General features: G+C 41.2%; 1 protein-coding gene across 1 annotated transcript; it reads left to right on the forward strand.

The window, feature by feature from the left end:
- Positions 1 to 6,916: 6,916 nt before the first annotated feature.
- Positions 6,917 to 58,362, forward strand: ELOVL2 (ELOVL fatty acid elongase 2). Its single transcript, XM_033066737.1, has 8 exons — positions 6,917 to 7,008; positions 31,268 to 31,331; positions 36,520 to 36,707; positions 49,731 to 49,808; positions 50,357 to 50,528; positions 52,168 to 52,292; positions 54,514 to 54,648; positions 55,272 to 58,362. Exons 1-8 carry the CDS (start codon positions 7,006 to 7,008, stop codon positions 55,398 to 55,400), a joined length of 894 nt encoding a protein of 297 aa, XP_032922628.1. The 5' UTR covers positions 6,917 to 7,005; the 3' UTR covers positions 55,401 to 58,362.
- The last annotated feature ends 1,622 nt before the right edge of the window (positions 58,363 to 59,984 follow it).

The following is a 59,984-nucleotide window of genomic DNA, read 5'->3' on the forward strand; positions in this document are numbered from 1 at the left end:
TATCATCTACAGTTAGAGTAAGTTCTCTGGATATGCTTCTCTTTTCTGTAAAATCGCTGCCACATTTTAGGGCTATTAAAATATTCCAAATATGTCATCCTATGGTTCCAAACCAACATGATAATATTAGATTAAGTCACATCACATCCCCAAGCTCTGCAGAACCACACAGCATTCAGAATGAAGAAATAGTTAATCTTGGAACTGAGTAATTTTGGAGCAATAAATGTATGTGATCCATATATATAGGCCATGGATATACACATATGTGTATGTGTGTATATATATATACATACACACATGGATAATACATACATTATCAAACATATATAGTACTGCTCAAGACAATACAGAGTTTCAAGCACACAGTGATTCTTGGGGTGTCCTGTGTCCTGTGCAGGACTCGATGATCCTGATGGATCCAACTCAGCATGTTCTATGACTTTAATGGACTATGAAGTAAAAAATGAAAGCAAGTAACAGTTAGAGTTCTCCTATGTTCTGTACAGGTTGAATGCCTTCTAATCAATGTATGTTCAGTTTGGAAAACTCTAATTTTAGTTATTTAAGTGTCCCTTACTCTGGTTTATTCTCCAGGCTTGTCACCTTGTTGTAGAAGACTATCAGGTTAGGCATGATTTCCTGCCCATAAATCTCTGTTGACTAGTCATAATTACCTTGATATTCGTGGTTTCGGAGACCAAATGAATTCCAGGATTTTGTCTATGACCTTTCCAGGGACTGAGATGAGGCTCACTGTCCTGCAGTTCTCCAGACCTTCCTTCTTGCTCCTCTTGAAGATAGAAGAGATGCTTGGTCTCATCCATTCTCCAGGAACCTCTCCCAGTCAGGAGCGTATTTCAAAGCTGATTGAGAATGGCCTCACAGTGACATCAACCAGCTCTCTCAGCAGTCAAGGGCACAACCTCTCAGGCCCTGGGAACTTAAGATATTTCCATTTCGTTTAAGTGTCCCCTAACCAGGTCCTCCTCCACTGAGGATAAGTCTTCCTTGCTCCATTAGACTTTTCCTCTTATCTCTTGCCTGAGACTGCTGAATGCCAGCATGTGTGAACTACTGAAATTGTCCTCAGGACAGACATGAAACAGGAAATAGATGTATAGGTGAGGGATAACTGGGGGTGTTACATTATAACCAAGCCATTGAATACAAGAAGAAGCTCTTCCTCCTCCAGCACAGTCTTTGTTATTCTGTTTTTCCCAACACATGAAACAAACCTTTTCTTTTGAACCACTTAAGAGTTTTATGCAGATCTCATCTGAATGAAAAAACCCAAACATATTACATGCATTTTACCTAAGACTTTTCTTCAGATGAAAGTTAAATCACATGAATAAATACACATCTATCCCACTAGGTGTCATCTCATGGGCTAATGTGCCAAAAATCTCTACAATACCAAGGATGATGCCTTTGGGATAGGTGAGTTACAATGTGGACGTTGTTGTTTTTCAGAACCCCATAGAATCACACAAAAGAAAACAGAACTACTGTTGGACACATGAGGTTTTCTATTCACTGAAATTCAGATATAAGGTTACTTTTACAAATCTAATCTTGGTGTGTCCAATTCCTTAAGTGTATATGTGTGATGTGGAGTCACAGAATTGGATATTGCACATCCATTCCCTGCGGAGGATGGAAAAATCTCGCTCATAACAGTATGACCTTTCCATCCTATTGTTACATGCTCACTGCATACTATCAATAGTCTACATCTAACACTTTTTCCTGTGATGGTCAACACTGATCAATATTCCCACATCTTTTCTCAGCATGTACAAGCATGGACACACTGAGATATATTTTGGGGTGGGGAAAAGAGGATGCTCAGGCCATCAGGCAGCAGAACAATTGCAGCATCAGACTGGTGAGGGGGCACTCAGGGAGCCTCTGCCCAACAGTGCACAAGCCATGGGCTGGCTCACAGCAGCAGCGTTTGACATGTTTCCTCAAAGGAACAAGGCTCCACAATGCTCTGAATAAGAGAGCTGACTCTTTAGCTCAGGGAAGAGGGGTGCAGATGTTGAGGGCACAAACCTTGTTTTCAGGGTGTGAGAGCTGATGCATCTAGACCAACCAGTTATTTCACAGCAGTTAACCACTGTTTGTGTTTGCATAGCAGGACAAGGGGAGGGATCTTTTTATCCCTCCTTCACCTGGGAGAGGGCTGAGGCAGACAGACACATTTGAAGTATCAAGTGATTTTTGATTACCTCTTCTGGCCGGCTTTTGAGTTGGCATGTGGGGAAAATCTCATGTCTCCCTTTATTTGTACAGCTTTTGCTGATGTCGAGTACTGCTGCAAGTGCTCATCATTTCAACAAAGCCACACTTGGTTACCTAGATGGATACAGCAGAAGGAAGAATTAAATTAATGACTAGCTGTAAAAACTTATATGTAAACAGCATAGCAATTATTTTACATAAGGCATTTATTCTTGTCCTGGAAAAGAATTTCAGCCACTTAAGTTTGGTTCTTTTTCTGTCCTTTTCCAAATCCTTGCATCATTCATGGCCTCCTGTTTGTTTGCTATCATCTGCACCCTGCATTGATGAAGTGGGAATCTTGCTGAAGGCTATTATTGCAAATAAGGCTTAGTAAAATTAATATGGGCAGGAAGAGCAAGTTAAAGTAATCCAGGCAGTTTTTGTTCTACAGTGTCCTAATTTTTTAATCCTTCTCTTAGCACATACAGTATCTCTGAAGGTAACTGGCAACCATACTGGAGCCAAAACAATGTTTAGGAACTTGACTGCCTATCAGTTGTATCCCAGAAGCCAGGCAGGTAGTTAGAGTTCTCATGCAGTAGGTGCAAATTGTAGCCCCTTCTGGTATTCAGAATATACTCATTGACCTTCCCACTGCTCAATTTCTTTTGGCATTAATATACTTCTCTTTCCCAGAGTGGGAATACCGAGAAACGGCTTCCTCTCACCCCTTTCCCTCCACATTACACTGTTACTCATGGCACTGTGAACCCTTGGATGTAGGACTCAACACAGCAAGACCATGGTCGCAAACAGGGACTTCCACAAGCTACCCTAACGCCAAGTACTAGTGGCTGTAAGAGTGAACATTCAGGTTCATCCACAATTCACAGCAGTTAACACCAGCAGGTTCCTCACAGGAGATGTGCACACAGCAAGGAACAGTGAGGAACTACGGGCTGTAGTTTTCTAACAACTCACCTTCAGTATTTGCTTTGGAGCCCTCATGCTCTTCCCAGTTCTTGGCTGACTTAAATGAACGGCACAGACTATTTATATGAAGATGATAAGCCTAAGAAGGATAAGAAAATTCTACTTACATTAATTTATAGAATACAAAAATACGTAACTAAACTGTATCTGTGACTACAGCCAAGGACTTTTCCTTTTGCAAGCGCTTAGTCGAGCCTTTTAAGAGTAAACACCAGCAGTGCTGGTTTCTGTCCGAGAGAGGGTGCTAAAACAAAATATTTACTACAAAATATTCAGCGCTCCACAATTGCTCAATTCAGTGCTTCTGCCTGCATAAATTTATTTTGACTTAGTTTTTATTTTACTTGCTTGCAGCCGGCAATTTAATACAAGCTTTAGCTTTACAGACATACTACACCACTGTACTTTCAAAGCTGAAAATAACATTTAGAAAGAACTAACTATACCAGAGAACAACAAGGGAGCAAACTTCCAAATTTTCACTTCAGCCTGCTAACTCAGATTTGATCCCATGCAGTTTTATTACTGACAGTTCTGAGTTAATAAAATTAACAAAATTAACAAAAGTTAACTGAAGGTGGAGAAATTTAGGTTAGGTATACAGAAGAAATTCTTTACTGTGAGGGTAGTGAGGAACTGAAGCAGGGAAGTTGTGGAGCCTTGAGCAAGCTGATCTAGAGGAAGGTGTCCCTGTTTATGACAGAGAGCTTGGAACTAGATGTTCTTTAAGGTCCCTTCCAACCCAAACCATTCTATGATTCTGTAAAATTCTGTCACACTGAACTAGTAACTTCCCTGAACTTGTAACTTGGTGTCACTAGCAACATTGAAACCTGCAGATAAATAACCACTGTCCTGTGCCAAAAAAATTAGAAAAAGAAAGGATAACAGAAGAAAGATATCCTCTTTCATCTGAGCTGGATGCTCAGAGACAGAATTTTGCCAGTGAGTTAGATAGATGCTGACAGAACAATTTTGTGAAACAGGCACATCCTGAGTTTAAAGTCCAAGCTTTGGAAGAGGTCATGGTTAAGAGCAGTGACTGCTAATAGGTGACATGGCAATGGGAGACAGAAAGACTTTTCTTTCCTGAACTAAAACTTTCTCCTACTGATTGAAACTTAGTGCGGGCTGAGTGTTGCTGGTAGTTGACTGATCAGTGGTACCTTGTCCACCCTGTTTCCTACTGAGATGCAAGCCCCGTAGGACCTGTCAGCTCTGAAGTCATTGCAACTCAAAGGTGCTTTTCCTAAGATGCAGAGATATCAAAAAAACTGACTGGACAACCACCTTGGACATCTGGCTGTAGGAGACCCTGCCTGAGCAGGCTGATTGGACCAGCTGGTCTTCAGAGGTCCCTTCCCACCTCAACCAGTCTGTGATTCTGTAAATTAGGTAGTTTGTGATAAAGTACAATCCCTAGACCAGCAGTGCTCAAGCTAACTCCCTGTGGTATTGCACTTTGAACAGTGGAGGTTGTGTAACAGCATTGCTTCAGAATGAAGTGCTGTTTAAATTGACTCTTCTTACCCTGCTTGTTTTCAGGGAATTTCAGCTGGAACTAAGCAAGTCTATTTGTCTATATGTCAACTTATTTTTCTGCCTTTTATCTCAGGACAACATGCTGCTCAACAGTCACTGAAACTGGCTGGCTGCTGCGCTTGGTGCCTGGGATCCAACTAAATGCATGGCATCACTCTCCCTACAAAACAGATGAATCGAAATCCTGCCACAGCCCTTAAATCTCCAAATTCAGGTCGTTAGATAGGCGTTTAAAATATCCATGATGATATTACAGCTTCTCTTAGATGTCACCAGAATCCTATTTGTTCTTCAGTGGAGATGCTATTGTTTTTATAAAAAAGAAAGTTGCTGCTATAGAAGGAAACTGGTTAAGGAAGAAAACTATCAATTCGTATGAATATAATGTGTCAGGAGCTAGGAACTGAAGAAATTGCAAATGTGACATCTTTACCAAACTTGAATATATGTTTCTTTTCTGCTTTAGACAAAGAAGAACAAGAATGAAGACAAAAAATACCTTGTATTACCATATTCTAATTTCTAGATTTGTCTTGACACACTAACCCAGATTATTTTGGACTATAAAGAAATTGGAATAAAAATTGCAAAACCAAAGCATTGCAATGCGCTGGGTCACTTCTGTGTTCCTCTGTCAGTCATCTTCCAAACTTCCTTGCTCTACAGCACCTAAAGACTGCTGAGTTTTTTGGACAAAGAGGACAATTTTCTGTTTAGGGAACAATTTCTCTGGGGACAAAATAGGTATAAAAAAGTATTTCTCCTCAGTATTTCAAGATGGTTTGTAATAACACACAAAGAATTAAATAAATAACCTATGGAAAAGATGAAATAGGAGAAAGGCCATCAGGTCAGCCTCAGGAATTGCAACAGTGTAGACTAACATGCTGGAATTTGGAAGCTTGAGCAAACAAGTTTGTGTCTGTAAAAGTGGGTTAGAAATTACATAAGGACACGCTTCCACATGAATCTCCTGGCAGTATCATTTCTTGGCAAGCAGTGGCCCCGGGAAGATCGCCACCCTCACTGCCCTTGGTGGACCTCTGTGTCTAGGTCCAAGAGAAAGCAAGGGCTGAAATAGTACATGGACAAAGAGCTGATCAGGAAGGAAATCTAGAGGTCCAGAACATCAGTGTTACATTTTGGACAAATATAGCATGTCTGTACATCAAGTATGCTTTAGTTTTTTAATATGACACCAGTCCTACACCACACATGCTCTCCTTAACTTATTTCTATTGTTTGTCCCACTGAAACTGGGAAACACGTCTTTGGTTTGGTCAACCAAATTATGAACACAGAATTGAGAAGGCAGCTATGGAAGTCCATGTAATTTCTTGACAAGTTTTCCTTTAGAAAATAAAATAAAAATGAAAAATATTAATCGTTTTTAAGAAATACTATTTTGATTTTGTGTGCCAAATATTTCTTTATTAAATGCACAAATAAAGAAGCAGGAAATATTCAATCAACTTTGGTAATTTAAATAAGTATTTCATAGTAGCTGTAAGACTTTGTTAGCACTTGGAACAAAAATTAGTTTTGAAGGTGTGAGGTTTTGTGCTTGTTACACCAAGCACAAAGCCACTTCCTTCCCTGACTTTTTCTGTTGTGTGTCAGAGGCTGAGTTGTGATGGGATCAGTAGCTCCTGTTCTGTGTGATTTTTGTTTCCTTCCTAGCCAGCCTAAACATTTGCTTGTCAATCCATCCCTAACAGACAGCTCTCCTGGGAGATGCCACAGTTAGAATCATAGAATCATTCGGACTGGCAAAGACCTCTGAGGTAACCGAGTCCAACCAGTAACCATTAGGTGGTGGATCTCACTTTGGCGCAGAGTGGCGGATTCAGGGTTTCGGGGTGGAGAAGTTCAGCTTGTAAATGCGAGTGCTGGGCCATAGACCAAACCCAAGTTGAATAGAACAGATTCAGTGCTCCCAAAGCGGCTCGACAGCGAATTGAATCTTCCCATCAGGGTAGATTCCAACAAAGGCAAGCGGCCGCCATCTGCCGTCACAGCCGGGTGGGCGATGGAACAGCACCAGGCAGCCTCTCCCCGCTCAGCCCCGGCTGCCCACCGCCTCCCCATCCCTCCGCCTCGCTCTGCCCTCCCCCGGCGCTCCCTCCCGCCCCGCGCCCGCCCTCAGCGCCGGGGCCGGGCGGAGGCGGTGCCTTAAAGGGCAGAGCCGCGCCGAGCCCGGCGATACCCTGGACAGCGCCTGGCCGCCGCTCCGCCGCCATGGTGAGTGCCCCCCGCGTCCCCCGCCCTGCCTCCCCGCACACATCCCCCGCGCTGCCGCTGCCCTCTCCTCCCTGCCCCGCTCCCCCGGGCCGGCCGAGAGCCCCCGCTGCCCGCCCGCCCTCCTGCCGAGCCGCTGCCCCCGCTCCCGCATTCGGGGCGTGATTTTTCGGGGGGAAAGGGGGGCATGGCCTGAGGTGCCCCCAGCCCCACGCCACGCACCCGAGCCGCCCGCGCGGGTCGCGTCCAGCGGCTGAGCTGGGACATTGTAGGGAAGGAGGGAGGGACAGAGGGGCTTCGGGCAGCGGGGGAGGAAATGGGGTGAGGGAGCCCCGGGGGCACCTGCTCAGCGCGAGGAGCCGGGCGGCGTGCGGGGACTGGCACGTGGAGGAACGCGGTCCTGGGGGGAGGGAGGCATGGAGGCGGGGAGCGAGAGATGCTCATCCATCTCCCCCGCGCCCTGCCCCGCTCCGAGCAGGTGCATTCTGCTCTACTCCGAGGTGCGTTTGAGCGTGTTACATAAACCGATTATTCCCGTTAATTTGTTATCTTAACAGAAGCTCTTGCGTTAGCCATGCAATCTGTAGTGGAACACTTCATCTGTAGTGGAACACTTTTTTTTTTTTTTCTTCCGTGTAATGAATGAACAATGGAGTTTTAGATTCCAGTTCAGCATTTAAAAGAGTTTAAGTGGAACAATGAAGTCACCTATTTAGTGAGCAAGACCGATTCCCCACAGCATATTTTGTCTTTGCAGTCATAGTAACTTTCCCAAAGGGGCTCATCCTGTTTATAAACATTAAGTGTGATGCTGACCTTACAAAGTAGGAAAGTATCAAAGAAGTATTTTGCAGTTTTAAATTTTGAGGCACATTGGGACGAGTAATTAGGTGAAGCTTGTTGTATCAGAAGCTTGAGACATGATTAACAACAGAACCTAGTTTTTAATTTGTATGATTTAACAACAAAAATACTTCCCCCCGCGAAGTGTCTTTACATCATGTATAGTAAATTCTGTCTTCCTTGAATAAAATTCAGTTCACACCCTCTCTCCTCCGATAAATCCAGATATGAGTAATATCCAAATAGACATTCCATGAATTAACTTGAGTCTTCTTTCTAAAAGTTACGTACCCACCTGCAGTCAGTCTCTTTCTGCTGTGTATTTTATTTGCCACCAGTTCAGCCTTGGGATGACAGATATGAGAAGACCCTGTTGAAAGGACCTGAAATAGTGCAGTAGTTTATGCTTCCTAAGCCCCTCTGGAATGACGCCCCCACTACGTAATTGAATTCTTATTTCCTGTCAATTTGGAATATAAACACAAAAGCTATAACTAGATTACCTTAGCTGCACAAAGCCTAATTAATACCAGCCATTGATAATATCTTCCTTGTGGCAGAGGAAGAAGGTTACAAAGATACCTGGTGTTGCAGAAGGTAATGTGCATTATTTATCAGTAATTGGTACAGGTAATACGTAGGTGCTCAAGAGTACTGAAGCAGCGGGAAAGAAAGGTGAAATACCCTGAACTAGGTGAAATATTTCATTTTGATTCCTTCCAGGACTGAGATGAAATCAGTTATAATAGTGCAAATCAAGGAAGAAGCATAGGCATTGGCAACCTTGTACTAATGGAAATTATAGCTGAGATCTACCCCAATGTGTTATTTTTGGTTCCTAGAGCTGTTCAACTAACTCTGGCAATTTTTCTTGAAATGGCTGGAAGCGATAACCAGAAGTCACCATTCAGAGCTACACATGCGTTTGGATTAGCAAATTTTGCTCTTCTGTATGTCCAGTAATCTTAGTGTTCAAAGTTTCTGACATTTCCCAAGCTTTGTTGCTCACATATAAAGACATTTTGAAGAAAGAATTGCCAATCTGAGAAAGTTCTTGGAGTGGTATACAGGCTGAAGGTTACTTTGGCTCTAAAAGTTGGAAAGAGTGTCCTTGGTGTAGCAGTTACTGAAACAAAAACCTGAGCTATTGATGAAAGCTGTTGGAATGATGCTAATGCAGGGTTAAAAGTTACAGCACATCGATTTCTAGATGGACCTGGAGCTTGGGGGCAAGGGGTCATGGGGACATCAGAGTATACTACCAAAGGTATCAGGAGCAAATGTAGGACAAACAGTTTTTTGGCCTGAGTGGTGGGAAAACATTGACTAGGCATTCCCTTCTCTAGCATAGAAATAGAAATAAGCAGGTTTATGTTGCTAGTGTCCTTTAAACTCAACTGAGAGTTTTTTCAGCATCCTGAGTGTTCAACAGTCACTATTATTTGTAGAAAGTAGCATAACAAAACTTTTTCGTTTGTTTTTGCTGAAGCAGGAAACCACTGCCATCATAAAGCATTAAGTATTTCCTCAGCATCCTCACCGTATGAGGACAACCACAGTGGCTTAGTTCTTCTGTTTATGTAGTTCACTGCAGCTTTCCTTGCTTCAGTGAATCTAGGTCAAATTACACTGGCTCAGGATTTGGCTGCACCCTTGAACTTTAAACCGATTACACATTTTGATTTGTCAGTGTATTTTCCATGGGGTCAAATCCCCCTTTTATGGAGTAAGAGAGTGTATAACATTGCACAGTCATGGCAAAATATGCTTACAAAGGGTCTAGGTAGCACTAAAGTAAGCATAAACATGAGGACTGTATTAATAGGTGCCAGTACCTATACCTCTTCCAGGATCCAATGGTAGAGGGAGAGACAGAAGTAGAACATGGTTTTTAATTTCCTTCAGAGGCTTTGATACCCCTGTGATCTGAAGTCAACACAGAAAGACGTGTAGCTCTTGTAAGCATTCATGACCACCATATCAGGATATGGACCTTGATATGCGCATACACTGATTGCAGAGCATATACAAAGGGCCCTAGAGAGAGGAAAAAATGCCTCTTCTTTGTTGACAGTAGCCAAAATAAACCCCCGTCTCATTGTCTATTGGTGTTTGTTAGTCTCTCTGAATACTGCATGAGGAAGAGTATTGCAAAGACAATATTCTAGCCCCAGACAGTGACATACAAATTGGAAGAGAAGATTTTTCAGCCAACAGAGTTCAGCTCAGCACAAATACCTGATGACACAACATCCAGTGCCACAGCACCCACACGATCTCTCCAGCTCCAGCAGAGGGAATGGACTGCCATCCATAACCAAAGCAGGAAGGCAGGGGTTTGCCAGCTGACACAGAATTAATAAGCTATGAGAAAACATGCTGAAAAACTGCATATAAAACAGAAAAAATAGACCCTACTTGCACAGAAACTCAAGAAGAGACATTGAAGCCTTTTGCACATGTTGGAATTGATTAGGAAAAACCTTCCAGGAACTGAAGTAAGAGTCCACCAATTCATTTGCATAGTTACAGATGCCTGCTTACCAAAACCTGCGTGCTGCCCTTGGTGTTGATCCCTCTCATCTCTAGGAAGATCCTTTGATTCTTGAAGACTGATCATTGTATCTTCATTACAAGCAGTCTGACTTACGAAAAAAAGCACAGTCTTCTTGTTCATCAGGCACTCAATTTTACATTTGTTTAACTTTATATCATCTCTGGACTTTATTGAAGAAAAAGGTTAGTCATAGGTAAAGACTTTAAATTTGAACCTCTGACTCAATCAAAAGTTGGGAAAAAAGCCTGCAATAGTATTTTCTTGAGGCATTAGTAGAGTCCAAAGTAAGGCAAATATAAAGGGCTGGTTTATTCCCTGATCTAAGCAAAATTCAAGTGAAAATAAATAGAATAATATCATAATTCTTCCTGATGCTTTCATGCCATGCTGTATGAGAGTTTTGTTAAACACTGCCTGTAAAACTGATTTAGAAGTTGAGGCATTATTAAGCCTCATTCAGAGTCTGAAGTCTGTATTCAGTGATAAAGTAGTATGTCACAAATGCAGCCTGATTTGTAATTAAAGAAGGTAATGGAGAAGGGAGGAAGATTATGAGGATGGAATTAAGTGTACACCTGGTTATTCCAGCCAGAGAGCTGCTGGGATGAGCCTTCCATGTGAGGCAGTGGTGGGAAGGTACAAGGGGGATTGCCCAGCCGTAACACAGAAGAAACACCCTAGGATGTGCAGCCCTGTCACATTGTTAATACCATAGTTCAGACTTTGAGAGCACCAAATTTACCAGCCCATTTGTGAGGACCTGGCAGCAGTGGAACTTGCAAATCCATTATCTGCTCGCATCCTTCATAGCCTGCCTTACTATATGCTAAATACATGGGCCTAATATCTGAATGGCTGCATCTTTACCCACGGGACTACCCACAGCTGATGAGTACAATAGGAAATGAAGTGAATATTTATGACTTCTGTGGGGCTTCTTATCTACCTAACTAACAGCAAAAGCCACTTTTCATTTTGGAGGACTAGTTAAATTCAGATTTAAGAGGGTAATTAGAATTCTTTACATTTTCAAGGAATGACAACATTATATTGGCATTAATACTGAAAGTGCTCTGACTTGATGTCAGTCTAACAAGAACCCAATGATAATTTTAAATATTGAGTTCATCTAGATAATGACTTTTAAACTGCACTGAATTTCTTTTTTCTCAGTCAAAACTGACTGAGTGATAAAGTGGTAAAAGTCAGCTCCCCCATACTGAAGGAAATCTCTCTGGTAGAAATCTGTACACACAGAAATGTAATTAGAGAATAAAAAAATTAAGATAATTTTCATCATCATTTGGAGAGATTTTGATTTTTTTCACCCTAAGGAGGACAGATATGAAAATGAAGCAAGAAATAGTTCATACTCCATGTCATCATTTGAAAACCAAACACAGCAAGAAATGGAAATTAGAAGTAGGGTGACCAAGTTTCAAATAAATATCCTAAACCCAAGCATTAGGAGCCATAACCAAACCAGTCTTCCCCTAGATCCTAAAGAACCTCCTACAGGATGCTAGTCAGCAGTCACCACGATTCATGACACTTTTTAGGCAGCAAAGACAATGCAGTACAGCAACCTAACAGGGGGACTGACTTACACACTTGATAGAAAGTCTGCAGCTGTTGTTATTTCCTCTGTGTGACAATAACTGATGCAGTTTGCAGACATTGTGTATCATTAGGGCATTACCATGCAGCACAGTCATTACCATTTTTATTCTGAGGAAAGTGTCCGTCTGAGTGTTTCCATGGTGTAATGGGTTTAAGAGTCTGGGCTTTAAAATTCCAGTTATGTGTGGATTAAGCTCTAGGATACTCACTGCTGGGGCTGATGGAGAAAGGCAGCTAATTAGCATGTGCACCCTCTTATCCTGTGCCAGCAGACAGCGCTCTGTTATTTGGGTTCCACACAATTTTAAGAAGAGATGTCCTTGGAGTTCATTAGGGTTCATTTAGGGTTTTAAAAGAGGTAAATTTAGAATTGTTTTGGAGAGGGAGATATAAGAGAACTCACATACTCTCTATTTTCTTCTTTATTAAGCTTGAAAATCATCTATCATTTCCTTTCCTCTCCTTGCCCAGTCTTCTTTAAACATGACTGAAGTCCAAAACATGAATTAGCATTTGAAATACAGGAGTTTGCCCTCAAGGATTTAAGGGAGAAATGGAAGAAAGGAAAAAAAGTTAAGGACCAGTTATCAGAAGAAGATATTTCCCTCTTTAATTGTTGTTTTGTGTTCTTAAGTGACACTTCGGAAAACAGGTATCAGCTTCTGTTTCCTTATTTCCCCGTATTACACTTGCATTTTCACATCCAACTATAAGTGAAACAATACTGTATCTTGCATTTTTCTGTAAGCATAGATAAAACTGTTCCAAAAAGCCAAGTGCTTTCAAATTGGCAAGGAATAAATGGTTGGCAAACTCTTTGAGAGTGATTTCCTTGTCAGAGAATTGGCACATCTTCTTGGTAAGGCAGTTCTGAATATTACTGTCCACACCCGCTTCCTCTCCAATTGCTGTCTGCAGCCATCCAAGTTACTGCTGCTGGGGTTTAAAAGATTAGCTGTGAGGTTGTGCAAGTTCTGATCTTGTAGGAGTTGATATTTGTGTCAGAACCAAGTTTTACTGTGCACATGGTGTAATTTTTTCCGGATTTGGCAATAGTCCGTGCAATTCCAGAGGGGAAAAAACATTGTCTCTTTTTATATTTATATGCTTGTCAATATATTATTTAAATATCTTTATGTACTAAGTAGTTTACACAATTGGCATTATAACTGGCTACTCAAAATTATCCTCCTCCCCAAATTCAGATGCTTGTGTGAGATGAAAAATATCCCATGCAACGGGTTATTTTGTAGAACCAGCTGCATCTCTCCTCTCAGCTGTTAGTATTATGTGCCTTCCTGGAGCAGCATTTCAGTGTTACGTTGCTGTTACATCAGACTGCACTGTGAATTTAAATCTTAAAGTCACCCAGAAATTACCTAGAAGAACCCACTTACTTTGACTTGGCTTCTTACCAAGACATATGTGTTGATACTGACAGAAGACTATGCATGAAGCCGGACAAAAACTCCATATTTTCAAATTAATGAAGGGAAAAGAAAAATGAAAGATTTCAAAAACAAGTGTATCAGAAACCAGTCCAAATTAGCAAAGTCTTTGTAGGTTCCTTTCTTCTTCCCCCTTCCTGCTGCTACTGAAAGCAGAATATCTTCCAGACAGAAATGATCATCACTCTCCAAATAGTAGACAGCTTATTTGAGTCACCTAAGAAATACAAATCTTCTCCCAAAAATTAGTTATGTCCACTGAAAAATGTGTTAGAAGAATCCAGTCTCACCCTTAAAAGCACCATTGGAAATTTGTCCTGTTCAAATACTGGAGTTAGTGGCTTTATCTGTCAGCTTGATGATTAAGAACCATGAGAAAGTACTGCTCAATGAGTCCTTTCTCAGAACCCAAAAAATGAAGCACATCACAACTCTAGTTTTACAGCATTCTTTTCAATTTCCAGGGCTCTAGTTTCAGGCAGAGATTTAGTTACTTATTCTCTCGAAGATTTTTTTTATTTTTCTGATATGTGTCAAAAGCATTGCAGGATCTTCGTGCTCTCCTTTGAAAGCTGAGATACAACTTGTGATTTCTTGGTGCTGAAACACATTTGAAACTTGTCTTTAAAACTGGCAATTTGTGCAAGGCAACAGAATATGTAGCATTTACCTTTATTGTTCTGCAAAACAAAAATATGTCTCCATTTCAGTGAAAACTGAAATGAAAACCTTTTGGATTTAATGCAGTTATTTCTTCCTTACTGCTGTAGACTTTGTAAGCCTGCATTTCAACAGCATCTGCAAAAACCCTTGAAAAATAAAAGGCTAGATAAAGGGTTTTTTTTGCTTATGATAACCGAAAGAAAAACTAAAAAATATCCCTTATAACCTACCCTGGAGAAAAATAACCATTTTTTTCCCCATTCTACATTTACTAAATTAGCGGCATAATTTCATTTCAAATCTGGTATATAACTAAAATGTACCTCCAGGACTACATTTAATAGTTTGGGTTTTTTTCACAAAATAATTTCTTTGTCATCATTTAGGAGGTAATTTTCTTCTGTTTGCCAGACACCTTTGGGAGATGACAGAATTCAGATCAGAAAGTGCTTTGATGGAAAGCTACAAGTTGAAAGTCAAGACAGAAAGCAATGTCATTAAGACTAGTGTAGAAAGGAAACAAGACAGCACTGTCCCATTTTTGCCCTGGATTGTTTTGCTGAGTTTAAAGGAGTATATATCAATATTCTGGCTTGTTAAACCTCAGCTCTTGCTGGAGTTTGACATGCATACTGCAAGCACTTAGTAAACCCAACAGATCCTGAGCACTCAATAGGATAAGGAACGTCCTGATCAGCTGAAAACAAGAACCCCATACTAGTCCAAAAATTTGGGGTTTCATGCGTTCTTGCTTCGTTTAAAAAGGCATTCCCCCACTGTTCCACCTCCAAATGAGAACAGCATTGATAAGACACTGGTGTAAGTGTAATTCTCAGAGGTTTTCATTGGATGCAATATGGTGGTTGTTTTAGCAAAGAGGACACAATATTATTCAAATAATGAGTCAGTGTAAATTAAGAACACTGAACTCAATAACAAAGTGAGATGATTAAATACCTGTGACACTTCATTCATCAATCCAGCATTAGATGAGGTTTGAGAATTTGTTACCTTAAATGATCATGCATTTGACTCCACAAACCAGTTTAGGATATATTTTGATCAATATACAGTTGATCAGCTCCTCAGGTTAATACTGCGGGTAACTCAGTTTAAATTAGGAAGGAGACATATGCACAGTCAGAATGAAGGAAGCTTTTGATTTCAATTGGAACCCTCAAATAACACAGTGTTTATACCTAGCTGGGGAAAGTACCAGAGGACACCTTCAGGCATCACCTCCTGTTTTGTTTCTTGTAACCTTCATAAAAGAAATACAGTAATTTCACGACCATAAGGCGCACCAGACTATAAGGCACACCGGACTATAAGGCGCACTTCCAGGATCAGGGGAAAATTTTAGTCAAAAGGGTGCTCCTTATAGTCGTGAAATTACTGTAATTTTAAATAGATGGATTTTCTTTACAATCAGTGATACTTGGAATTCTTTTATTTTACCTTCTAACCTAACTCTCACAGCTGTCACACATTTATTTCCTCACCACAGTTATAGAATTCACAGACTGTAACAGAGGAATATATTTCTTGCTATAGTTGGTTTTCCAGGGGAAAGCTTCTTAGCACTGCTTTCTTGCCTGAAACATCTTAGTACTGTATGATATTAAATAACTAGATTTACCATTATTACCTTTGCCACTCTTTCAGACAATGCATTTTACTGGCAAACAATTATTTTGTGTCTGCTAGTTGGTTTTTCTCCCTTAGTTGGTGCTTTTGGGGGTTTTTTTGAGTACAGAAGGTTCTCATTTTATCTGTTTTTGAGGTTATCTCTACTGAAACTTAAAGCAGCTGCAAGTGCCAACCATGCTGCTTCTAACTTCTCCTGTAAAACAAAAGTATTTATTGCATTTACTTGCTAGAAATTGCCATCTCTTCAAATAGTTATTCCTAACAACACATATATAATGCAAAGTCAGAAGTGATGCTTATCCTTCTTGGAAACCTAAGCTTGTGAGGATATTCATTTTCTGGAAAGCGGTACTTGATCACTGCCTGTGATGTATATCAGGTCTCAGATACTTCAAGCTGACCTTGCCAGCAACTCTGTTTTCCTCCCACCTGCTGTCTGTCCACTGCAGAGCAGCACTGAACCTGATCAGTGCTTAACTATCAAGGGAACCAAAAGTTTTCCAAATGATGTCTGTCTTTATACTGGCTGTTTCTTCTGAGAAGCAATTCACTTAGCCTGGAGGGGTGTGACAGCCACTGCGGTGCAACACTCTCATGGAGCTCTTATGTCACATGGAAATTCCCAACTTCAGTGGCACTTGACTTTACAGGTCAGCTTAGGCTGATCCTATCAGATGATCTTCCTGAATGCTGAAGAAAGCTAGCTGTGGGAAAAGCCTCCACCAAGAAAGCTGATCTTCTAATGCTGGACATAATCACAACATAATCAACCTCACAAGATGTATTGCAAGACCACCAATACCCACTGAAGTACTGGATGTTTTCTAGTCATGTTCTCTTTACTACATTTACATTCTCTACATTTCTTTACATTATTAGATATTGTGACATGCTTATCTTTTAGAACTTTTTGGGTTGTACTTTTCTTCTTTCACTCAGCAGTTACTGGTAAATGGTATCTAGCATCAAATGATAAATTGGGAGATAAATGTCTATTAGAAATCACAAGCTTGAAATCCACTTGATTTAAAATTTAAGGTACAGATTTTAGAAGTAGATATTTTTACCTAAAACTTCATGCTTCTTTCCCAGAACAATTTATACTCCCAATTGAAAAGCTTGCTGTACTGAGTTTCGTGCCTGCGCTTGTCACACAGCAGTTAGACAGTTTTGTACATGGGTAATGACCTCGAAGTGAAATTGAAAGGCTTTGCATGTGCTGGAAGATTAAGGCTGAAACCTTAGAAGCTGGGATGTGAACTCTCTAATCCTCAGCAGCATGCTACAAACACCTCCCCCCTCCTCCATTCTTTTCCTTCCCCTTTTCCAACTTACATCCCTATAAATAGCTCAGGAAAGGTTCCATTCGCTTGGGCAGAAACTACAAGAAATGGCACAGCAAATGGCTGCAAACCAAGAAAAACCATTTCTCTAGTGGGGAAAAGAACACACCCAGATGTCTTTCACCCAAACTGCAAGAACATGAACATCTGAGTGCTGTTACTTTTAAAGATGTAGCTAAAGCAGGATACAAGACGACCCATGTTACCAGTCCCTGCATGGACAGCAACAGGTAGAAAACATGCATACACATGCCTCAAGCTTAGTTACCTTGCCAGCATCCTGCTTTCCCTGGTTTTGAAGAGAAATTAAGATAGAAGAGCTCCACTCCTGACAGTGGGTCCAGTGAGTCTGGGCAAGGGGAGTGTTACATCCATGTGGAGCTCTGCTGGTTTCTCCAGCAGCCAGCATGGCATTTACCCATAACATGTTGGGCTATAATTCTGCTGTGAACATGCCCCCTCATAAATCTCCTGCTTCTTCCAGGGGCAAGGGGATGGGAATTTGTCCTGTTTAATGTTCTTTATAATATAATTCAACAACTTGAGCAGGTTAGATTATGTATCAGGATAGATTTTGCTTTTTGGCAGGTACTTAGCCCAGTTTGACTAAGTGTTTATTTTAGGTGCAATTTTCCACAAAGGAAAAACAGCTGGGCAGAATTCATCTTCATAGATATAATGTGTAAATAGGACACTCGGGAGAGGGTTTTGGGGGAAAAAGCAAACACCTAAGCATTATTATAAGTGTGCTTTTGTGGGTTTTAATCCCACTTTGTTCCTTTCTGAGCTTTCTGAATTTACAGAGGTCAGTAAAAATCTTAATTTAGAGCTATTCATTTTAAATATAATTCTGGTTTTATTGTTGCAGTGAAAAGCTTGAAAGTATGATTTTAACTTCTAGACTGTGTAAATTTATGGAAACAAGAACTTGGTGGCTTAGTTCAGTAAAAATGCAGGGTAGAGGGGGTTTGATTTGGAGGATCTATACTAAAGAAGTCACTACAAAAGCTAGCCAAAGACATGAACACCTCTCTTCTCCTGTTCCAGCTGCACCAGCTCCCAGGCACACAGCATCATTCCTTTGCTGCAGGTCACAGTCCTGCATGACTCACAGGAACTTGGTACAGGGTACAGTAAATTCACGAATACAAGCCACACTGAGTATAAGCCGCATCTCTGGGTGTTGGCAAACATTTCGGTTTTTGTCCATAGATAAGCCGCACCCGAATATAAGCCACTTTGTCCTTCGCAGCGAGGACCCGCGTGCAATTAGTAACAGAACCGCGGGAGGGCGGGGTTTACTGGCTGAGCTAAGGCTGTGCAGGCTCGGCCCGCTAGGGGCCGCTGACGGGGCCAGATGGCCCAGCCTGGTGCTGCCACTCGGGGCCGGCCGCCGCTGCCACTGGGCTCGGTCACCCCGGGTCGGCGCTGCCCTGCGGTGGCAGGCAGGGACGGAGCTTCCCCTGCTCCTACGGCAGCGGCGGCGGGCGGGGACGGAGCTTTCCCGCGCTCGTGGCGCCGGCGGCGGGCAGGGACGGAGTTTCCCCGCTCCTGCCGCGGCGGCGGCAGGCGGGGACAAAGCACCCCGTCGGCTCCCCGGGCCGCAGCAATGGCGGTGCGGGCTTCCCCCCCCCTCCCCGGGCCGCGGTGGGGGCGGCCCGGGTCCCCCCTCTCCTCCCCGGGCCGCGGCAATGGCGGCGCCGGGCCCCCCCCCCCCCCGTCTCTCCCCTGGGCTGTGGCAGAGGAGGAAAGAGAGCTCTCCCGCCTCTCTCCCCGCCCCCCGTGCTGCCTACAGGGAGCCAGGCTCCACCCGCGGTGCAACAGAGTAGCGATTTGTAACAATCGCAAAATGCCGACTTTGCAGCTGCTCGGCTCAGCACTCTGGCAGGCACTTCTGAGGGTGTATTAGCCGCTCCTGATTATTAGCCGCATTTCCGGTTTAGGAGCAAAATCTTAGTCAAATTGGTGCGGCCTGTATTCGTGAAATTACTGTATTTTAAGAGCTCCTGTTTGGATAGTTTCAATTAACCAATCCCTTTATCTGAAAGAGGAAACAGCTGTAGAACGAGCACTGCCAACATCTCTGCAGTGTCATTCCCAGCCCAGGGGAAGAACAGCTGAGGAGCCAGTGCTTGGCAGTCCAACTCTTCAGCAGCACAGTGGCTTTCATGGTACTTAAAATGCCACAGATGTTTAGCTCTGATTTAGTTTTTCTGTTTGTTTATAAGGAGTTCAGGGCAGTCAAATAATTGCATCAACTGGAGACTGTTTCACTCATGAAGATGAAAGTATTTTCACGACTATTATTTTTGTCGGAAAAAGTAAGGTATCCTATGTTACGATTTTCTACTTACACACAGAACCTTTTGTATTTTTAAAGCAGGCTTCTGTACACATTCTGTATCTATTGCACCTTTAAAGTACTTCAGGAGTATGAAATTAATAGTAGTGAATTTCATAGAATCATAAGGTATTGACTATATGTACTGTACATGGTTGAGTGATGCAAATAAAATCTGCTGCATTTCATCCATTTTCTTACATACAGTACCTGTAGCATTTTATATGTAAGAAGTGCATTCTGCTTCATACACCTTGTCTACAAGACTTTGTTACTGGTTTGAAACAAGTGTTAATTACATGTATCTAGAGAGCTGTCAGTTTTTCCAACATCTCTCACAGTTTTCCTTTTTTTTTTTTTACAAGCTTCGCAGGCTGTATTCAATCTTCTACCACTCCTGTCCTTAGCAAAAGTGTGTCTATAAAGGGAATTAAAACTACAGGAAAAAGTCTGAATTAAGCCATTATTTAGTTAGTATTTCACAAGTTGTGTTTTTGACTTACAGTTTTCTGATGGGCAACTGACAACTGCCTGTCAAAGATTACAAGATGTAAAAAGCACCCTAACTCTGTATTTAATTTTTAAATGTTTACATTTTAAATACTTTATTTTAATTCAATTTCTTGTCCTTTAAAGATAAAAACCACACAGCCCTACTTTTAAGTGTGCCCAGAGGAACTAGAAATGCTACCCACACAGAGTTTCAAATACTCCTGCCTTGTCTCCCCTGCCAGCAGCTGAGGACCCCCCCAGCACTGGTACAAGCTGTTTAAGAAACTCAGGCAAAACTGTTCAGTGGGGGAAAGCTCCAGCCAAGGAACACATTTTATAAAATCCTTTTTGATCCCCCTGCCTGTATCAGGAGGGGCAGTCAGTCCCTTCCACATTAATCCCTGCCGTGGGGACACAGTTGCAGACATCTGGGACGGCAACCAAGAAACCTACTTCTTTGGCATAGAGTGCCCTTTGTCCTCCTGCACTGCCAGGATTGTGGGAAAACCAGAGCTCTTGCTTTTGGGTCTTTTTTTGGGGGGGGTTGTTTTAGTTTGAGGGTTTTTTAAGGTTCTTTGTCCAACAAGCCATGAGATCGTGTGCTGAGGCTTAGGATCTCCTATTCATCTCAGATCGTGAAGTTTGTTGCAGCAGAAAATGAAGAGATTTTCACAGTACTAGAAAGGATATGTTGTCAGCTTGTCCCTGTTTCTTTCTCCAGAAAAACGATCAATTGTGTATGCCAAGCACAAAATAAAAGTCCTGCATGCATACTAACTTATGAAATCAGCTTCTCAGCAGCAACAAAATCTGTCTGCAAATAGTGAGGAAAACAAACTTATCAAGATACGGCATAGAGAAAACTGAGCTACCATGTAAACTTGTGGTTGTAATTCTCCCCTACCATTTCATTTGCTCCCCATGCCCTTTTGGTTTATTTATTGTACGGGTCTAAATGCAGAATGCAAAATCTTTGCTGCAAAAAAAACGTGTAGTAGCACGTGCAAATTTTGGGCAATACAATACCCAGTATATATTTGGGGAATATTCTGTTCCAAAACTAAATAGTCTGGTAAATCCAAAGCCTTAAAGGGATGATTTCCTCCTTTGTTTTGGTAGAACTATTTTCCTGTGCTTCTCAAAGTGCAGCTGGCTGTCTTGCTCTTATATAAGATGAAATTGTATACTGGTTCTTCATACACAGTTTGGTTAGCCATCCTCTACCAAGCCTAGTTGTTTGGAAGCAGGTAAGTTAAGCTGTGCAGGCTTTCGTATTGCTGATGTAAAATTAATTCTGACACTGATCTGCCTTCCCAACACCTCATAATGTCAACAAGAGCTGAACAGGCAATTAAGAAAACAACTGAAACAGAATTAACCTCTCTCTAAAAAAACTAATTGGGGTTCTTTGCTTGTAAGTTTAAGACCTGCCTGCTCCAAAGGAAACCTTTCTGTTATTCAAGCCATAACCCGTTCCCATGGATTGTTGCTTGGCCTGAGAAAGTGATGTATTCACTCAGGCTGTTAGAAGGAGGCAGAATTTTTATCTACTCTTTCATTTTTAACTGATTTCCTTTTTGTTTATTCCCCTCATAGTCATATATTCTTGTCACATTGTCACTGACAGGAATTATGATCCAGCTCAGGTCATTCTGTAATTTTAAATCTGATTGTTAGAGCAAAAGAAAATGAGGTCAATAATTGCTACCATTTTCATGGGAACTGGCAGGCCACATCTGAGGTCTCCCTAGAGAAATCTTCTTTAATTACAAGTTAAGCTGATGTTCCCCTGTGTAGCAGGTAGAATTGAGCAGGATTACTTTTAAAAGGATTGCACTGATCTGCTTTGGTGACAGTTTCATTTTGAAATTCTGATAACAAGCAAGAGGATGGATTATAAAGATACGGTTCTTGGGAGTGTACATGACTGACAGGTGCTGCAAATTGGGCCACAGCAGCTACTCTTCCTTTTTCTTTACTTTTAAGGCTATATAATATCTATTTTAAGAGCTGAAATTGGCTTGCATTATTTTAGTGACTACTTGGTACCTTCACAAAGAACAGAGGAAAAAAAGATTTGGAATTGTAGAAGGGAAATCATGCAAGCAATCATTCAAGAAAGGGGATTTTTCGCTTGGAGACACTGCGAACATCAGCCTTTGGTAAGATCAAGAAATAAAAAATGTGTAAAAAGCAGAATGCTTTCAAGCACTTCAATTTTGAAAGGGTTTTGTAAAACCAAGTAAATATTAATGGGTTCTTAAATCACTTTTGTTCTAACCATTGCAATTGTAGTGCAGAACCTCCCAAATTTCTTTTCCTTGTATTTAAAAAAAAACAAAACAAAAAACAAACAAAAAACCCAAAAAAATAAACAAAAAAAACCCAAAAAAACCACCACAACTTGAACAGCTGATTAATTTTGCAAAAGCAATTTATCTCACAATAACTGATCTGACAGTAGTGTGACTGGTAAAACAAGTCTTGCCTCATTTTATGTGAGCAGTTAATATTTTCTATGACTCCTAGCAGGCTGCCTAGTCCAGAAACAAGACTGAGGTCTGAAATAGCTCACATACTTACACCATTTTCACTAAAATTCTTCTGCCTCTTATTGCTTTCTCACCTGTGGTATTGATGGTATTTTAGGCTGATTTGAACCCTGACAGAAACCATAAAGCAGCTATTCCTCCATCCTTATTCCCATGTGTGGGATGAGCAGGTGCAGAGCTGAGCGGGACTACAAAACCAAGTGAAAATAGCCCTCTTGTTAAATAAAATTTAAAATCCCAAAGCAGAAGGAAGCTAAATATTAATGCTCTTTTATCAGAAGCCAAATGTCTGGAGTATGTTGGCCCCCCCAGCTGAAAACAGCTCAAACTCTCATTTCCAATGTGAGTCACCAACCATCAACCCACAACTGATCAGGCTTGAGAGAAAACTGCTCCTGCAGCATCTCATGGCTGCAAAGGCCTGTCACACAGAACTGAGGTGCTTGCAAAGTGCCTCCTTTTGGCAGCAATCTCCAAAGCCAGGCAATCCATTTTCAGGAATTTTACACCAAGTGTTGCATAACTCACTTCTCAAATGTAACTGCACTAAACCAATACATGCTGGGCTTTGAGTTTTCATCTTGCATTATTATAAATTTCTCAATAAGAAGCAAAACTTACCCTTCTACTTCACTACAGCTGAAATCTGGCATTTTCAGAGAGGCAGAAGGGTTCTCTTTGTGATACCTCAGTATCATGAGTTAAAACCATCTTTTGGAGGAACAAGGAAAAAGTAGAAAACAGGGTATGCTTTGTTAGCTAGGAAGAGAGAATGAAAACACAAATGCAAAGCTTTTACAGTTTGATCTTCATTTTGTATCACGATTTTTTAGAAAAATGAATGTTAGAAGATCCAAAAGTAATTTTTTTTCCTTTCATTGCATTGGATTATCATCCATTCCATTTCCCCCTATTGTGTGAGATAATTTTACCAATCCCTAAACTGTTGTTTCAGACAAGCAGCAGCAGGAAGGGTTGTCTATAGATTCAGACTGTAAAAAAAGAAAAAATTCAGCAGTGAAAATGGATATTGCAGCTGTAGAGGAGAGGGATTACAGCTGGAGAGGGGCATGCGCCTTGCTGTAGCTACAGCCATGAGCAAGATGGGGTGCAGGTGTGTTTTGGGAAAGACCAAGCATAGCAGATCTCCTTGGGTCACCCTGCCATTCTGAGGTGACCAGCTAAAGCCTGGCTTGGAGCTCAGAGAACAGAAGCAGAGCGTGCTTGCTGTTTTGGGGGCAATGAGCAAGCTCAAAGGGATCTGCTTCCTCAGGGTGAAGAACACTTGTACCCACAATTTGTACTCACAAGTGCCACGTGAGCAGCATGGCAAAGGCTCTGCCTTGAGCAGGACACTGTTTCTCTTATGATTCCCTGTGAATAATACTCAGAGAGCCATAAGATGCCTCAGGAGGGGTTGTTAGGAGAACTGTGTGGCCTGACTCATGTGGAGGCCACCCAAACTCACACTCCACAGAGCAAAGTGTGGAAGTTTCTCAACCTTCAAGCCTCAAATTCATCTGCTTCCCTTTCAGCAGAAGGAAAGATAACACAGGAACAGATACTGAAGGGTGGGGCTGGCTTTCTGCCACCAGCTGCTTTGGCAGAAAACGGGAATTAAGTCGGGGAGGTTTGTGCCAAGTCCCTTCTGGGCTTGTTCTTGTCTGCGGTAGCTTCTATGTGGCTGTGGGAGCTGTTTCTCCACTGTGGGCAACGACAGGGGATGTTTGCTTGGTCCACAGTTCCTCTTCCTAACGTTATGGTCTGGTTTGGGTGTGTAAACACCACGAAAAGTACCATTGGCATGAATGGAACTGCATAAACGTGACATTATTCACCAGAGGCGCATGGAATCTGCACAGAAACTTGGTTAAGGTACATGATTGCCAAAAGATTTATTTCTAACTCCCCAAAGAGCAGAGGCATATTATCAAGAGGAAAGATTTCTTCTTTGAGCAATCTGGTCTAGTGGCAAGTCCCTGCCCATGGTAGGAGGGTTGGAACTAAATGATCTTTAAGGTCAAACTTCTCTTCTACCTAACTTGAATTCATATCTAACACCTTTTTATGACTTTCTTAATGCTTGGGCTAGCACATCCCCCTGATTTTTTGAGGGAAGTCAGCCATGACCACCATCAAAGAAAAGGGAAAGATTTGAACTGAAATAATGTATCTCAACAGCTGGATTCTAGTCTCTGCTGTGACACAAACTTAAGTTTTCCATAGGGAGACAAGAGCTGTAGTTGCAGAAAAATAAATTCCAGAGTTAACTGCCAGCCTGAGGCTCAGGGTAGATTTAGGATGCAAGCTGAAGGTCCACTGGCAGATTAAACAGAGAGCAGGTGTGAACACTGGTGTTGCAGGCACACCTGGCTGCTGTCCCTGCATGTATCCAGGTACTGCTTTCTTATCTTGGCTGTGTTTGCAAGGGGAAACACTTGTGTAGGTATCCAGCTCCAGAAGCAGCCACTGCTGCTCAGTTACCACCCTGCAGAAAGGGAGCTCCTGTACCCTCTCCAAGCCCATCTGTCTGCACAGTGCAGGGAGTAGGGTGCCCAGGTCTTGTGCCTTTGAAAAAGGAGATTCCACATCTCCCTTGGGACCACAAAGGTCATCAAGATTCGTCAGCATCACGCACCACAGCACTACACCCCAGACATCTTGGGTGATTGAACTTTTTCTTGAAAGATCTGTTTGAGTAGAGAGAACACAGAACTAAAATTGAAGATGAAATTAAATTCAGTTTGATGGTGTAAGGAACACCTTTTAGGATGCTCCTGGTAATTTAGGCAGTCAAATATTCTGCTTCAGGTTTGATGCAAATACTACTGGCTGTCTCCTGCTTCCCTTCAGGCACTGCTAAGCCTTGTGGTAAAATTTCTCTGGGCAGCAATAAATTAAGAGAATCTGAAGTCAAGCCACTTAGACAGCTCAAATGCCAGATAAAACCTCTGGCTACATTTAGCTCTGTCTTTTACCAAACTTCACATCCATTCATTTTTCATATCAGAAATGGCTAGCCAGTTTTCTTGTTGAGGAATCCACTGAAAACTGCATTTTCTTCCAGGCAGTGTAACCTGAGCAGCTACTCAGGGAAAACCTGCAAGCCTACCTTCCCTTTGCAGCTACCTTCCCCTTATCTTTACATCCTCAGTAACACCATCATCAACTTGGGTCTCTCTTCAGTGACTAAATCAGCACAAGAGAAGGTGTTCAGCACTTCTGGCTGTAATCTCTGTTCAAACAACTGTTCTCAGTTCCCTCCAGAGAAAACCAACCTATTTGATGAATCAGTTCCCCCACCGATTTGTTATGTCAGATAGCAGGCAGACCTGCAAGCTCCCAGCCTCACCCAGGCTGCCAACCTGCAGTCAGTCATTTCCAAATGCATGCAAAAAATAACCCTCAGCTGCAAAAAACTGTCACAAGAAGTGCTGAATTTGGTAATATCAACTGGGAAAATATCCAGACATTTGCACATATGCATGCAAGCTTTAGCAGTGGAATGAGTCATATATTACATCGTACGAAAAATTAATAGGAGTAAAATATGATCTGGCTGAAAAACACTGAAAATCAAATAAAATTTCTCAGACCAGACAGAGTTCTCACTAAGACCTTTTAGAAATACTGTATGTTTCTCAAATATAGACAGTGTTATTCTATGCTACCTTCAAAGATGCTCTTGAAGTTTTTTTAATAATTTACTGATGACAGTAACAACATCTTTCTTTCTTGGAGTGCTTACAGTTTAATGTGAAAGCCTTCAGAAGAAATAGGAGGAGAAAAGAAACATACAAAGACCATTCATTTCTTTATTTTCTGTGCTAAAGCTGGAACAACCTTCTTTTGTTTGTTTTTTTTCCAACATACCATATTTTTCAGAGATTTTTGCATTACATTGAAATGTATTACACAGCTTGCATTTCCAAAACAAAGATACAGCTCTCTCTTTTCTTGGAATTCTGAATGAATGACGAGATGGAGTAGTTCACACACAGTTCTTTTCTTAGCTATTCTTGGCTATTTTCTGCAAAGCAGGAACATTACCAAACGTTGTCCACATATTATATGGGCACTTTTCCAGACCCAGACCACCGGCAGGACTTCTCTCACTTCCCTTGTCTTCAGTCACTTCTGTCACACCAAATTAAAAGCCTTTGAAGCAGAGATGGAAGGAGTCAGGCAGTGAGATTGCTACAGCAGCAAAAACATCTCCCATGGATCCATCTTATGTTGCCAAAAGAGCCCTTTAGCCAGCCAGGTTGCCACAGAGGGTTAAGCTTCCTCTAGGAGTTCTGGCAACACCACTCTGCTGGGTAAGGCATTTGTGGCACAGCCCCTAATCCTGTTACCACTGGAGTGGAGAGAACGTCCCAGAATGTGGGACACAGAAATTACCATGTCAAGTAAAGACTCCAGTTTCTGTCTCTTCAAATGGTTAATCTAAAATGCTAATAAGGAAGATCTAAGATAATGTCTCTTCCAGCTATTTTTCCCTCCTTCCCTCCCAGTACATCCATAGACATAGAAGCAGTCTCATGCCCCACCTAGCTGTGTTTCTCTCACAAGCTCACTCCAGCTTGTTCCTACTCTTAGTGAGATTACCTAGCAGTGAGATCCATGTATTAAGCATTGTCCCTCATTGTACATCTTTGTTCTAGAGTAATTTTAAATGCTTTAAGGAATAAAAAGCTAAACAATTTAATCTATAAGCAGGTCTGATTTGGACTCAACTTTGCTTCATTTCATCCACCATTTTAGCCATTCTGGAGCCAACACTACCACTTGCAAAATCTTCTTTAATATTTGTATATTTAAATACATGCTCAGTAGCATCTAGGATCAGTTTCTTAAAACATGCTGCTAAATTTGGATTCATTCCAGTACTTCTCAGACACTGACTATGTGCAGAGCAGAACTCTTCAGGGAATCAAGGGAAGATTGCCATATATATAATAAAAATCCTGTATGTCTTTTCAATCAGGGTAGTTTAAAATATCGCTGTTACTTCCAGGAGTTGTATCAGAGAGCAGAGGCTGGCACCCATTTCCACTTTTTCTTTGAAGTCTGAAGTGAGATCTTGTTTTGTACAGAGTATTCTAATTTCTGTGTGGCTGTGTAAGAAGAACAAGTAATTATCTTGGATTTTTGAGGTGCTGGATGACATTCAAGGCTTTCGAATTAAAATAACCAAAACAAACCAAGAGTAATACAAAAGGTTTCCAGATAACGTAAGTAAGATTGGATGCAGTTTACTCATCTGTAAGAAGTTTATTTCAGAAAGTTTTTTCATGTTTCTATTGGATTCAAATAGTTTGGTTATAAAGCCATATAAAAAGCAAATCTAAATCACTTGAGGCAGTGTTTTCACAGGACAATAAATAATGTCTAATGACAGATCACTGGTATTTTGAGAAATCAAAGGTATTTTTGAGAAATCAAAGTTATTTTGATGTCTTTATTATTTAGATAGCATTTACTCAATTTTTACATAGCTGATACTACTTTTGCTAAAATTACTAGAAGACCATTAGATATTGGTCTCTCAATGAAGACCAGCACTTACAAAAACATATAAACCTATGACAAGAAGTGATATGTTTTTTACATACTCAGTGACTTTGAAATTGTGTTTTAGGTGCAGTGGCATGAAAACTAATTCACTTATGTGCACTGTGCTACTTATTCACTTACTTACATTTCTGTGCAAAAATACTGAAATATCTCATTAGGGAGATCTCTGTTGATTTATCATCATTGATTTTATGCTCCCTTTCAGATCTTTTCATTTGGGTGATTTGATTTGCTCAGATAACCTACTGTCTTTTTAATAGGTTTAGGTAAACAGATCTTCCACAAATCTGTCCAAAATCCTGCCAAGGAATGTACATTGCTACTACACAGAGCAATGTCCTGTACAAAAGAAGAAACAACATGAAAGACATGTTAATCTTTAGCCTTGTAACCCAAATACCTTCGTTGATAAAGGCTATTACAGTGATTTGCCAGAGAGTTGTTTGCGCATGTGGATTTGCTCAGACTGATTTTATTTACTTTTCTTTAGAAGTGTGACAGATGATGTTGAGCAAGACATTTGCATCTAATCTGCCCAGAGGTACTATTAAGAACATGTTCTAAAACCCAGAAACACAGTAGAGTCTCTTGTAGCAGTGTTGACAGGAAGGTGTCAGAACTAGTCACACAAAATTACCTACCTTTTTTTAAGTGAGAAGTTTTTTGTTCCAAACTATTGCTACTAGTTTTAGGTATATAAACAAATGTATTTTCTATACCGATCTTACAAATCTGTATCTTGTAAATCTCTATTTTTTTCCCATTAAACTAAAATAAGCTGTACAATGTTGCAAGAGAAGCAAAGGCTGGGACATTCTTAAGAAGAATATTTGTTTCTCTGCTGCACCTCTTAGAAAAAGTTCTACTCTTAAATTACCAGTGAAGGCAAACCAGGCACTGAAATTTTGCAGTGCTAATTAAGAAAGATGGAAACAATGTTGTCAGCTGGTACCAGTCCTCACAGTGTCATTTAACCACACTCATAAGGAGGTAGATTTAATTTCAGACTGGCTCATCTGCTCAGCATGCGGTCTGCTCATCCCAGCAGGTGTGAGAGGTTCCAAGTTGGGTCAATGGAGACAGTAACCTGTGTTGGGTGGGAGTGCTGAACTGCTGGAGGGTGGGAAGGCTCTGCAAAGGGTCTGGACAGGCTGAATCAATGGGTTGAGGTCAATGGTGTGAGGTCCAGCAAGGCCCAGGAGTGTTACAGGCTTGGGGCAGAATGCCTGGAAAGCTGCCCTACGGAAAAGGACCTGCACCAGGTGACAGTCAGTGGAATACGAGGTAGGAGTCTGCCCAGGTGGCCAATAAATCCAAGGGCATTCTGGCCTGTATCAGTAATAGTGTGGCCAGCAGGACCAGGGCAGTGATTGTCCCCCTGTGAGGCCACACCTCAAACCACAAGGAAGACACTGAGGTGCTGGAGCAGATCCAGAGAAGGGGAACAGAGCTGGGGAAGGGTCTGCAGCACAGGTCTGATGAGACTAAGGAAGCTAGAGTTGTTTAGCCTGGAGAAAAGGAGGCTCAGTGGGACATTACCACTCTCTGAAACTGCTCGAAAGGAGAGTGCAGCCAGGTGAGGGCTGGCCTCTTCTCCCAGGCAATCAGTGACAGGACAGGATGAAGTGCCCTCGAGTTGTGCCAGGGGAGGTTTAGATTAGGTGTTAGGAAATATTTCTTCACTAGAGGGGTTGTTAAGCTCTGGAACAATGTGGCCAGAGAAGTGATTTTATCACTATCCCTGGAGGTATGTAAAAGACGTCTAGATGTGGTACTAGACATGGTCTAGTGGTGGGGTTGGCAGAGCTGGGTTTACAGGTGGACTTGATGCCCTAAAGGTCTTTTCCAACCTAAATAATTCCATTATTATTATTTTATTTTATTCTGCTCTTTATTCTTAATATTCTACAATTCCTGTTCCTCCATCTAACTGTTAGAAGCATTCAGTACCTAATTTCCATTTCAATGCAGCTGAGAATAGGTTTGTCCACAGTATTTTAATATAATATACATGGTGTTTTATTTTGTTCTGGACGTGTAAGATTTGTCATGTAATATAAGCATGAAAGCGAATAACTTTGCATGCTCATTCCTACAAGTTTCTCAAATCCATTACAGTATTTTTTCCAAAGCAGTCTGTTAAATCTAACCACAAAACCATTAAACACAGGAGTAGGTCTGTTTCAAATTAATGCAGCAGGTGGGCACATCACAGACAAACCGCAGTGTGGCATTTCCCAAAAGGGAGTATCATTGTCATGAAATAATAACAGAGCTACTGTATAGCTCAAGGAGATAAAAATGGAAACAGATTTTTGCACAGGTCCCACACCTAGAAATCAAGTCACCTCCTGTGACAGAAGCCATCATTAGGCTGGTAAAGTAATTGTCTGGAATTCAGAAAATGCCTTTCCTTATGGGTTGTAGCCAGGACACTTTCCTAAAAGCTAGTTTAATTTCCTCAGTGCTGAGAAATCTTTTTGTGTCATGAATAAACAGATTCTTTTGAGCATTTTTTTGTTGTTTTTTAAGAAAAATATATTCTTTTATTTTTGGAGTTTTTCTTGGGTTTTTCTCTAAGAATGCATGAATGCAGCAGCATCTTGCAGAGACAGAGTTTTATTGCTAAGGTGCTGAAGGAATGTCTCATTGCCACATGTTCACATAAAATCTGTCCACTTTGAACAATCTGAGGACCAAGATCAAGAGCAGAAGAAACACAAGGGAGGGGCTTGGGAGTGCCAGGAGCTTGTCCCTGCCCAGATCACAACCAGCCCAATAAAGGAATGGAGAGGTTCCCAACTCAGTCAAAAACAGGCACAAATTTGCTAAACTGCCAGCTTAGCAGCTTCATTGACTAAGTGAAAACAGCACCCACCACAGATGGATTTACTGTGATACTTGCTGATTCTCATAAACCTTAATTTCCCTTCCTAAAGAGTTCTGGTTTGGGCAGTTTCCAGCAATGAGGCCTGTATTGTTATCTAGACCATCATCTGCTCTAAATTAGTTTTTAAAGAGGTTTGGGGTATTTTCAGTATACATGATGGTGTGTACTTTGGAAATATTTGTGCGTGACAACATTTTTATGTGTTTATTGGAGTTTTTAAAAATTGTATTATCTCTCTGACCCTGAGATAAGGTCTTTTTCACATGTCCTTTTCTGTATTTTTTAGGAGACCCTGAAAGCTTTTGACCGGGAAGTAAATGAATTTGTGGACTATATGTTTGGACCTCGAGGTAAGCTGCTCCACTTACAGCCCTTCAAGGAAATAATACTTCTAGAAATTACCACCCAAAAAACTTCTAATAGATTTGCTGAGTAACTTCTTACTGAAAAATGTAAACTAGGCAGAATCACAGTATTATCGGGAAGACAACATTATTGCAGCAAATCTATCAATGCAATGATTTGTGATTCCTTTGTTTCTGAGAATATCAGAGAAATTCATCTTTACATACTAACGTGGAATAAAAAGCCTGAAAGCCTAGGCCTTTCTGAAAGTGAAAGATCTGGTTTGGGACTGATTGTCATTCATAACTCTATTTAGTTCAGCTACTTATTAAATTGCCTAATTCAGAAGGATGCTTGGAGCAAAAGCAACCTGCAGGATCACATCCAAATTTTCCATAAACCAATAGATTGGGTGGGAGAACAGATACATCTTTTGACTTCCTATTATTGCTTTCTGGAACAGTTTGGACAAGAGTAACTTAATTGTAGGCTTGAGGTGCCTCATGTTTTGTTAGCATTAAAACAAGTAAGTAAAAGAAAATCCAAACCTAAAATAGGACTGCAGGTGAGGATGAAGCATCAAAGTTAGGGCTAAGAGAGCCAAGCAAATACAATAAAGGGGTGAGACAGGACCTTAGACAGGACACAGCCTTCAGAGTATGCCCCTGCAAGGGCCACCTTGCTGGTGATAGGGGTGGGTTTAATTTCAGGAATTGCCTTGAAAACTTTTACCCATGGTTAAATCCAGAGGTGCTGTTTGTGGGGATGGATGCATGATTATGTCACAGTAATGTTCTCCATGTCACAGGAACAGTTCTTGCTTAATTGGAAGGAAAAGGGAAGGATGTAGTGTTCCTAAAGACAAGAAATTCTAGTTTTTCTTAGCTGGCTAGCTGGCTTCAAAATCTTTTCCATCATGTCTACAGTAGATGTGAAGTTTGAAAGAAAGATTTCCAGTGAAGAAACACTGAACAGCTTGGGAACTGCAGCAGAAGTCGTTAAAGCAGAATAGGTTTTATTAATGGGTTCTACAATACTGCATTTTAATATTAACAAAGAAATGTGATCAGAAGAATAAAAGCACTGCTTTTTTGGTGTTTTAGTGTTTTGTTTTGTTATGGTGTTTTGTTTTTTTTTCCCAAATGGACATGATGTTCTCTTTCATTCCTCTTTCCTTGTTGGTCCAGACAAATTGTCTGGGATCCAGAGATCCCTTTGGGCTTTTAGAAAGCCCTTCAATTAAACAAGTGTTATTGGTATTGCTTACCAAGTACATCACCATCCTTCTCCAGACATCAGTGCTGAAGATAGCTTTGTTTGTCCATGCCTCTGCACTCTGATCTTTAATTTAACCGGTGGTATAATGACACAGTATCATACATTTCCTGAACAGCACATCTCCCTGCAGTGTGTTCATCCACATAAATAATTCACATAAATAATTCACATGAATAATTCACAATAAACTGCAATCAGTTTTAAATTGAATGACACCACAGAAGAATATCTAATGAATTTGAGAGATTCCCCAAATAACTAAACCCACAAACCATTCCTTCTCTTTCTCTCTACTGATTTTAATCCACAGTACATACTTCATTAAGCATCAAGATGGATTAAAAGGATGGATAACAGCGCTCTATTATTTCAAAACACAATCCCCTATTTATTGTTTATATTTGAGGTAGTAACTCCTGAAATACTTGTATCACTGTGCAGGTCTTTGTCATCGTTACCTGATGTGTCTGAGGGCTCTAGAAGAGACAGAAAGCCATGGTCTAATTCCCAGAGGCAATGTCTGTCACACCGGGAACACCAGGTTAACACAAGCTGCAGTACTGCCTGACTACAATGAGGGACAGACTATCAGAGATCTGAATTTGATTTGTAAATGTTGGCCTGTTTTGTACCTTCATTCACTGGTATCATCTGGGCTTTGTAGACAACTTTACCTCCGTGTTTGCTTTGGAATGAGTCCTTTGGATCAGGGAACAGCAGCCATATACCTGCCCATTGGTTTCATCTCTTAATAAGGGGTGGTCTTACAATTTGGTGTTGGTCCATATTGTTCTTATGCTCAAGGCAAATTGAGAATGAGTAGAATAGCAATTTTCTTCTGTAAGAGATAATTTTTCCAGGGTAACCCTTCATCTGCAGAGTATTGTTTGGTATTATGCAAAATTAAGTAATATTGAATTGCAGGAGCTAAATCTAGTTAACTGGTTGTTTGTTTTATCTGTGAAAGAAACAGAAGTGGTCAATAAGAGATGTAGTTAGTTAAAGTTATGGTAAAGTAAAAAGCACTTTTCCTTAATAGACTGTGATCAGTAGCAAGGCACTGGGGCAAACCATGTACCCTCTGCACCTTAAAAAGGACTGAATCTACTCAGATACTGACTGGCCAAAGCTATACAGAAACTTGAATCAAAATGTTTCTAAATCTCATTGATAAAAGCCTGATACGTTTCAAGAGCCTGGGAGGCCTGCCACTCATTTAAAAGGAGCCAGGATTTCACCCCAAGGGTTTGGCACATCCTGGCCAGTGACCGTGAATGAGTTTATTCACGGAGCGATCAGAGCTTGTGGGTGCCTGCTCCTCCCCCTGCTGTAGTCCAGTGCTTTCCCACTGTGACTTTATTCACTGCTTTGGTCTCAATTTCAAATGCTGGGCAAGTTCAATACTGTAAAAATAATCCTTTCTTCTATTGACAGCGTAACTTTATAGTACTTGAACATAGCGATTTAACTGTCGGTCAACAGAAATACTTTTCATCTCTCATTCTTCTGATAACTTCTTTTGAAATACATTCCCTTTCCTTCCCCTTCTTGACACATAAAAACCTCCCTCCACTTGTCATTCAGGGATAAGTGGAAGTGGAAACAAAACAGTCACGTTCCTTGGCTGCCCTTTATAAGCCACTTTCTGCCAGAAACTGTCTTACTATTCAAGGTATTGAGGTCGTGGTGGGAAATATTCAGGAAGGGTACATGTTTTAACAATTTCTCTTGAAATTGGAATACTATAGAACTTAAAAATACTTGACATGCTGACCTGAACAAGCACACGAGCTCTGCTTTTGTGTGGATCATCCCACATGCTTGTGGCAACTCACAGCAGAATGAAAACTTTCTGAGGGGCAGAATTTATTCTGTGTAGTTTGATTTGTATTCTGAACTCTTCTGAATGTTTTTCCTCTTTGAGCAAACATGTGGTTTTGTTATCTACTGATGCCAATTTGCCTTTGCACCATGTGTTGCAATCCTCGGATGGGAGACCTTTCCTTACACATCAGTCTTGCTGACATGACTGCTTTTTACGTCTTCATTTAGGATACCAATTAAATAAATTAAATCCTTATGCTCCTGAAACACACTCTCCTAAGATATCAACACTTGAACACTCAACCTTTTACCTCTCCTATGATTCCTTTGTCATGTTGAGAGCCCATAAGGGAGCAGAATCACTTCTAAAATATTCATTCCAGTGCTTCACAGATGGCTTGTGAGCTTTAAGAGATTGTTGGAAGTGTTTCCTTCTCACACTGAGGTGATCCTAATAAGCACTGAGCTCTGAAGACAAACAACAGGCGTTCTGGCTTGGTAACACACAACAAAGCAAGGCTGCCATAAAAGGAAGGATTGTGCTGTTGTGACTGCTTAAATCCTACATCTCTCTGCTCCTAGAGGTTTTTGGGAGTCCAAAAGGGAGAGTCAAAAGCAGGAGAGCATTGGATTTCTGTAGCGGTGGTGGCTTGGTTGAAAGTCTTTCCTGCAATAGGGCTAACAGTCTTCATGGAATCCAAATTCAACAGATGAATGTTCCAGCCACTGTGATGGAAGCGAGGGGGGAAGCAGAGGAAAACTGTCATGAGAAAGGAAACTGGTGTTCAAAGCCTGGCTCACATGCAGGTTTCTCTAACATTTGTAAAATTTCACTTTATATATACCTGTAAGCATGTATTTCTGAGGAAGGCATTGTTGGAAATAATATAGTACAGCAAAAATACAATCAATTACTAAATGTTTGGACACATTTATTTGGTGCAACATCCATTGCCCAGTCTTTTCCAATTTCTACACAGGCAGAAAAACAGTGAAATATTTTTTTTCATGCACTTTGAATAGCTTTTCTATTGCAATTTTTAACACAAGCCTGGCCTTTGTAAAAAAAACAATCTAAGTAATTTAAAACATTTTCCAAGAGCAAAAACATCTGTCTAAGAGAGGGAAGAACCACTTTCTGTGAGACCTGCACAATGACTCCTCACTGACTTGTGTCTTCAGTTACTCCATAAGTCATCCTAAAAACTAGCTCTGATGCCCCCTTGTTCTTTCCATAGGTAAATGGCTGAAAAATGTTGCTATGGAAAATTGACTGTAAATTTTGCTCCATCTTGGAAAAAGAAAAAAGAAAAGAAAGCACACCCCTTTCACTCATGACATCCAGTTGCTGATTTGAAAACAAAGTGGTACCTCCAGCTTGGCATCTGGGATTAGGCTTTGCTCATATACACTGAACTATCTGATTACTGCCAATGGGATTACTTGTGTGAATAAGGCAAGCAGGATTTGACCTTAATATTTCATTTCAGGACCATGCAAGTGGGACAGAAACTGTGAGAAAGCAAGCCCTTGCCCAGCCAAAAATCTTTGATAAACATCAAAGTAAATGTTTGCCTATTGCTTTTCATATTTAATATTTTGGAAATATTAATAATATTTCCCCTTGTATGAACATTTTCTAGTCAATGTTATATACCTTCTTACCTGTATGACAAGTGCAGAATTAAAATAACACTTGAGCTGGCAATATTACGTGCATACTTTGTATTTAATACTATCCGCAAATTTTCTGTTGAGCCGATTAAGGTACAATTTAAATAAATATTAAGCCAAAACATTAAATAACATTTTTTAAAGCATATAGGAATGGGGTTTCCCTTTTATTTTCTCTTTACTATTAAAACTGTGATTTAGGTGACCTTAAATTATTAGGGAATTCCATGCAGTTTTCAGTCCACATTCTCTGAGACTTAGCATGCAGTTTTGGTAACTTGAAACCAATGGATAGCTCTTGTAAGGAAGGAATGGCTGATTCCATCTCACACTTTTAGCAGATTCTCTTCATTATGTGTTCTGCCTTATCTTACCATAGCTTTCTTAATTGCCAGATCTGTGTGTTTCCTTTTCTAGATGCCAGGGTTAGAGGATGGTTCCTTTTGGACTCTTACCTTCCCACGTTTTTCCTTACTGGAGCATATCTACTCTGCATATGGCTGGGCAACAAGTTCATGAAGAACAGGCCTCCTTTCTCTCTCAGGCCTCACCTCATCGTGTATAACCTGGGCATCACACTGCTCTCCTTCTACATGCTCATAGAGGTAAGTGCTCTTCCAAGCAGCAGGGCTGAGCAAGGTGACCAGGATGCAGCTTTTAGCAGAAATATCTTAGTGACAGGTGGTTTTGCTAGGAAAGTTTAAATCAACAGCAAAATAAACTTATTATTAAAAAGTCCCTTCTCATCTTAGATCTTGGCATGTTTGATCATCCTTCCTGAGCTATAGTCCACACCAAGGACAGCTCTTTGCTGCCAGGACCATGTCCACAAGCCTAAATTTGAATCTGCAACAGCCACGCAGCTCAAATGTGCCTATATCTTGTCCTTCAGCTCCCATGAAAATGCCATAGATTGGCTTTTATTCCTATGACCATCTGTGGAATGATTTTTCCAGGGCCATGCTTAAACATGAATAGATTTATAGAGGAGAGCAAGTACTGATTTATTTATAGTATTAGCGTATAGATATTGGTGTTATTTTTCTGCTCTTGTGACTAAGAAGCTTTCCTCATACAGTAGGATGGTAAAAACAGATGTTAAAAACTTATCACTTCATCCAAAATCAAAGGCTGTGGGGCTTGGAGGGTGAATATGGCCACACAGGTTATTTCCCAAGTACTTATCAGAAAGAAACGTGCTCATATAATTCAGGATCCATTTAGAACCAGAAGAGAGGTTTGAATATATCGGATGATTTTGCAACAACAGAGGATTCAAACAGTGCCCTTCAGCAGACGTGTGGTTTTCCCTCTGCAGAGGGAAACAGAAGCCAAGTCACAATTTGGATATTATTTGGGAGCTGCCCATTCTCAGCTTTTTGATAACAGCAGTACTTTTAATATTAAGGTGTTAACATACATTACTTCAAGCCCTTAATAGCAAACACTAGAAGACAAGACCCACAAAACTTCTTTTTTTGTTTCTTTTTTTGAAGAAGTGACCCTGGGCAGGAGAAGCCCTGGCTGAAGAGTGTGTTTGATTCCATGGTGTGGGCTGACACTGCTCTGTTGCCTGCACAGCCTCACAGCATTTCTCATTCCTGGGGCTCTCAGCCACAGTTTCCATCTTAGTCTGTTGATTGGACAAGAAACTTTTCAGAAGCCAAACATGACACCCAAAGACTTCAAGTTTTAAATTAATTTGAACTAAACCAAGTGACTGGCCTGGTCAAATGGCTGAGGAGCAGTTTAGGTTTGTGCCTTTGTGCAAAGGACTAATTGTGTTACACAGACCTTTGTCCTGGTCAGTGCTCCAGCTGGCTTCAGAGGCTGCTCTGGGTGTCTGGGAGTGCAGGATAAGGTTTAAAGCAAAGGAGAAACCAGCACAATTGCTGGAAGGTTTGATGACTCCACAGTGATTGTCTTCCAGAATTCAAATTAGTACTTTGATGTTTAAATCCCCATTTTGCTTGAAGGTATGCAGATAACCGGCTGCAGTAGCAGGACTCAGCAAAAAGGATTAACTGAATAGAAAACAATACTGCTACCCCCTTTCCTTTCCAGTCTGATTTGGCCTGCCACAAGTAAATAAATGGAAGAACAAAGAAAATTTTAGCAGGTCTCATTGGCATGAATGAAACAAATTTTGTTTTAGCCACCTCCACATGCTGGTTGGAGGTGTATTTAGCCACCTCCTGTTCAGCTGCCTTCCTGCTCCTTCCTTCCTGAGGCTAACTTTGCTGCAGACAGTCACTGAGTTGAGTTAGTCCTCAGATTAGTCCCTTGAGACCCTGATTCTAAGGCTGGAGGCTGCTGATTTGCACCTCCCAGATTGCATCTGGGCATGGCTGGCAGTGCCAGCTCACAGCTCCACATTCTGCAAATTTGGGAACCCAGGGAACATGACGGCTGATCTGCACTGCCAGCTGTTCTGCTGCAGATTTCACTCTCAGCTCTGGACTGTCAGCCAGGCTGGTTTTACATTGTACAAAACACACTTCCATAATACTGGCTCTATATTTTCTCTTAGTCTACTTCCCTGGCTCCTATCACAGCTCCTCCTGCAAAGGAGCAGAATGGAAGTTAATATTTGCAGTCCTGCCTGAGGTAGCTTGCACATCCCTGCTGAATAAAAACAGCCAAATGGGAGAGCAGAAATCATCTTCAGTACCAAATAACGTCATGGTGATTCAATATTTCAAAATGTCTGATTTCCAAAGCTTCTCTCTATGCCCCTTATTCTCTCAGTCTCTTGTGGACAGTAAGCTCTTTAAGGGAAGAGTTACCTATATTTAGCACATTCTGCACAGTGGTTCCTTATGTAAACACAGTTGATCCTTCCAGTGACTGTGATCTGGGATCAGTTCCTGGTTAGACACATCTACAACTGTTGTTTTATTCCTCCATCCTCTCACTGCACCTAAATCCCTCTGGTCTCTCTATTGGGGATAAATCACAAAATAAGAAGCTCTATAATAGAGAAAAAACACATTCCCCCCACCCACCCACACCCACCAAAGGAAACCCCCATAACAAACCATCTTTCATTGTTTTGTTTATAAGGTGCCACACAGCATTTCTTGCTGTAGCCCCAGAATGTAAGAGATGCTTCTTAGGCATTCCAAAGGAAAAAATATCTCATTCACGAGAAAGGGTGTAACTCCAAACACAGCCTGTCCCACAAGATGGATTTAATGAGAAACATGGTAAACCTGCTGGTGGGGGTACCTGTTCCTCAATTCTTCATCTCCTCACCCTCATCTCCTGACTGGTTACAGCTGGCCCTTCATGACGGTGGGTTTGTGCAACCTCAAGGCAAGAAGACGAAGGTTACAGCAACGAGTCATAACAAAAGGGCTGTTTTTAAATTTCCAAGGGCAGATTCCTCTTTTGAGCCAGAGCTCCATGCACTGCACCATGGGCATGAAGTATCTGGGAGCCGATTTTATCTCTGAGCTTTGAGGTCAACCAATCCGTAAAGTACAGCTCCAGGACAACTCTAAGATCTGCCATTAGCATAAGGTCAGATACCCCTACGATCCCCAAGGACAAGGTCTAAAGATAACAGCTCTGCCCAGCTTTCCTCATCCCACTGAGATGTCTCAAAATTTTTGAGTCAAGAGAGAGTTACATGCCTCTGAAGGCCTCCCAGAAGGGCAGCTTGCTGGACCTTTATTTAGAGTTCTGAGTTGGGTAAATCGATTCTCCTGAAGTTGTCAAAGATGCTCACCTTCCCCAGCTGAATATGATAGAGAAGTCGGCACTTGGGTTTGGAGCATGCTTTTCTCAAGCGCCTGAAGCTTAGACATAAGTCCTGTGCTTAAACTGGGCAGGCTGCAGGTGGGATGCTGAGGAGGCAAAAGACAATTCCTTCCACTGTTGCTGCTATCAAAGAAACCCCCGTCAAAATTTGTTATTGTTGTTTACTTTTCTGTACCAATAAGTGCTCATAGACCCAGCTCAACTCTACTGATCCAACAATTTCTAGAATATTGTCAAATTCTCTATAAGGAAAAACAGCCAACACCTTTTTACTTTAACAAAAATCAAAACTTTTGACTATTTCCCTTAAGAAATACATGCCTTTTCTCTGCACAAATCTTTGCTTAAGATGCTAAAATTACCTACCATGAGCAGTAAACCAGCTTACTGTAAAAAAACATCACATCTGTGCATATTTTAAAATTGTTTCATGTGCTTACAAACCACACTTCAGGGATGAAACCTGAGGCACCAGAGGCCAAACTGTCATAAGTACAGTGATAAATGAAAATTGGAAGCACAGAAGACTGGTGCTGATCTCTGAATTCTGAAATTACTCAGGTGAGGATACTCTCTCTCTCTCACTAATAAGAATAGACATAATCTCTGCCATGGTCCTAGGCTGCTTTCCCCAGCAGTAAGTATCACCTCTGCCCTATTTAAATCAAATCTCAGCTGGTCATCAAGGTCTCACCCAAGTCCTTCTGTTGATCAGGCACTGAGAAAACCAGGACACTAGCACCATTTGGGCCAGATTAAAAAGGAGATCTAGAGCTATGTGTCATTAGCAGAGGGGTGGCGTGATGTCTCAAGCTGCCTGTATCCCCAGGTAGCTTCTCAGACTTATTACAAATCCACGGGATTTGTAAGCAAGCAACCACATCCATGTGGGGAAGCAGGACTTTTATATGAGGACCCCTCATCTCAGAGCAAACGGAAAAGAGCAGAACTCACAAGTATTGCCAGTCCAGTGCATTAACCTTTCTAGAGGAGCCAGAAAAAAAGTATTCTACCTTGCAGGATTAACTAAAATAAAAAGCAGTAAATCAACTGCATTTTGACTGCTAGGAGTTGAAAATTCATCCCATATTAAGTCCAGTTTCTGAATTATAGCCATAACTTGCATATTCACAGATGCCAAGGTGGTGTGAGGATTCCCAGCAGTGCCAGAACTATCAGAGCCATCAGCCACCACTTTTAGCCTTACCCACTGCAATTGAGATTATAGCTCACATATTACTAGAAAGTATAATGCCTGAATTAGCCGTAACGGGGCAAAACAAAAGGAACAAATTAAAAAATAAAAGGAGCACTTAAACTCTGCTTTATTCCATCATTATAATGGCTTACATCAGAAAGATTTGCTTCGTATCTGTGCAAGTGTTAAAAAGATGGAACTTGTGTAGCACAAGTTCTAAGTAAACCTTTAACAGTGCAGATGATGGGGAAAGGTGAAAAACAGCCTAACCACTTGGAACTGTCCTGGAATTTCACTATGGAAATCCAACCTCAACATAATCTTGCTTTTGGTGTTAATTTCATTTTTAATTTTTTTATATGATTGTGATAAATTATTGTTTACTCCTTCATTAATTGCTCAGAAGTTAACAAATCTGAATTAAGTACAGAAATATGGAAAAATTCTAGATCCATCAGTACTGGCGCTTGAGGTGAAGGCTTCCTTTGAAGCAATTATTTAGTACTGGAAGATTATTTGTACCTTAGGGCAGCAAGAGAAAAATAACAATAATAAAGTGAGAAACCAGAAGAGATCAGGTGCACTTCTCTATCATTTGAAGAAAAGGAGAAGTGGGAAAAAGAAAAACCTAGAGAGCAAAAGGTCACCAAGAGTGCATTGTAAAGCAGTGAAATGTAAGGACAAGAGCAAACAGCTCTTCTGATCAAGTAAGAACTTTGTGTGAATGGAGTTAAATTACCAGGTGTTCTTCTATCTTAATTGAATAATTTCTTTGGATAGCTGAGGAGCTGACTTTGCTGTCCTTGCCTGCTGTTATTCCAGCTGGGCACGTTGTCCTCACATCTCAGTTTTCATCCTCTGTGTTCTTGTCTTTCAAACTGATCTTTCTGAGCTCTGCATTTCAGTAGAACGTTTAACCTGGTCATTGAAAAAGGCAGTGCTCTGGTTCTCTCGTGCACATTCGAGCAGAATTCAGTAGAACCTTATTGGAAATCAAGAATAAAACTTCATATGATAAGGTTTTCCATATGTTCACAGCTTCTAATAACACACTGGTACCACAAAATATGGCAGGGGAGCTATTCAGAACAAATGTAATCAAAGACGCATGGAAAATAGGCCTAGACAGGATTTCTTTTAGCCTATCCCACTATCCCAGACAACAGCAATACTCAAAGTAATTACCATAATAATAATTACCATTAAAATAATTACCATAATTCATACCTGATTTCAAGTAATTTTGAAGTCATTAGTTCACTAATCTTTCTATCAGGCTCCCATTTACTTAAGGAGTATTAAATAGAACTGGCTAGTAGTTTCTCAACAATATGGCTTTACATTTCAAAGAGTTTCTGTTGATAAAAAAATTCAAATAATTACCTAAACTTCAATTGGGAAGGGGCTCCTATTTTTTGTCACTGCATTATGAACTTTCTGACCTAAAAACAGGAAGAAAGCATAGGACTACATATTTCATCCACCCTGGAATAATCAGTATCCTTTTAGCTGCAGTGCTCCTGTTGGAGGAGACATCCTACTTAGGGTCCGGCTGTATGCGCTGCAGGTCAGGATAGCAAACTCCAGTTGGTATATTAAAGAATTAAGACAATATTTTTGGAGAGACACCATGTATGCAATTTTTTGACCTCTAACCAACCCCACGGAGAGCTGGAGAGCCTCACCAGGCAGCAACCCAAAGCATACTTTTCACAGTTCTGTCCCCATGAAAAATATCTCAAACGCATCATGAAGAGGAACAACAGAATATTTCCCCTGTGATAAATCTTGTGGGGTGTTTCCTATTCAGCACCTGAATTTGTTTGGTGCAACACCACCACTGAGTTTTTACATTTGGGGAAACCATGATACTAACCAAGTCACAGGGCTGAGACATTCTGGAATCTCCCAGTCCTGGGCTGAACCATCAAGCTCACACTGCTTCCTTAGAGGGTTTATAGTCATTCGAGATTACAGTTTATCTGAGATCTTTGAGGCACAAAGGCATCAATCTGGAAACACGGGCTATTCTGCGTCTCAGCTATCCATCTAAAATTTGGGATTATACCATAATTCTTAAAGGTAGGCAACCTCTATAGAGAGATTTTCTTCAGTAAATACTATTTGCAGAGAATTTTACAATTTAATGTTTTAGCCAAAAAAATACCTTAAAGTTTCTAGGTATTTTTTTAAGATTTATTTAATGACAAGTCAAAGATGACTAGTGGTACCTTCCTCTTTTCATTGGGTTATCATGTAAAAGTGTGACGGCCTCAGTAGCCTTGTGGTGTGCTTCACCCCAGCCTCTTGGGTACAGCAAGACAGTTCAGATGTTGCATTCTTGTTGAAGTAGGTCATGTTACAGGCAAGGAACTGATTTCTCCCTTTAAAAACCGAAAAAAGGAAAAATGTGTGATTATTAGTATCTGGTTTCTGTTTTTAGACACTGATGGTCTTCTCAGTCATGTCATTCTAAAATTCATTTAAGATAAAAAAGAAAATGTCATTTCTCTTTCCTTCCTGAAGTGGCTCCTTTTCCTTGGGATGTTTCCATCAAGTAGCTGCTTTTAGGACTATTTTGTCCAAGTCTATAGTTCCATGAAGAGCCGCCACTCACAAGGACTAGCTAGTCTCCAGTGGCCAAAGGAAATAAGTGATTTACAGCACTGCAAATGAAGCCCTTCTTTGTGCTACACAGGTAGATTAATCTCCTTTACTTAGTCTAGAAAATAGTGGTCATATCAATTTGTTTTAATTTAATTTAATTGGTCTGAGGGCTGGAGCGCCTTAGAAAGTCCAGTGAAACATCCCACCCATAATAACATCTTGCTCTGTTTTTTTCACAAGAAGAAGGCTGGTGCTCGTACTCCCACTCTGAACTTTTAAGATGAATTTTAATTGCTTGAGTACTAACTCCATTATTAGTTTTTAGCTTTCCTTCTTAACTGTTTCTGTGTAGACAGACCGTGTACTAGGTAGACCATTTCGGTGGCAAGGGACCACAGCAACCACCTAATCCAACTGCCTGACTGTTTCAGGGCTGACCAAAAGTTAAAGCATGCTGTTAGGGCACTGACCAAATGTCTCTTAAACACTGACAGGCTGGGAACATCACCTACCTCTCTAGGAATCTTTTCCCAGGGTTTCATCACCCTCTCAGTAAAGAATTGTTTCTTAACCCCCAGTGTAAATCTCCCTTGGTGCAGCCTGTAACTGTTCCCACACATCCTGTCATTGCATCCCAGGGAGTAGAGCTCAGCATCTCCCTCCCACCTTCCTCTCCTCAGGAAGCTGCAGAGAACAATGAGGTCACCCCTCAGCCCAAAGCCCTCAGCTGCTCCTCACAGGACTTGCTTCCAGCCCTGTCACCACCATTTTTCCCCTCCTCTGGTATGTTCAGGGATCTTCACAATCTTCTCACATGGTGGCCCCAGACCTGCACACAGTGCTCAGGGTGAGGCTGATGCAGTGGGACAATCCCATCTCCTGGCTGGCTGGCTCTGCTCGATGCACCCCAGGATGAGGTTTGCCCTTGGGGCTGCCAGGGCACACGATGGCTCACGGGGAGCTGCTGCCAACCAGCACTCCCAGATCCCTTTCCACAGGGCTGCTTTCCAGCCATTCCTTCCCAGTTCACATTTGTGCCCATGATACTCCATGCCAGGAGCCAGATCCAGCATCTGGATTTGTGAAATTTCATCCCACTGATGCCTCCCCAGTGCTCCACTCTATCCCTCTGCAAGGACTCTTGTCTCTCTAGAGGGTCAGCAGCACCTCCCTGTTTCGTATCGTCAGCAAACCTGCTAATGGGGCATTCAATTTGTGCCTCCAGATCACTGAGAGATATTCTGAACAGCACTGGTCCTAGAACTGATCCTGAGGAACACCGCTGGTGACCGGTCACCAGCCAGATGTTGCCCAATGCTGATGCCTCACCCTCTGCCTTTCTCCTGCCCTGGGACAAGGGGAATCCCTTATTGCTTCTAGGCATTTTTCTCTGAGAAAGTCCAACCATGCACAGAGATTTTTTTCTACAACTCAAAGAGCAGAGAGAAGCTGCAGTCAGTAGAAATGGCAAATCCATGCAGAAAATTACATCTCTTTTCTTTCTAGCCTGTCTGTGGGGAGCAGATGAAAAACAAGCTGCGGCTGTGAGATTTTTGAAGTTGAAAGCTTGAAATGAGCAGGACACAAGTCCAAGGGTCAGGCTCTTAGAACTCAGTGTGCTACTTGGTGAGGTGAGAGGACTGCATCGTCTTTTGGTACCTGCTGCCTACCCCTGAAACTTCTGACAAAGGAGCCAACTTTCAATTCTGAACATTTTGATTCCCCATTTACAAAAATAAGGCAGGGGTTGGACTGATGTGGAAAACAAGTTTGTGAATTCTCATGCTGTTTATTCGTGAGTAGATGAATAGAAGCCATTTATCAGTGTAAAAACAGGAATGTGTTAAGAACAACATTAGGGCAAACAGCAAAATATGAAAATCTACTAATTAATAGGATGTTGCTACTTAGCAGAATTTTTTCACAAGGCAGTGCTTTGCTCTTAATGTGATTTGTTTTTCCAAATAGATTTGAACAATACTGGTTTTAATATTATTTTCAGGACAGGCTACCAAGAATGCAAAGAATTGAAATAATTGCTTTCTAGAGGAAGAGAATTTGTGAGGGGGATTTCTCATCTCTTTGATAGATCCTGCACTTGCACCATCTCTGAGTGATTAATAACACCATCAGCTCTGCAGAGTTGTTACTGCTCAGTGTACAAAAGGGAACATGACTGAAACAGTACAAGAAGTGTATGGGTTTGGTATCAGAAGAAAACAGACCTGCTACCAAAATGTCTTGTGTTAAGGTGCTGGCTTCTGTTCCAGATATGCATCTGGCTCATTTGGCACCATTGAGTGAGCTGTTTACGTTCCACATCATTGAGACCCAATAGGAAAGACATAGCCTAGGATCACCAGGATACCTTAAAAATTACTCAAAAAAATTTACAAATTTCCCCACTAACTTTTTTTTTTTTTTTTTAAATTAGGAAGTTAGCCAGAAATCTTGAAAATCATCTTGCAAAGCAGAGGAGTCAAAACTCAAAGTGAATTATTTTCTTTTCCTTCAAGGAGACACAGTAGTATATAAGGCACCTACAATAGAGAATAGAAATGTTAAACTATAGAAAAGTTGACATGAAAGACTGAGGTTAAAAAAAGTCTGAGTTAAAAAAATATCTCCAGTCTAAGCTTCTGGCTTTTGAAATGCAGACATAAACCAAAGGGAACTCTTCTTACTCTTCAAGTAAAATGACTGGGGAATAAGCAAACAGAGTGATCTGAAAAATCTGACATTTTTAGAATCAGGGAAGAATGAACAAAAGAAATTAAAACCATGCAGACAGACAGAGTGGTATTCTCACCCCAAAGATTACTCTCCATTTGCATGCTGACCATCTGTAAGGAGTTGCAGATTTCCTAATAACCAAATTTTTAAAATTATGATGTTGAAAAGAAATATTGATCCTTACAAGCCTCTAAGGGCTTTTTCATATAATTTTCCAACATGGAACCCTTGAATTAAATACTTGAAAAAAAACCCCAAAACTTTGAGATGCTATCTGAGCTCACCTGTTCAGCACTGGCAGGAAAGCTTCATAAAATGTGTCAACTTGGAAGAAATGCATCAGGATGATTGACTGCAGCTCCTGGCCCTGCACATGACACCCCAAGAGTCACACCATGTGCCTGAGAGTGTTGTCCAAACATTCTTGAACTCTTTTGCTGCTCTGACCACTTCCCTGGGGAGCCTGTTCCAGTGCCCAATCACCATCTAAGTGAAAACATTTTAACTGAGATTTCACCTAAACCTCCCCTGACTCTGCTTCATGCTGTTCCCTCGGGTCCTGTTACTGGTAACAAGAATGAAGAGATCAGTGCCTGTCCCTTCTCTTCCCCTCAAGGCCCTTCACCATCCTCACGGCCCTCCTTCGGATGCCCTCTAACAGCTTTATGTATTTCTTGCACTGCAGCACCCACGGCTGCCCCCAGCACTGGAGGTGAGGCTGCCCCAGCTCAGAGCAGAGCAGGACAATTCCCTCCCTTGCCTGCTGCCCATGCTGTGCCTGATTCCCCCAGGACAGGGTTGGCTCTCCTGGCTGCCAGGGCACTGCTGACTCGTGTTCAACTTGCCGTGGACCAGAACCCCCAGGTCCCTTTCCATGGGCTGCTCTCCAACCTCTCATTCCCCAGTCTGTACATCCAGGGTTGTTGTGTTACAGGGGCAGAATTCTGCTTTGTTACCCCAGGGACCACTCCACATGTTACCCTCCTAATCCTCTAGAGGTGCAATTAGTTTACTAATCTGCACAATGTCAGGAGAATTTGGAGCCCACATAGGTCCACTTTTTCCTTTGACTTCTGTTTTTGTTTCTGTTTCTCCTGTAGCTGTCTCTGGAACTGTTCTATTTTGAAGGACAGTAGTAACTTGGTTGCTTTCCATCTCAGTTTTCAGTTCTTGTTTCTCTTTAATATTATCTTTTCTGTAGTGGCAGGCAGCTTCTGGACAGGTACCTAATATTGTGCAAATAATCACATTCTTTTTCCTAGCCTTTATATGGCCCCTAGCAACTTACAGATTTCCTCCACAGCTTTCCAACCACACCAGTTATCCTGAGCCCATTTGTCTGAGAACTTAGGACTTGGACTTCTTCCATGCTTTTGTAAGTAGTCAGTGATACTGTGTGCAAACCTGCTGACTACACTGATTTTTGGTGAATGCGTGTTTTAAGGTCACTTAACAAATCACTGGCAAAGGTATAATCAAAAACAGGTTTAATATAAAAGTGAAAGCACAACAGAGTTCTTTGCCAAGGTTCACTCTACTACTTACCAGATGATGAAAAAAAGCAAACAAAAAACCAGTATCAATCAATCAATCCAGACCAAAAATATCCACAGATTATCTCCATGGAGGACTCCTGCAGCAGCTCCTGGCATGCGGTGAGACACCACCTTCCTTCCTCAGGGCTTTACCCGGGACCTGCTGAGCAATCAACCATCCCTCACTGCTGACCTTTATTACACAAGGAGACAAGACACAAAAGAGTTTTTTCAAAAATCATCCACTGTAATAATATACAAATCATCACAGTTGTAAGATAGACTAATCAAAGTATTTAAATTGCATATTTTCCTCCCAAATTTTTGTGAACCAACATTTTACCTACTGCAGCAGATACCTTTGAGATCAAGTTTCCTCAGCAAAGCAGAAAAATGAGTTGTTGTAAAGGAATGTGTTTGTTTCGATTGTTACCTAGCAGTTATCTATAAAACACTCATATACTGTATTGTCTGTACTGTATGTATGTATTGTCTGTATGTACCGTATTATCTCTCTCTGCAATTTCTATGGGCTATTTTGGACACCTAAAACATCTGAGTTCACATTACAGAGACGGTTATAGGATTTGAATTCAGAGGAAAAACAGTAGAAGACCCTGATTTTCCAGGTTTCAAATCATTTTAATGGGAATTTATAATAAGCATTCTAGGCTACTTTCTAATCCTCCAGATATTATCAATAATCAGTTTTTAATGTATTTACTCTAGGAAATAATTCAGTTTGTTCACTGAGAATGTCTCTGCTCCACTTTTGTATGGACTGTCACAGATTCAACACAGGACAATCTTTTCAGTGTGAACTAGAGGGAAAAATCATCCCTTCTGTGCTGACAAGCATCATCCCTGTGAATGTAGCTCCAGAGCTGCAAGCAACCCATTTCTCTCAGCATCTTGCAATTCTGCTTACAGCATAACACTTCAGTGCCTTTCTCCCACCCTCTCTCTGCAGCGTCTGTGGAGAGTGAGAAAGACCCCAGAACATGAGTTGCTCAGTTTATCTGCAAACTTTGCACTTATTTGAGAATAAGCAAGATCTTTTCAAAATCAATGGCCTCTACATGACATTTATAAGCAAGAGATGATGGTCCCTCTTCCACAAGGGTTGCTGAGTGCTTTAGGTGGCTGTTACTATAAAAATATTCCATATCAAGAACTACCATATGGTTTTCTAGAAAGCTGCTCTGTCTCAGTGTGGCACTCTGATATTTCATTGCTTCCCTGTGTGACATGTGCAGAATCTAAGAAATTGCTTGTGTGCCTATTCACATCTCCATTCAGCACCGTGCCTGCTCTCCTTCACTTCCTCCAGCATTTAACACTGTAGGATAAAGAGACATGTATGGCATTAGGAATATTTCTCCCTTTGCACTACTTTGCATTTGCCTTCTGTTTGCGTGGCAAATTGAATTTTTCTCGAGAACAACTTTGCACAAGTAGCTGTGTTAAGGTCTGTTCACACTGCTTCAGGACAAAGATACAATATTCCAGTGTTTGCTTTGGAGCAATGATTTGGAGATGCATTAAGTAATGAGAGATTTTAATGGATGCCTTGAAGGCTCTAAATCCAGAGAAAGAGAAGAAATGCATCATTTCATATCTCCAGCTTAACCCATGCCTTTCCCCTTTCAAAATGCAGGATATTAGCAAGTTGTCTGGTTCAAGAGCATCAGTTCATGGAAGGAGTGGGTACCCACCAATGAGGACAGAACAACTGCAGGGGGAAAAGCCATTCCATCTGTTCACAAATGTAACTCCTCTGCTTTCTGTTCCAGCTCATCCTTGCCACATGGGAAGGCGGCTACAACTTGCAGTGCCAGAACCTCCACAGCGCAGGGGAGGCTGATATCCGGGTGAGAGACAAAAGCAGCTCAGCCTCAGCATCCTTTCTGTTTTAGCCATCTTTAACTGTCCCAGGACATACCTTGAGCTCTGATAAAATATCTCTGCTCTAGAGCAGGATATATGTCATTGCACTGAGTATCAAATTTAGATTTTTTTCAAAAGAAGGATCTGGCAGAAAAATCTGTTCTGTGTAAAGAAAATGGTGGCACCCTTAAAATAAACCAAACAACCCCAAAATGAAACAAAAACACACTGACAAAACTGCACCTTTGCAAAAAAACCCCAAAACAATTAGAAAACCCTTCCTCAAAGTTTTTCTTAAATTATATTTTGATCATTATATATTTACAGAATTGCTTAAAATGTGTGATTTTTTTATAAAACTGCTTCACTGAAAAGTGAAATAAAATTGAAGACAGAGGTTGTGCAATTCCCTCAATAACATATTAATGCCTTCTGGGAAGTTGCATGCCTAGAGAGTGAGGAAGTACAGCAATATTTAAGCACTTGTATGGACAGATATTGATCTCTTGCTCCTTTGTTCTTGCTTGTACAGGTAGCCAAGGTGCTGTGGTGGTATTATTTTTCCAAAGTAATTGAATTCATGGACACTATCTTCTTTGTACTGAGAAAGAAAAGCAGCCAGATCACCTTCCTTCATGTGTATCACCATGCCACTATGTTTAACATTTGGTGGTGTGTTCTGAACTGGATACCTTGTGGGCAGAGTAAGTCTTTGTTTGCTTCATCACCCCGGGTCTAAGTCAGCTGCAGCTGGGGAGGAATCACATCGCCATGCAGAGGAATTGTGTCACTGTGCAGTATGAGGGCACCTGTAGGGTTCAGAGCCTTTCAGAACTGCTGACCACCTGCAGAACACAGGAAAGTTAACAATATGGTTAAAAGTTCAGCCCAAAAATACCTGAGTGTTAGGCCCTAGTTTTTTCACTTAGCTGCCACCAACTCATGTATTTACTTCTCTTCAAACCACTTTTAAACATAACAGTACTGAGGAGCACAGAAGAGCCATCACATACAACACCTACTCCAAAAGCAGATGCAGGAAGAAGTCATGACCCTGGTAAAGCCTTTATCAATCACAACAAATTAAATCAATGGCCCTTTTACAGGCTCAACTCTTGTATGCATCAATCTCCGTTTTAGCAAGATACTTTATTTACATGGTCACTAATAAAAATTCCAGTTGGAGTTTGTTCTGTTTCATATAAGAATACATCCTCTGAAGGTTATAGTAACTGCCATCATCTTCCCTGTTAGGAAGGGATTTATGATGCCACAGGCTGGTCACTTGGCATTTGCATAAGATGTCCAAACAGCAGAGAACTGCTTCAGCTGTCTCACAAAAGGTACACTTTTTGAGGGCTTCACACAGCCAGAAGCTTCCTGTGGAACTGCTTTCAAAGTTGAGAAAAAGCCCTGTTTTCTTACAACCTATTAGAGGGAGCCACCTCAGCCCCTTGTAACATTTTGTAAAGAAACTTGTTGCAGATCTTTTTCAGAATTAAAAGCAGAATTTACATTTGTTGGCACTTACTGGGGACAGCACAAAATCAAAGTAAATTGCTGTTAGAGGCAGAAGCAGGGATCAGAGATTTCATCTCAGTTAGGAGTTATTTCTAGAGGTTTTAACAAATCGATGGGGGGTTGTGTTTTTCTGTAATCAGTGCCAAAATCAGAAAAACTGGTGAGTCCATCTTGTGGTTGTAGCACTGCCAAACACACAAGCACACAGCAGAGTAGTGCTGCTACTTCTCCGTAGTCTGCAAAGTACACAGGATAATTAATTTCCTCTAGAACTAGTATCCACTAAGTGTGACTAATAAGAACATCTAGGTGAAGAGACAATGAAGAAAATAAGAGCCATGATCGAACACAGGCACAAAAGGCTGATTTAATTCAGAGTAAAGCCCTTGCTACTGCATCAGAGAACAGGAGTAGAGGCGTCTCCCAGGGTCCTGAGCTGCATACGAGCAGCCACAGCAGTGTTTAAAGCTTACAGGAATAGTGGAAAGACTCATAGCAAGAAGAACTTTAGGAGAGGGGTAAAATAGCCTGTAAAATAGGAAATAGGATAGAATAGGAAAAAGTGGAGGAGAAGAAAAGTATGAGATAGAAATACAATATTCGGCATAAGAAAAACCCTCTAGAAAGTATCATTTGGTTTTGCAGCTGTCCCTAGGAGAGCACGTCTACACATCTGGAATGTCTTTAGCAAGGAATAAGCACAAAAGGAATGTTTACCATATACAAGAGATTCAATATAGAAGCAATATCCCAAGCAATAATGTCCTTTCTCACTTTTTAGTAGTTGATATTTAATTTTTTTTTCCTAATGGATTTTTATAGGTTTCTTTGGACCCACTTTGAATAGCTTTATCCACGTGCTTATGTATTCTTACTATGGACTGTCAGTTATCCCTTCTATGCGCAAATATCTGTGGTGGAAGAAATACCTCACTCAGGCACAGCTGGTATGTATCTATTTCACTTCCATTTTTAACTACCAGAAATCTTTCAAAATGTAAGAGAGGACTAAATGAATTACAGGTAAGCATTGTTATTTACACAATTAAACCAGTTGCAATTGAAATATAACAAAACTATCACACAGCATAAATCACTCGTGCAGCTTGATGTAATTCAATGAAGGAAATCCTGTTCAGAAGTGTTTTCTGTAGAAGACAAATAGCAGAAACTCTTTAGTCCGCACATTCTGTTAGTTTTGAACCATTGCATAGAAAATGACTGCTCCTTAATTGTAGGAAAAACTGATTCAAAAGTCACAAGAAATATCTGACAGAGCCAGCTCCAAGACAGATCTCCCCTGCTGGCCAAAGCTGAGCCCATCAACAAAGCTGGGGGCACCTCTGTGATACCATCTTTATTTAAGGGTGAAAAAACATAGCACAGCAGCTGAGAGAAGGCAGGAAATGTGAGAAACCACCCTGCAAATAGCCATGTCAGAGCAGGAGGAGGGAATTAGTGCCAAGAACTGGCCTGCAGCCTGTGGGGAAGATGCTGGTGAAGCTGTTCCCCCGCAGCCCATGGAGATCCATAGGGGAGCAGAGATCCACCTGCAGCCCATGGAGGATCCCATGCTACAGCAATGGACATGTCTGCCCTGAAGGATGATACAGCCACAGGAAAAACAGGCTCCTGTGGACCCATGGAGAGAGAAGCTCATCCTGGAGCAGGTTTGCTGACAGAATCCGACCCCATTGGGGATCCACATAGGAACAGACTGTTCCTGAAGGGCTGGACATGTGGAGGGGGGATCCTCACTGGAGCCATTTATGAGGAACTGCAGCTCATGGGAAATACCACATTGGAACTCTCTCCCCTGGGAAGGACTCTACACTGAAGCAGGGACAGAGTGTGAGGAAAAAGGAGGAGCAAAACCAAAGCAATATGGGCTGACTACAAACCTCATCCCCCTGCATCACATGGAAGGAAGTAGAGGAGTCAGAAGTGAACTTGAGAAGAAACAGGGGCTTAGGGGAAGGTGTTTTAAATTTTATTTCTTGCTATCCTTCTGTGTTTTTAATTGTCAATGCTTCAAATCAGTCTTCTTCAAGTCAAGTCTATTTTGCTTATAACAGTAATAGGTAAGTTTTATCAGTTACCCTCCCTACCTTTATCTCAATCCACAAATTCTTGTCATTTTCTTCCCCTACTCTACTGAAGAGAAGGGAAAGAACTGCTGGGTGGGCAGCTGGCAGCCAAGCCAGGTTAACCCAGGACACAGTAGACAACTACAAAATGATGTAAACAAACTTTAGGCATTGAACAAAACTTTAGAAAAAACAAACTTTAGATGTAAACAAACTTTAGAAATTGACTGACTTCTAAAAGTCTGTTCCACCAGTTGCTGTACCTGAAGAGCTGAGCCACATCAGAATTTCTATGAAGACGATATGAGGCTTGACATGAAATAAAGTTCCTTTTACTTTTTTTCTCTTAGGCCCTGTTCATATAATTTGGAAGTTCAGGTGTTTGCAGTGGGCTTTAAAATGCCTGTGTAGAAATTTGCTTAGAAAAAGCTGCATGTCTGAGCTGAGACCATCCCAGCAGGTGAAACACACTGCCCTGTTGGAAATGTACCTCAGTACACTGGATTGAAGGCACACTTACCTGGCTAAGGAGAATCAGGTGCACCAGCGTGGGCTGTGGCTCACACTTCTAAATACAGACAAATCTCTGCAATTTCTTCCCTGTCTCATTTTTGCTTCCTTTGTCGCCTCCTTAACTCCATTAATGCAAGTGATAGCCTAGCTGAACTCCTTGGACCTGAGTTTTGCATTTTACGGTCAGACTTCTAAAGCTATTGCCAGGAATCTTCAGAGTTTCTGTCTTCTGTTTCTGCCCTGTAACAGAGACAACAACTGCACCTGTCACAAGGTCTGGAGGATAGAACAACACTTATTAAATCTGAGAAAAATAAAAAAAGCTTCCCTTACGTCAACTAGGCCTATAAACATAATTTTAGAAACCTCTGACCCTTTAGGGTTTTATTTAATTTCACTAGGGCACCATTTTAACTCAATCCTCACAATGCATTCCGAGGTTAGAAAGGGATAGTTTTCAAGAGTACTCAAACTTTCAAGGAGCAGGACTAGGGGACATTGCTGTGTCTGATTTAGCTAGCACTGACCCTTTCTCAGCAAGTACTCCTGCATTATCTTCTCTCCACAGATCCAGTTTCTGCTCACTATTGTGCACACACTCAGTGCCGCTGTAAAGCCATGTGGATTCCCATTTGGCTGCCTCATGTTCCAGTCCTCCTACATGGCCACACTGGTCATCCTCTTCATCAACTTCTACATTAAGGTAAGCAGTCTTCTGAGAACTCTCTGACAAGGACAGGGAAAAGAGAACTTTTTGGATAGCAGTCTGGGTGGACTCAGATGTAGAATGATCATCAGTGCTTAAAATATGTTAGTCTTGAAATAAATATATCACTTAAGAATAACTGATATAGTCATATCTGAGAAGGAGAGAGTTATTCAGTAGTCATGACCCCCTCATTGCAGCTCTTCTGCACTTGTTTAGCAAGTCAGGTACTGCATTCAGTACATAGCAGGTCTGAATTTGCTTTGGTGGGCAAATTTTTGAGTCTTTCTCCTCCTTAGGGGAAAAAAGTGTTCTTTCTTTGCCTTGTTTACTTCAGCATCTTTTAGCAGGAACTTCTCTAGCCTGCCTGAATACATAAAGTTTATTGTGTACAAGGCTTGAAATCTCTTTTGACATTGAGAAGTATTACGATAAGGCTAGTAAAAAGTAACATCACCCACGGCAGTGAAAAGACTACAGTACCCTTAATGCAGTCTGAAACAAATATATCCATCTGCATCAACAAAAAGCAGACAATCTCCATTTACAGTTAACCATAAGCAGTGTTTTGGTGGGCACTAAAGGAATCCAAGTGTTTACTTTGGATTTTGCTTTTATAGACGTACCGGAAAGCACCTTCAAGAACAGCTGTAAAGGAAACCCCTGTCACAACTGAAATCAAGAATGGTTTCCATAAGGACTACTTTGCTGCTGCCAATGGATTGCAGAATAATAAGAAGGCACAATAAGTATAGTGTTTCATATGGTTTTTTTTCTAAAGAGAAAAAGAAGAAAAAAAAGACTGAATTACAAGCTTTAGCTTAAAACCTATTTGATTACATTTATCAGTTCTTTGTACCAGACACTTATTAATGTACCTCTCTATTTAGGTTTTAACAAAATGAGTAGAAATTACTTGTCAAAGATCACCATTGGAACAAAGAAAGCCAAGATCTTTCTCATGAAAAAGAAAACTTTTCTGATCTCTAATGCTGACACAAAAACGCCTTATGAAACACTTGATGGATAAAGCCATCAATGCCTTCAAAAGGTTAGGACTCTGTTCAGACTAACACAGTGAGCACTTTCTGTGCATGCGAGAGGTCTTGAGGCAAGGCTTCACAGTGCACCCAGTACATCCAACTACAATGTGGCTAAGGCCAGGAAAATGGAGGAGGAGTGGGGGAAAGGTGAGAATCGTACATTTCCCATCACCATACGCCTCTTTTCTTCTTCTCAGCAATTCCCCAAAGCACACTCCTTCCTCATGGATACCAGCAAGGTACCCTCTGATCCTGTGGCAGCCCTGGGGAAGGACATGACAGAGGGCAGAGCCCAGGTGCATCATCCCATAGTTGGCAGGCAGTTGTGCACCATGCTCACTTGCTTTACTCAAGTGCAACCTGATTCAAATGCCAGGAAGGTTGGCAGGAGCTTTGTGTTTCAGGGGGTTGGGCTGGTAGCCCCTGGCACTGCCCAGAATGGCATTCTGAAGACAGAGCAAAACAAGTCACTTGGGATGTACTAATTAATAGGAGTTCTAGGTAAATGGATTTTGAAAGAAATAGGGTCTTAGCACTTAAAGAAGATAAATCTGTTGAGTGTAAATGTGTGTAAAATTAATCCTATACAAACACTGCTAATTCAAAGCAAACTGTCATGCCACATGTTAATAGACTGGAAGATGCAGAAAATTTGGAAAATTAGTTCAGCAAAGAGCAAAGTAGGTTATACAGGAATTTCTGTGGCAGGTGGACCTTACTCAAACTGGTCTCTGGCTAGAGAAACAGATGGGACTGAGGCACAATCCTCTGGAGGGGAAATGAGGAGATATGTGCTGTCTGCAGGTGTAAGTCTATCTCCCAACAGTCCATCACCATCTTTGTTGCTTCAGCTGAAGGCATTTACTGCCACTTAAATGGTTAGAAATGACAAATACCCAGGGTTAACTTTATGGGTCTGCCCTCACGCTTTTCTCATTTAGCCCACTTAATTTCTTCTACTGAAAGTAGACACAGACTTTTTTCCTCACAGTGAAGTAGTTCTGATCTCTTCCCTTCTCACATATAAAATTCACTCAACAAAAACAACTTTTGGAGTCACTCTAACCCAGTAAGTCCCTTGGACTGAAGCAGTTCTGTAAAGGAAACCTGTCCTCTCACTCCTGTCACCTTGCAGAGTCCCAGAGCAGGAGGAGGACAAAACACACTTCCAGCCAGCAGAGAGGGCCCAGATGTAGAGGAGGCTGTCCCACATCCTGCTATCCAATTCTATTCCACCTCCAGAGGGTCAGTTATGCCCTCCAGATATCCCCATTTAGATGATCTGCCCTTGGAGACTGCAGGCATAAAGGCAGGAGGAAGGTTAGTCCCAGGGAGCAGCAGCATGGACACAGGGCAGCCAGCCTCAGCAGGAGCAGCCTGAGAGACCACAGCCATGAGGGCTCATGGATAGGAAGTAAAGGGGCTGAGGAAGTGGTGCAGTAGGCAAAGAAGAGATGGGGTTGTCTAGCAAAAGCAAGAGGAGAGAATGGCATGAAGCAGGGTCCTGTGTCAGAGTTCTGCTTGACAGTGTGCTTGAAAGTCCCATTGAATGTCATCTGTCTCCAGCCAGTTCCAGTTCCATTGCAATAGGGCCAAAACTTTTCTGCTCCAGCAGAAAACTGAAATTCCCAAACTGCTACAGCAGAAGCAGTACCTCTTAGCAGCCTGACTGCTAAACTACATAATTGTGAACCAGGTAATCAAAATAATTTCAATATTCAAACACTTTTACACCACCACACCAACCTAGACCTAACTGGTGCATATTCACATTTGCTCCACTCTTCATGAAGTTGTTCACAAAACCTCACCTAACAAAAGTCAGTGTTTTATTGAACTATGAATAGGGGGAAAGCAGTAACCCAAAAGTGAAACCCAAAAAAAAAAAAAAAACAAACCAAAAAAAACCAACAAACAAAAAAACCAAGAACCCTGCATCCACAAAGCCTGGACACTGTATGCATATACTATTTCTCACTGGCCCTTTCAGAACCTCTACAGGTATTTCTGATAATACTGTAAAAATCCCAAGATGTAAGAAATTAGTGGGTTTGGCTTATGGTGCTTTGCATAGCCCTGAGTAAAGACAGAGCTTCGGAGCTCTGTAGAAATCAGCTTGATATTGGAAGCCAGGGTAAAAGCAGAGGAACTTGAAGGAGCTGACAGGAGAGTGAACATGGCAATGAGCTGGACCATTCATCTAAGGCAGGCAAAAAGGCTGTGTGGCCCAGCATGGATTTTAGGCCGAGTGGAGTCCATAATCTTTTGATGGCAAAGCATGCATTTGACTATCAAGGTGGAAAGCGTCAGCTGTGCTAAGTGTTAAAGTTTACTATGGCAATCAAACCCACAGATATCTTTTGTTTTGTTGAAATCTCATTCAAAAGAAAAGGAAATAAATAAATGCCTTACTTGAAATTCAAAGGGCTGGGGAAAAAAAAATAAAAATAAAAATAAAAAAAAAAAAAAGAAGGAAAAAAACCAGAGATGGTCTCAGACCTTGCAGATCCAGATCAGCCAGGAAGGCTGGAATCAGGTATGTTTAAAATTCTTCAGATACATCTTAACATCTTCAAAATGCTGCAACTTTGAAGAAAGAGAAGCATTGACTTTTTAAACTGATTTTCCTGTAATACATAACACTGTAAATAAACAAATTTTACTATCAGGCTGTCTCCACTCCTCCTTAAGGCACCAAATTGGGCTGGTAACTTGAGGCTGTTTTTGTTCTCCAACTTTTAAAGAAGCATTTTAGGGCATTCACATCAGATTCAAAAACAATCTCCATAATTTTATACAACACTTTCACTGGTGGTGTAAATCTTCCATGCAGTTTTTATAGGTTTCTCCCTATAAAAACTTGGCCTTTTGAGCAAAGGTAATGTTGAAGTAACTTGTTTGTTCAAAGCTTATACTTACCCATCAAGTCCTTGTTTGATTACTAGATTGTTTTCAGTTGGAACAGTGATGGTAGAAAACAGGGGAGAGACAACAGAGAAATCAAAATCTCAAAACCAAATATCAAGATCTCAAATCAGATTGAAAATACACAATAGCTCTCAGCTATTCCTAGAAACATGCCTATTTTCCAGTGCATTACTCTCTTAGACACAGTTCTACTGCCTGCAAAAGCAGGACCTGTGCCTGTGTGCTCCAGCTGACCTCAGCACCCCTTAACTGATAGGAGGGTGGGCTGTCCCCAGGCCAAGGTAAACACGCACAAATCTCCTCTGCCCATTTCCAGCCACAGAGGACATCCTTTTCTCTGGTTTTATGCAGCCTTGATGTGTAGCAGTAGCCCTCAGATGGGGCACTGCACTGGATGGATGGGACCCAGGCACACTAAATATTTGTTGTTCTGGCTGAGAAGCGTCAAGGAAACTGAACAGTTTGAAAATTGAGATCTATTTGCACTGAAAGGAAGAAAATAAATACCTGGATTTATAGCACTTCCAAAAGCATGAAGTGGGAAGGGCAGAGAAAATCAACCAAGGTCAGCTACCTACCTTCCAAAAAGTAACTTTAGGATAACCCAATTACACACCCTTTGCAGAAACCAAACAGACTTTAGACCTTCAGGAGGTTTTAAGCTCAAACATGTTTAATTGACCCAGCAGTGCAGGAAGTGGTACGAGATGGGCTGTTCAAAGCCAGAAAATATCATTTCTGTCCCAGATGCAGCCTACAAACACTTCTACTGCCTACAGAAGGAAAGACTATTAAGTAAAGTCCAAAATTCACTTCAGGCAGTTCACAGGTTATCAAGTTGTAACTCAGAGAGTTTCTCAAAAGCTAAAGTGTATCCTCTGAAGGGATAGAGAGTAGTGATATGAAACACCTTTCAGCTCGCCCATACCCATCATTAAAAGACCCTTTTGGGGTCCAGACTTTTTCAGTAAAACAGTTAAAACTAAGTGTAGGTACAAACAACATGATGACAGTTCTTACTAAGTAAAGAACCGAATTTTTCCTTTATCCATGCTGTCTAAAGTGCTCAAAACTCACCTTCCAAGCTTCATAGTTATAGGTTACACAGAGATGAAACAGTAAGTGATACAGAAATAAGACCAATGCACTCTAAGTTATCTAGCAAAGATACTTGGGTGAAAAGCATTCCTAACTTTTTACGGTTACAGGAGACACCAAGAGAGCCTTCTGCCAACACACATGAAGGGTGAGGAAATGTAGCAATACAAGTGTTTTTACACATTTACTTCACGGTGCTAACAAAGCTTAAATGCTTAGCAGCTTGAACTTAAACAAACAAAAAAAAAAAAAACCAACCCAAAA

The sequence above is a fragment of the Catharus ustulatus genome, chromosome 1 (genome assembly GCF_009819885.2).
Source record: "Catharus ustulatus isolate bCatUst1 chromosome 1, bCatUst1.pri.v2, whole genome shotgun sequence".
Taxonomy (NCBI): domain Eukaryota; kingdom Metazoa; phylum Chordata; class Aves; order Passeriformes; family Turdidae; genus Catharus; species Catharus ustulatus.

Excerpts from the sequence above, each read along its gene's own strand:
- ELOVL2 (XM_033066737.1), top strand. Across the intron at positions 31,332-36,519 it reads CTATATGTTTGGACCTCGAG|ATGCCAGGGTTAGAGGATGG; the intron begins GTAAGCTGCTCC and ends TTCCTTTTCTAG. Across the intron at positions 36,708-49,730 it reads CCTTCTACATGCTCATAGAG|CTCATCCTTGCCACATGGGA; the intron begins GTAAGTGCTCTT and ends TTTCTGTTCCAG.